The sequence below is a fragment of the Magnolia sinica genome, chromosome 3 (assembly GCF_029962835.1).
Source record: "Magnolia sinica isolate HGM2019 chromosome 3, MsV1, whole genome shotgun sequence".
Classification (NCBI taxonomy): domain Eukaryota; kingdom Viridiplantae; phylum Streptophyta; class Magnoliopsida; order Magnoliales; family Magnoliaceae; genus Magnolia; species Magnolia sinica.
In genome coordinates this window covers 115,031,608-115,103,696 of record NC_080575.1, presented here as the reverse complement: position 1 = coordinate 115,103,696, position 72,089 = coordinate 115,031,608, and the positions used below count along the sequence as shown (strand labels likewise).

At 38.9% G+C, this 72,089-nt stretch overlaps 5 protein-coding genes across 9 annotated transcripts; 4 read left to right on the top strand and 1 right to left on the bottom strand.

The window, feature by feature from the left end:
- Positions 1-4,162: 4,162 nt before the first annotated feature.
- Positions 4,163-13,488, top strand: LOC131238718 (uncharacterized). Its single transcript, XM_058236328.1, has 4 exons — positions 4,163-4,828; positions 11,905-12,051; positions 12,351-12,491; positions 13,197-13,488. Exons 1-4 carry the CDS (start codon positions 4,256-4,258, stop codon positions 13,419-13,421), a joined length of 1,086 nt encoding a protein of 361 aa, XP_058092311.1. The 5' UTR covers positions 4,163-4,255; the 3' UTR covers positions 13,422-13,488.
- A 3,067-nt stretch (positions 13,489-16,555) lies between these two features.
- On the top strand, positions 16,556-21,709 carry LOC131238717 (uncharacterized). The gene is made up of 5 exons (XM_058236327.1): positions 16,556-16,633; positions 17,602-18,088; positions 19,250-19,396; positions 19,788-19,865; positions 21,496-21,709. The coding sequence occupies exons 2-5, from the start codon at positions 17,711-17,713 to the stop codon at positions 21,697-21,699; spliced, it is 807 nt and encodes a 268-aa protein (XP_058092310.1). The 5' UTR covers positions 16,556-16,633; positions 17,602-17,710; the 3' UTR covers positions 21,700-21,709.
- Positions 21,710-29,562: 7,853 nt separating this feature from the next.
- On the top strand, positions 29,563-35,329 carry LOC131240851 (uncharacterized). 3 transcript variants are annotated; one of them, XM_058239352.1, is made up of 5 exons: positions 29,628-30,165; positions 30,286-30,450; positions 32,595-32,747; positions 32,962-33,105; positions 34,905-35,329. In XM_058239352.1, the coding sequence occupies exons 1-5, from the start codon at positions 29,821-29,823 to the stop codon at positions 35,115-35,117; spliced, it is 1,020 nt and encodes a 339-aa protein (XP_058095335.1). In that variant the 5' UTR covers positions 29,628-29,820; the 3' UTR covers positions 35,118-35,329. The 3 variants fall into 3 exon arrangements, with proteins under 3 accessions (XP_058095337.1, XP_058095335.1, XP_058095336.1); XM_058239353.1 differs by having other exon boundaries at positions 29,638-30,147; XM_058239354.1 differs by lacking the exon at positions 32,962-33,105 and having other exon boundaries at positions 29,563-30,165.
- Positions 35,330-42,731: 7,402 nt separating this feature from the next.
- Positions 42,732-56,575, top strand: LOC131238715 (uncharacterized). 2 transcript variants are annotated; one of them, XM_058236325.1, is made up of 4 exons: positions 42,732-42,883; positions 43,865-44,247; positions 47,146-47,292; positions 48,077-48,154. In XM_058236325.1, the coding sequence occupies exons 1-3, from the start codon at positions 42,760-42,762 to the stop codon at positions 47,188-47,190; spliced, it is 552 nt and encodes a 183-aa protein (XP_058092308.1). In that variant the 5' UTR covers positions 42,732-42,759; the 3' UTR covers positions 47,191-47,292; positions 48,077-48,154. The 2 variants fall into 2 exon arrangements, with proteins under 2 accessions (XP_058092308.1, XP_058092309.1); XM_058236326.1 differs by lacking the exon at positions 42,732-42,883 and adding an exon at positions 56,166-56,575 and having other exon boundaries at positions 44,106-44,247.
- A 4,912-nt stretch (positions 56,576-61,487) lies between these two features.
- Positions 61,488-65,744, bottom strand: LOC131240850 (alkaline ceramidase TOD1). 2 transcript variants are annotated; one of them, XM_058239351.1, is made up of 5 exons: positions 65,422-65,744; positions 65,137-65,340; positions 64,207-64,290; positions 63,739-63,915; positions 61,488-62,341 (listed from the first exon to the last, which is right to left on the bottom strand). In XM_058239351.1, exons 1-5 carry the CDS (start codon positions 65,651-65,653, stop codon positions 61,998-62,000), a joined length of 1,041 nt encoding a protein of 346 aa, XP_058095334.1. In that variant the 5' UTR covers positions 65,654-65,744; the 3' UTR covers positions 61,488-61,997. The 2 variants fall into 2 exon arrangements, with proteins under 2 accessions (XP_058095334.1, XP_058095333.1); XM_058239350.1 differs by having other exon boundaries at positions 63,739-64,290; positions 65,422-65,741.
- Between the last annotated feature and the right edge of the window lie 6,345 nt (positions 65,745-72,089).

The window sequence follows — 72,089 nt, the reverse complement described above, 5'->3', positions numbered from 1 at the left end:
CTTGCAATAGATACAGTTATCGTATTCACTCCTAGAAAATTTCTGATTCACCATGAAAAATCAAAATTTTATACCACTGCCTAGGTGACAGGTTCTATAACGACCTCCTGCAAACATTGTTCTCTGCCCTTTTAACTTCGAATCACTCTAGTTGCTCCATGAATGACAACACTTCCAATTTTCCATGCAGAAGTGTAGTCTCCACATTCATCCATTCCAGCTTGAGATCGTATTGGGCAACCAGCACCAATATGAATCTAATAGACACCTATTATATTGCCGATGTGAATATTTCTGAGAAGTCAATCCATTCTCTCTAAGCATAATCATTTGCTACCAGCCTCACTCTGTATCTATACTGTATCCTTTTGAAGATCTACTTACATCCAATCATTTTCCGACTCACTGGAAGCTTCACCAGCTTCCATATGTCAATCTAGTACAATAAGTCCATCACACCGTCCATACTCACCTTCCACTTCTCAACACAAGACTCACCTAGAGCCATTTGAATAGTAAACGGATCCCCCTCGTTTGTAACGAGAGTATATGCGATATTAAAGACGTTCATGTACCTTGCCGATATCCTGCGATTATGTTTTGTGATTCTTCTCGCAGGTGGCTGTTCCACCTGCTCTGTATCTCTGTTCACGCGTCTCAGCCTTCATGCCTTGCCCACTCATGTGGCCATGCCCAGCATGCCACACACGTGTAGAGGTGAAATTTCCTACAATTACTGCAGTTCCACTCGTTGAAGTGCTCTCAATCAACCTATAAATGTTATCGAGTCGTTGCACTTTCATGATTACACGTGCCCCCTAGATACTTTAAGGGCACTATCAATACTCGTGAACTTACACCCTATAGCCTCTAGTGCACCAAGAGAAATCAGACTCTTCTTTATGTCGGGAACATGCCTCACCTTAGTCAGAGTACGCTCTGTCCCATCAAACATCTTAATGCGTACCATACCAACAGCCACAACATTACAGGCAATGTCATTGCCCATAAACACCTATCCACCAATGCACTCTCTGTAGCTCGCGAAGTAACTCTGATGAGGAGTCATATGAAAAGATGCACCTGTGTCTAGAATCCACTCGTCCCTACGTTCATCGTATAAGTATCTGATCATAAAGAATCACCTTCGCATCCACTCATTCTTTCATCAGACGTGACAACGTTGGCCTCTCTATATGAAGCCGTAGATTTTTCTCTTTTAGATTTAAGATTTGTACAATCCTTCTTCATGTGTCCTTTATCCTACAATTTCAGCACTCTAACTTGCCTTTACTCTTACCCATGGACTTAGATCTTAACCTTGAAGTCATGTATCTCGCTTAGAATTCCTGCCTCTCGTAATCAGTGCATCAGAAGATGTCCCTATGTCATTATTTAGCTTTGTCATGTCCTTCGCTTGAAGGGCTGAGATGACTGTGTCAACACTCATGGTTTTATTTACAGTGCACATTGTGTCCTTAAATGACTCATACGGTGCCGAAAGGGAATTCAGCAACATACATGCTTATTCCTCATCTTTGATCACTTCCTCCACATCCAGTAATTTGCAAACCAATTTATTAAAGTTACTAATGTAGGCCTTCAGATCTCCACCCTCTGTCATCTTGAAGTTATATGACTGTAGCTTCAAGTGTATGCAATTTTCAGAAGATTTTTTCGTATAAATATCATCTAACTTCGCCTATAAACTAGATATAATTTTCTCCCTTAAAATATTGTAAAGAACCTCATCCATGAGATATAAAAGGATTGAGGATAAGGCCTTCTTATCAAGGGTATTTTAATCATCATCAGTCATAATAGACTTTCGCTCCTCAAGAACACCATCTTTACCTTACATGATTAAGGAACTGATTATCTTGATCTTCTATAACTCAAAGTTATTTTTCTCTGAGTACTTCTCAATATCATACCTAGTACTTTCCATTGATGTTAATCCTGCAGATCCAAATCTGTGCCCCAACAATAGCTTTGATACCACTTGTTGGGATTTGTGTTGTGGAATCACACAGACAAATCTACAGATCTAGGATAGCAATCCAAGAGCACTAAAGAAACACGAGAATATAAAGATTTAACTTGTGGAAAATCTTTTCGAGAAAAAACCACGGTATAAAGCAACAGAAATCCACTATGAAAACATAAATTACAAAAAGATAAAACTTACCCGATTCAAACAACCTCGAATCTCACCCCTGTTACACCCTTTGAAAACCCTAAAACCCTTTTAAAACTCTTGGAATAACTTTAGAAAGCCTTAGAGTGTTTTAGAAAAGCCATAGGAACTCCTATTTATAATATAAGAAATTTCACTTTCGCACCGACTTGGAATAGTCTGAAAACTGCCTCAAATTTATGCAGCCCGTGTATTGTCTGCGTAACTTTCGATGAGTCGAAGCAAATTTTCGATAAGTTGAGAATCACAAAAATTCTAATATACTTTGTTACTGAACTTAGAGCCAAACTTTCTTGGGCTAGTCGAACTTTTTCAGATTTAAGACATCTTTTAACAACACTTAGGTGGTGGTAGCCATGAAGATCCTGAGAGCACATCAACTAAGGCATGATCTGGCTGCTAGAATACTTTTGGCTTACAACTAATTGAAATTAAACTGTCCAAATCATGGGATCCCAGCTTGCATGTGTAATGTGCTAAAATTGTGGCTTACATGTTTATCTGATAATTGGATTGGTGGACATTTATTAGACTGTTAAAGATGAAAAATATACAAGTGCTCTTTATCCATAAACAAGCGTCCACAAATCATAAAGGTTGGGTTAAGTTAACCAATCTTATTTTGGAACTACGACTCAGAGAGAATAATTTATATAATTTAATTAGTTCAATTTGACTTAACGTGTATCACGTTTGCAATTTCAGGGTATCAAGTAAGCTTGTGTATCAAGCAACGAAAGCTACCGGAGTATCAAGTAAGCTGCCGGAGTATCAAGTAAATCCCTGATGTCGATGCCTTGCTTCTGCGATAGGCAAAGGGGAGTTATGTGATACTTAGGAAGCGCATAACGCTTGATACACAGGCGCTTAGATATTGTAAACGTGGCAACTACTGACTCAAATTAAACCTACAAAATTGTGTAGGACACTCTTCTGTAGTTACAGTCCCAGTGTCAAATTGATTGAACGAACCTAACCTCTGAGTTGTGGACACTAGTTTTCTGTAACCAAACCATTGGATATATTCATTTTTAACCATCCAATAAATGTTCAACAATCTGATAATCAGATAATTAAGTAAGAGTAATTTTTTATTTCGTGACCAATCTAAACCTGAAATCATAATATGAACAGTTTAATTTCACTTACCTGTATGCCACGTGTGCAATTTGTAAGTAATTTATTAAGTGCCTGCATATTATCCATCACACTTTGCCAAGTACGAAAGTTTTTCTAAGGGAATCCGGAAAAAGTACGGTCATGCTTTGCTTTTAACCCGAAACACAGGACTCTTCGTAAGCGATGTACCCTCCCGCGAGTTACTAACTGAACCCTACTCTCATCTAGGCCCCACGCAGCCGTGTGTGGACAGCACGTGGGACCCACCGTTTCGTTTGCTCGGCATTAGCAGCTGTGGCTCAAAATTCATGCCGGTATGGTCATCAGGTGTGTCACACCTGTGTAAAGGAAGCGGACGGTTGTAAAGCCTACCATATGATGTATGAGACTTGCATCCACAACGTCCATATTTTTTGATAGCCCACTTTAGTGTATTATCTCAAAAATGCATCATATCCAAATCTCAGGTAAAACACACCACAGGAAACAGTGGTGGTCGACCATTTAAAACCTCTTGTGGGCCACAAAAGTTTTAGATCAATATGATATATGCGTGGTCCCTTCATCCATGTCTTATTGAACTTACCAACAAGTTGGATGGCAAATAAACTTTCCGGTAGCCCTCAAATAAGCTTTTAATGGTGGGTATTCAATCACCACGGTTTCCTGTGGTGTGGTCCGAATAAGATTTCGATATTTTTAATTTTTGGGATCATGCCCTAGAATGAGCTGTCAAAACGGATGGATGTTGTGGATTTAAGACGCACACATCAAGGTGGGCCCAACAGTCAGGGATCGACTAAAGCTGCGCCATCGGGACACGTGAGAGTAGGATTCAGATGCCTACTCACGCTAGTAGAAATGTCATCCATCTCCTCTTAAAAACAAATCCAAGCTATCAAGCGAACCCCAACAAATCCATCAAAGCCCATCAATCCCATGGAAGCCACGTTCTGCCTATCTCGCCACCTCTGTACGAAGCCCATCTTCACCACACCTTACGACAGATCAACCATCTTCCACTTTCACGTCGATCTCAGCTTCCACCGCCATTGTTCACTGCCTGTCCGCACTCTGCAATCATGGCCCACTCAGAAGGCCCATCGAAAGACGTCAGTCGTCAACTCTCTTCCGACGCCTAAAGACAAAAACGGTGGCGATGATGGGGTTGAGCCGCCCATATTGGTGAAGACAACGGTAGTCATGGCTTGTGTCCTAGGAGCCATATGTTTGAGCGGCATGGTGGGCCCACGGGCACTCGCAATCCCACTAGGAATTAATTTCCCGTGGTCGATGGGTAACCAAAACCCTACAGTTAGTGATCAGAACGATAACCCGATGGGAACTATAGGAAATGATGAGAAGGATAACCTGATGTTACTTAATGAGAGAGCACTCAAGGCGTTGATGGATGCAATTGATCCACCCCCTCAGAGATCAGAATTGGAAAAGGCTAAAAGCAAGCTGGCTGAGCTTATAGAGGAAGAGCGATTTGAGTTTACCGATTTGCAGGTTTTGTAGTGTGCACATTTCCCATTTTCTTTATAACTTTTATTGCTGTGTTTGGACGTTCTATCACAATTTAATTGAATTGCAATTTTATTAGTTGGGTTAGTTGAAATCATGAAATTGCACTCACCCTCCCATACAACTTGCAACCAAGTTCGTTTCTAGTTGCACGCTTTCATGATATCTCCTACGTGATCGACTGTTTATTTGAAGTATGGTACCAAATGGATTTTAGTGTCGAAAGATACACCTTAACTCAGTTGGCATAAGTCTTAGGGTCGTTTGGTTGATGGTAATAGGTGGTACATGGATGCACATGGGAAGAAGGAAAAAAAAAAGTCATTTGATTGATGATAAACAATGGAAATTGAAATCAATGTGAAAGAAATGCAGCATAATCGTTCGATCATATGCAAATACTTGAAAGGGTCGGATTTTTTAAGGTAGTCCCACTTTTATGGTCCACTCAAGGCTCAAAATTCCTTATTTTTTACTCTCTCTCTCTCTCTCTCTCTCTCTCTCTCTCTCTCTCTCTCTCTCTCTCTCTCTATATATATATATATATATATATATATATATATTTCAATGGGTATTTTACAATTATTATGTTGAATGTCAAATATATTAATTTGGGGTATTAAAATTGATTTACTTAATGCATGCATTCTAATTATAGACATTCAAACACAATTTTTGAAGTCCAGTGTATTCTAATTACAACCATCCAAACACGACTGAGATTTTTAATTAACATCGATTCCATTTACCATATGATTTTGATTCCAATGTATTTCAATTACAAGCATCCAAACAAGGCTGATGATGATGATTTATGATAGATAGGTATTTAGAAATATTTATTAATATATCTTAATCCATTTTTATATTGGGTGTATCATTGAGTGGGTGTTTGTTGGCTGTATAAGCCAGAGCTTTTCTTGGCTTTATAAAGCCTTAGCACAACTTAAATCTGATGCAGAAGGAAGAAAGAGAGAAAAAAAACAGAATTTTTATTTTTTAAACTGTTTTGCTACTGCAAACTTCTCACACTTGCTATTGACTTGCTTGCTTTGCTTGCTACAACCGGATACACAAGATGCCAATTTATAGGCATTTGAATGTAAGGTGAAAAGACAAAACTGCCCCTACTAGGAGCTTCTAACACTTAATATTCCTGGAAAATACACGAAGCATTTCATCTTCCAAAACAGCTCCATGAGAAGTATTGCTGTGCTTTGGAAGATGAATAGTCATAACAAATGTTGGGCTTTGGTTTGCAATTCCAATACTCGATACCCTTCAAATCAAAACTGGCTTCATTCCCAGCATCGTTCTTAGTCGTTTGAATGCATCTGTCTGCAATGTCTTTGTGAAAATATCTGTCACCTATTCCATAGTATGACAATATTCTAATTTTATCATTTTTTTGCTTCAAATGATTTCTCAGAAAATGATATCGGGTATCAATGTGTTTGTTTTTTCCATGCTGCTTGAAATTTTTGGCTAGCTTGATTGCCGACTTATTATCCACATATATGACTGTGGATTCTTCCTACGGATGCTTCAGCTTATTTAACAGATTTCTTAACCAGATTCTCTCATAGATAGTGGACGATACTGTCATGTACTCTGCTTCACATGTGGACAGAGTGACCACACTCTGCTTCTTAGAATTCCATGTGAAAGCAGTCATTTCGAAATAAAATACATAGCCAATAGTGCTCTTTCTTTCATCTTGGTCACCTCCCCAATCACTAAGTATTCATATAGCATTGCTTCATCATCGTATGGATAGAAAAGACTGACTTTCATTATTCCTTTGACGTACCTGAGGATTCTTTCTGCAGCAAGCCAGTATGATTCTTTTGGTGCTTCCATGTACTTACTTAGAAGCCCAACACTGTAGACGATATCTGGCCTTGTGATTATGAGGTACCATAGGCTTCTAATCAAACTCTTGATTATAGTTGAGTCAATGCTTCTTCCTTCTCCTCCTTTGTCAATTTTAAGTTTGTTGTTACAGGCATGTTTACGGCATTGCAATTGGCCATCTTGAACTTTTCAAGCAATTCCTTGACATACTTCTTCTAAGATATATAGATGTCACCATGTTGTTGCTTCACTTCAATGCCCAAAAAAGGGACATCAGACCTCTGTCAGTCATCTCGAATTCCTTAAACATGGCATTTTTAAATTCATCAAACATCGGTCGGCTGTTTCCTTTAAATAGTAAATCATCAACATATAAGCATATTATAAGCATATCGCCATGAGCATTCTTCTTAATGTAAACTGCATGCTTATATGGACATTGGGCGAAACCATTCTCTTAAAGATAGTTGTCGATGCGTGCATTACAAGCACATGGAGCTTGTTTTAACCTATAGAGGGCTTTCTTTAGTCAATACCCCTTGTGTTCTTCCCCTTGCATAACAAAGTCTTCAGGCTGGTCAACATAGACCTCTTCTTCCAGAATTCCATTCAGGAATGTAGATTTCATATCTAGTTGATAGATCATCCAACTGTGATGGGCTACAAGGGAGATAATCATCCTCACAGTGTTAAGGCGAGCAACAGAAGCAAAGACTTCTTCATAGTCCACCCCATACTTCTGTTTGTAGCCCTTTGCTACAAGCCTTGCCTTGTAGCGATCGATCTCACCATCAGCATTTTGCTTGATCTTCTATACCCATTTGACGCCAATAGTTTTCTGGCCATTAGGAAGCGTAGTCAGCTCCCATGTGTCATTTTTCTCAATGGCATAAATTTCTTCTTTCATAGCGATTCTCCAACATTATTCTTTTATAGCCTCCTGAAATGTCAGAGGCTCATGATCTGCATACAGGAAGAAAAGATTAACCTCTTCAGTTTGCTCATAGATGTCGCTTAAGTTTTTCACTTCTATAAGTGCCATGGGTGAGGACGAGCTGGTCGAATTTTGACTTAATTGAGTACTTTCGGGAGTGATGGAATGTACTCCTAGACTTCTGTGTACTGATGATGCGGCCGAAGAAGGTGTTGCGAGCATTTACTCTTGACAGTCATGCCTTTCTTCATGTTCTTCTATTTCGACTTGAATATCTTTGGTCGATTCTTCATCATTCTATTTCCAAGTTTCTTCCTCACTAAAGACCACATATCTACTCACCACTACTTTATCGGTTAGTGGATTGTAGAGCTTGTAGGCTTTAGATTCTTCACTGTAACTAATGAAGATACATTTCGCACCACGATCATCAAGCTTCCTTCTTCTTGCTTCTGAAACTTGAGTGTAGGTGACACACCCAAAGATCCTTAGGTGTGTCACACTCGGTTTGTAACCACTCCATGCCTCCTGTGATGCCATATTTCTGACGCTCTTGGTTGGACACTGATTGAGCAAGTAGGCAGTACATGCAACTGCCTCTACCAAGAAGCTCTTTAGCAGGCCTTTCTCTTTGAGTATGGTTCTTGTCATGTCGAGGATGGTGCGGTTATTTCGTTCCGCAATGCCATTCTGCTATGGCGTGTAGGTTGCACTGTGTTGCTGCTTGATGCCTTGTTCCCTATAAAAATCTTGAAATACATTTAAGGTGTACTCTCTACCTCTGTCAGATCTGAGTACTTTAATTTTCTTACCACTTTCAACTTCAACACGAGCTTTGAAAATTTTAAAGATAGTGAAAGCGGAAGATTTTTCTTTAATGCAATACACCCAAAGTCTTCTGTTGAAAGCATCAATAAAGGTAATAAAGTATTTATTACATCCAAGCAAGGGTGTTTCAAGTGGTCCGTAGCTATCAGTGTGAACCAACTAAAGTGGTTCCTTTACTCTTCTGGACACTCCACTTGGGAAGGAGTTTCTTTGTTGCTTGCCGAGTGTACACGCCTCACACACATGTTCTGTAGCTTCAATAGTCGGCAAGCCATACACCATACTTAATGAGGATAAGAGTTTAAGGCCACTGAAATGGAGATGCCTAAAGCGAAGATGCCATCTCCATGAATCATTCTTCACGAGTCCATAGAGGCACTTCTTAGCCTTTGTGTTAATGTAGAGCGGAAACATGCGATTCTTTGCCATTTGGACTTTGAGCCACAAGTCTCCTGTGAGTATCTCTTATAGAGAGAGAATAGTTCTCCATGTGTATGACATACCCCTTCTCAAGGAGTTGGCCGATACTGAAGATGTTATTTTTCATGTTTGGTACGTAATACACATTAGAGATGTAATTTGGCTTACCATTCTTCTGATAGATTTTAACTTTTCATTTACCTATCATGGGTACCTTTGATGAGTCACCAAAACTCACGTTGCCACGAACTCTTTTGTGAGTTCCACGAACAGTTCTTTATTACCACTTATGTAGTTATTTGCACCAGTGTTGAGATACCACACATCTGGCCGTTCACATGCATTTTCTTATGTGAAGAGGAGTGTGGAGTCTTCTTGTTCATGGTGTGATGCTTCAGCATAATTGGATCATTCATCTTGATCCACTTTGCTCCAACACTCAAAGGCATAATGGTCGAATTTCTTGCAATTGTGGCATTGAACATTCTTTGTGTTTCCACGACCACGTATGAATCGGCCTCTACCATTTCCTCTTTCAGGGAAATAGGTAAACTTTTGTTGATTTTGTTGATGGCTTGGATGATATCCATGCTCTCTGCTTCTTGCACGATTGCTAGTGCCATAGCCCCCTCATTGTATATGGTCATTCTTTTATTCATTTAGAGTCAACTTAGACTCTAAGGCATGTTCAAGCGTTAAACTAACATTCTTTTACATTTGTTACTCATGCACTTGCAACGATCTCATCAGTTCTTCAATGGACAGTTTTTCTAAGTCATTTGATTCTTCGATCGCCACAATCACATGATCAAACTTAGTTATAAGAGATCGCAGTGCCTTTTCCATGACACGTATGTCTTCAACTTTTTCACTATTTCTTTTTAAATTGTTAATAATAACAATTAGATGTGAGAAGTAGTTAGAGATACTTTCACTTTCCTTCATGTGTGCCGCTTCGAACTTGGCCCTTAGTATTTGAAGGAGAACCCGCTTTACTCAATCAACACCCTTGAAGATGGTGTCAAGGGTATCCCAAGCTTGTTTACTTGATGTCACTTTGGCAATCTTTTCAAAGGTTGATTCATCCAACCCTTGATAGAGGAAGAACAAAGCCTTGTTGTCTTTCTTCCTTTGATTTTTGAGAGCGGTCTTTTCTTCGTTGGTGAAGGCGGCTTCTTCCTCCATAGTGGGTTCTACATACCCATCAATGACGATCTCCCATAGTTCTTGCTACCTGAACAACGCCTTCATTTGGATGCACCATTTTTCATACTTGTCCTTAGACAATTTAGGAACCTGTGGTTGGATTGTGTTGGCCATTTGAACAAGCTTTATGGGTTAGATGACTTGGTTTTACTAAGCCTCAAGAGGACACAAACAATCTGATTTTTTTTTAAGAATGGTTGATTTTTTTATTTTTTATTTTTGAAAATGAAGGGAGAGGGGAAGATCTGATTTTTTTTTAAAACAGATTTTTTTTAGCTCAAAAAACTTCTGAAATTTTCTTTTATTTTTTTTTGGCTGAAAAACTACTGAAATCTGGTTTCTTTTTTTTCTTCTTTTTTTTTGCTGAAATCTGATTTTATTTTTTTTTGGCTGAAAAACTGCTGGCAATCTGATTTTTTTTTTGCTAAAATCTCTTCTTTTTTTTTTTGCTGAAAAACTGCTGGCAATCTCCAACCAGGGAACTGAGAAAAGAACTTGGCTTTGCAATCTGATTTTTTTTATTTTTTTAAAATAGATTTTTTTTTTTTTTTTTTTAGAAAAAAATCTGTACTTGGCCAAAAAAAATTGCTAGAAACTTCTTGTAGAAGAAGAACCTGGGCTCTGATACCAGTTTGTTGGCCGTATAAGCTAGAGCTTTTCTTGGCTTTACAAAGCCTTAGCACAACTCAAATCTAATGCAGAAGGAAGAAAGAGAGAAGAAAAACAGAATTTTTATTCTTTTAAACTGTTTTGCTACTGCAAACTTCTCACACTTGCTATTGACTTGCTTTACTTGCTATAACCAGACACACAAGATGCCAATTTATAGGCATTTGAATGTAAGGTGAAAAGACAAAATTGCCCCTACTAGGAGCTTATAACACTTAATATTCGTAGAAAATACACAAAGCATTTCATCTTCCAAAACAGCTCCATGGGAAGTGTTGTAGTGCTTTGGAAGATGAACAGTCACAACAAATGCTGGGCTTTGGTTTGCAATTCCAACAGTGTTGGGTATCAGTTGGTAATAACCGCCTGCATTGAGTGGAATGTTAGTGGAAAAAATTTAATAGTGTGCATCTATGGGATCAATTCTCAATAGAAAAAGATTGTGTGCAAAAATTTCTACCATAGCTAGTGACTTTGCTTTATTCAACAAATTATTGTAATTCAATTCTCCAATACATATACAAACATATTCAAACATACTTGCACAAAATATGTGAATATGGAAAAAGTAATGGCTATTTAATTATAATTATCATTATTATTATTTGAATATATTCCATTTTTGGAACTTTTTAATATTTCACCTAACAGCTAACAATTATCTTGTATTTTTTGCTAAAGAAAAATGGATTAGGATAAAATTCTACTAGATTTTCTAAACAATCACAACTTTTGCATAAAGATATAAATCATTTTGTAAATTTATATTTTTTTGTAATTCAAACGGTAAATGTGTCAAATTAATATATATATATATATATATATATATATATATATATATATATATATATATATATATATATATATCTTTTACTAATGATTTCACCAATCCAAAAAATGCTTGAAATTAAGAACTTTCCCCCACTTGACTGCATGTATTTTCCAAACTTTGACCGTACAGATAGGGGTGGAAAGACCCATTTGTCTCTTATCTATTTTATTTTTCTAAATGCTTAAAAAACAGACAAGAGGCAAATGGATTACACATAATATAGGGTTGGATATCATGAACTTAAAAAGATTTCCTATAAAAACCTCAATAATATTTTCACTAACAGCATTTATCATAACCTTTTTTCCAACTGTGCAGGATCTTGCACGCAAGCTGAAAATGACTGACAGGGCAGATGCAACGATAAAAAAATTACAAACCAAGTATGAAACCTTCCGCAAAGAGAAACGCGGTCAGGAATTTTATGAACTAAAGTTAATATTAGTAGAGATGCTTCTCTACCAAGTACTCCTCTAAACTCAAATCTTCTCTTGATCATTATTCATAATTCTCTTCTTGGTTTTTATTCATTAGATGGTTAGGATTGCCCGATCAGAATCTTTAATAACCGATCCATGGTGGAGACAACCAGGACGAAAGTCCATACCGATTCCAATTGTCCACTTGTTCGACTGGCTGGACCACTAGTACTGTTCAAGGGTGGCCCATCTACCATGTGGGTCCACTAGGACAATAGACCATCTACAACTCTTACGTTAGTGATGATCAGGGCAGCAAAGATGAATTCCTTGTTATTGTGGCAGGGAGAATATCAAAAAGCTATAACGCTTCTGCAACCAAATTACGGAAGAGGCTCTAAAGCAGACACCAAAGGGGGCCCAAGTTCCAATGACGTGGAAGTGGAACGTTTTTTCATGTCGGATGCGAGGCCTGAACTATACCTGGTGAATCTTCTCTCTCTCTCTCTCTCTCTCTCTCTCTCATTTTCTTGGATTGAAGGTTTGGATTGGGCCTGCCCAAAATCTTAAAACCTAAGGCCCGAGCCCAGCAAAGTCCTCGCACAACAGCCTCAAACCTGACATTTAAGATTGTGCAATCAGCCAGATATTCCTGGTATGCTCCACCAGCAATGGGGCCCGCAGTTTGGACGAGCCAGATTTATTTTATGCCTATACCACAAGCACAATGGCAAAATGGATATGATTATCGGGAGTCATGCTCCCCTGCGCACCTACGCACGTGCGCACCTTTTCACACGTGTCATGGGTGTCTAATCTGAACGGTCCATGTGATGTGCAATTCCATGAAACCTCATGTAGCAAATTTTCATCCTGATCTAAAATTCTGTTGGGCCATAGCAAAGAGAAATGCAAATCAAGGGAGGAAAATGTTTTCATTTTTATGGGCCATAAAAGTTTTAGATCAAAGTAAAACTTGGGCCCGGAGGGTTTCACGAGGTGCTGCTTCACATGAACGGTTCAGATGTTGTATCCACATCACGTAGGATGGGTTCTCAAAAAAGTTCGTACGAAGTACGTACGAACTGGTTCGCAGGTGAGCGTTTCCGTGATTATCGGTATGGATTTCTGTACACATTTGATTTTGGTGATGCGTCTGAGGAATTGCATGTATTTGTTCGTGCAATACAGGCTGCTGCATATCTACTAATTGGTGATGAACGAGAGGCTAGAAAGAATTGGACAGATTTTCAAGAGAAGGCTAAAGGGTCTTTTGGCGCGCCACCCAGAATTGACGGTGAAGATGGTAACGGAGGTGGACCGCCACTGGCCCAAACCATGAAGTTTGAAATTTTTAAAGCTCGCATGGAGGAACTAAAACGAAAAATAGAAGCAGCTAAGAAGAAGCCCAAGTAATGGGAATTCTCTCTTGGTAATCGCTTGTTGTTGTTGTTGTTGTTGGTTTTTTTTTTTTTTTTTTTTTTTTTTTTTTTTGTAAGCTGGCCCGATGAACGATCCATACTGTTAGGACTTCTGTTCGCAGAAGCATTTTCACCGTATATGTAGTTTCTTCGCAAAACAATCATCACCATATACTGGTATTCATGGAAGTCAATAGAGGAGGTGGTTCTTTTCGACAGAAAGAAAGCTGACATCCAACAGCAGGAACTTCTTCTTTCTTTTTTTTCTTTTTTTCTTTTTTTTCCTTTTCTTTTCAGGTGAATGTGGACCATGGCTATATTTTCTTTTAACTTGCCATTTTGTAGGCCAGATCACCAGTGCCATGGCCCTACTTGCATGGACCAGGTCCTGTAGCACAACATCAATGAGATTACTAGATCATCATAATAAAACAATGTATTATTAATCTATATTACTCTTGAATGTCAAGTCTTGACACTTTTTTTTTGGGGTGGGGGATCAAGTCACACTCCATGTTATGGGTGGGGGGCACCCATGTCAGTACACACAGCACCCATAACACACACTTCATGTTATGGGTGGGGGGCACCCATGTCAGTACACACACTCCATGTTAGCCACCCCCCTAAGGGATCGATACCAAGACCTCAAGTGTTGAAACGAGGTATCTCCACTCAGTCTGCCAGTTGAGCTATGGATCTGGGTGTACGTCTTGACACTTCATTTCAAAATAATAACTAAAAGTGAACCCTACTTTATAGATAACCCAAATCTATAACTGTACTTCTATTAAATAATCAGTGTGGATTGTTTGTTTTTCTTCCTATTGATCAGATGATTAAAATCATTCAATCAAGAGGAATGGGCAATCAAAGGTGGAGCCCACCTTCAATGTGGACCATCCATCATGTAGACCCCACCTTCAATGTGGATCGCCTATCTTGTGGGGTCCATTAAGGTGGGTTGTCCATCTTTGCGCATTCAACTTTGACAGTTACAGTCCATCATATGGTGAACAAATTTTTATTTTATTTTAATAGTCTTTTATTTATTTTTTTTAGTGAATTTAAGACTATTTTTTAGCTTTAGAAAATACATCTAGTATAAAAAGTATCTAAAAAATATTATTATTTCAAATAATTTATTGAAGAGAGCAACAAATTTTTGTGGAGCTTATTTTTACGCTTCTACTCAATAGGCCCTAAATTTTATACAATGTTGCCTATGGATTGGATCAAAAGGCTAATCAAATTGGTTTTTTTTTTTTTTTTGGGGGGGGGGGGGAGGGGGGGTTAGCTTGTTAGTACACACCCATGTCAGTACACACACTCTAATCAAATTGTTGATTGGACCTATATTTGTGCAAATGATCTTAACCGTCCATGCTAAGGCAATGGATCAAGTAGTTAATATTTGTTGGGTCAGTTTGATGTTTCCATGGTATCCCATGAAATGTGCATTGGAATTGATGAGCAGTCTAGGTCTTCCAAGCAACTAAGAACACTATTACTTACAGTACTCATAGAGGATTTTATTTACCTGCTCGTTTACTTCTAAATTTTCTCTTATAGAGATAATTTCATTTACATGCCCATTTACTCTCATAAAATGATTTTAACTTTTGTTAACCATATGTGAAGAAACCTTTGGAAGCACCTAAGCCATTTTGGTTTTGTTGCCATCCATGTCATACATTCGGACCGTTTATTAGGTCCAACTACTCTTCTTCTACTACCTTTAAAAAGTCAAAATGATTGGATGAACCAAACCGCATTTACGGGCTTATAGAAATGGATGGGCAAGATCGTTCATGGAAGATAGGTCCAATCACAAATATTTAGGACCATCAGATTACTATGATTTTTACAGAGAAGTCAAAGAACAGGGGAGTGGGCCTAATATGGACGGTCCACATAGATTATGCGGATGCCAACATGTTCAATTGCAAGTAGATGCATGGAAAGGTTTTCATACACTTGGTATACGTGAACATCTCTCTTAATTGTATTAGAGATTTAGGTGGGTTCCACTCTTTAAAGTGTTAACTGAATGTAAGGGTGGAAATGGCAGGAGCTTGGGCTCTTCAACTTGGCCTGAGGGCCAGGCCCAGTCCCAGGCTTGAAATCTAAGTCCGTTGCCGAACTCGGCTCAAGCGACCAATGAATGGCCTAGATTTATGTAGTTGGACTAGTCGTGGATTGGGGGGACACTCAATAAAAATAAAAATTAGATTAGACAGCTGTTTCAGACCGTTGATCATTCCACTCTTTTTGTTACAGGGCCAAATCCGGCCCGTTCCTCTAGGGTGAAGCCTTTGTAGCCTCTGACTTAGTGAACTAGGCCTGGGCCACGGTCCAGCCCCAGACAAGCCCAATGCCATCCCTCGAAGTGAGTGGATAACTAAAGTCATGCAAGAAAAGGCACGCAAAATGGACAGTAGGAGTAAAAGATGGAATGACCGTCCATTTGGCAGGCCTTTATTTGAATGGATGTGATCGTTGGATCAAGGTGAAATTGGGGATGTGTACAATACATGATGGACCTTTGTCACCATCGTGACCATAGGTTGGCTCACTTGAAGGTGGACAGCTTTTACGTTAACTGTCTACTTTTTCAGCCTCTAGACATTTATTTCGGGATGTGGCATGTCATGTAGTTGTATGGTGCATGATCCTGGACCATCCATCTCAGAGAAAAAAAAGGCACAGGACAATGCAATCATAGCCATTAATTTTTAATCTTTCAAAGATTAAATTAGAAAACAGTCAATGGTGGGAGACCCACATAATTAGCGGCATGGATCTCATCACTTTCCTTCCTCTTTATTCAAAGAATGGCACATGGCTCCCTCCTTTTAAGCTCTCCTTCTTCTGCAAGGAAACGGAAACCTGGCATGTGCAAAGAGAGACATGGTCTATACCTTCCTTGGATATGAGCAATTCCCAACAAAAGTGCAAAGAGAGACATCTATACCTTATCTCTCCTTAAGAAAGTGTTTGGAATCATTGATAAAATAATAGAAATAAAAATAAAAATAAAAAGAGCAGTTGAGCTTTTTGAAGTCCATCAATTGGTATTGAAAAATGAATGGTATTCCCCAGAAAGACACATATATAAGTAGGCACACACACCCGTTATTTCTCATTATTTCTTGCAGATTTTACACTGCCTGCCTCTTGTTTTTGCTTGGATGTTTCTTTGCACAGGTAATGATTTCACCTAAAAAATCCTATAAAGCATTTATCACTGATCAGTTGTATTTTACTTTACCTAACAAGTCTTTATCAGCTGCCTCCACTTTCTCTGAAAATGTCACTTAATATACCACGAGAGGGTACAGTACACTTTTTTTTTTTTTTTTTTAAACACACACACACACCCCTAAACACTCACGCTAGTGGAATTTCACCACCTATGGATACTCGAACCCTTGACCAGGTGTTGAAACTCCTGAGAGTCTACCACCCGAGCAAGGGTACAGTACACTTAAAGAACATAAGGTGGAGAGAAAAGATGTGGGCTATATAGACAGGTGCCTCACGTATAGAAAGAGGGAATGGCACAAAACTGCAGAGGTGACTTATCTTCACTCTTTCATATGCCATAGCCCACACGATTCTCCAATCTATATTTTTTTTTTCCTTCTTTTTTCAACAAATGTATGAAGTGGATAACACACCATCATCACGATGGCCCCACTGGGCCTTTCTCAGATATGGCCTCGTCAGCAATATGCTTCGCTGACCAAAAGAATTAAAAGGAGAAAAATGCTCTCCAAGAAACAAAAGCTCACATATCTTTGCAGGGTTAAAATTGGCCAGACATTGGTCATTACCAAAGTGTGAGTCATTTGAAGGCTTTTTGCGGGTGAACCCTGGACCATTTCTTGGAAAGCAACTATATTTTTTTATTTCCAAAAAAAAAATAAAAAATAAAAATAAAAATAAAAAAAATCATTTAAAATATCTTCTCATGTCCTTTGAATATTTAAAGGTCCATTCTATAAAAACTAATTGTAGGAGTAAAATTATCCCCTGCTACTCACAGTATATGGTATATATAGATTTATCAATTAGCAATTCATTATCACTATCAAGGGTTCACATGAATAAAATTTTACATGAATCAAAATGGCCATTAGCGGTAGTTTAATCTCAATTTTTTTGAAATGCAGTTAGGGCAATGACCATGAATATGGCGTACAAAGCCTAACTTACTTCAATCAATCAATGCCTTCTTCTGAGAGAAACCAACTTCTTCATTTGTCTTGATTTTCTTTGTACATGGGTGAAGAAGATACTAAGAAGAACAAAAATTCAGACCATCACGTTTGGCAGGTGCTAGGATGGATTAGCTCCAAGGTCAATGGTGTGACCAGGCACCATCTTGAGGGCGCAGCGGCCGCCACTGCCGTTATCTCTGCATGCCTCTTTGTGTTCGTGTCGAGAAATAAATCCAAGGAATGTAAGGAGAATGTGGGTGACACCAATGGCACTTTCCGTGGGTCCCAGTCACTGAGAGCGCTCCATAGTGGCAGAGTGGCCATGCAGAGGAACTTGGATGCGCAACATGCATCGATCGATCTGGAGGCTCTTGATGAGACTGAGAAAAAGTTCAAGGAGCTAGTGAAGAAGGAGCACCCAGATTTGGTGGAATTGCAGGTTTGTTCAAACAGGTGCATGGATTTTAACAGTAACATTTATAATATGTGTACACTTTGAATTGTTGCTAGGTAGGAAATGGGCCCATAAATCTTGGCTTTGAATGGCCTAATTTTTAATTGGCCATGAAAAACAGATGCAGGCCCAGCCGGTTTAGTTGCTGGGGCTTAAATTCATCCCCAAAACTAGGGCCAAGCAGGCCCCACCATTTTAATGATTGGGCATAGAAGTTATGGCAGGCCAGATATATGGGCCTAAATAATAGGCCCAAGCAAAACCCAAACAACCTTGCCTGCCTTATTTGAGGAATGATACACTGAAATTTTGGTGAATACTGCTAGACATGATGCTTCTACAATCCAAGAAGTGGTCGTAAGTGGAGTCCACCAGTCTTCGAGGTAGAAACATTGGGTGTTTGGACCCACGCCTGACCTAGACACTGCATGTTTAGGGCCAGTTTGGAATGTGGGATTAAGTGGCATGGAGCTGCTTTCGGTATGGAAATTCCATTTGGCATTTGGAAACGACGAAAAGGATTGGATTGATCGAGGTATCATATCATCTGGTAAAAGTTGGAGACCATAGCATTTCTAGCGGATTTTGAATTCCACTACATCTATAGGCCCCACATTGATGCATGTGTTTTATCCACGCCATCCATCTATTTGCGCCATTTACATGTGACAATTAACTTGCATATGCAAGTAGGTGATCGGCATCAGTTGTGAAGTCCACTCCATTGATTACAATTTCATGATCCACCAAATGCAGGTTTCACTTAATGCAATGGTTTTTTCAAAGGATTAATTTTTTATCCCAAATGTGGAATTGGACACTCAAAATACCATGGTATTTTCAAACATGTAATCATTATGCAATAATGGTGTTAATTCTACCAAATATGTAATTCCATATCATTTAATGGCACATTCCAAACAAGCCCTTAGTGCATAGTTTTAATACTTGGTCAAGCCCCATGTGACTCATCTGATTCAACTCAGACTCAGTTGCACCTAATTTCGTTCAATACAACAAGCCACCCTAATGAGAGACCCCAGACCCACCCCCAATTTTCCCCATCTTTGGCGAGTCTCAACTCAAGACTGGTCCAAGTCCCGGAGTCTTTCAACTTTGGTTTTGTGGTGCTGGTATGTTTAGCAGAGCCTTGTGGCTAAGCTGGAAATGAGTGAAAAAGAAGGCAATGGAGTGAAGAAGCTAAGCAAGGCACTAAAGAAAGCTGAAAAAGAAGGTCATTACCATGATGCATATGAGTTGGATATGTTGGTTGTGGAGATGCTCATATATAAGGTCTTTCTCTTATCCCTCCCTCTCATCCATCCCTACTCACGTTTTTATTGCATATGGATTGATGACTAGGCCCAGTCGAATGTGACACATCCGAGTCAACTCAAACTTAGTCAAGTCTTACCTGACTCAACACCACTAGGTGATATTGGGATATGATGTGACTACGCCGACTCATGACTGAACAAGTCAGTCCGAGTCGCAAAGTCCCCCGTGTATATATATATATATATATATATATATATATATATATATATATATATTGGCCCTGGCCACTTTCATAACATGTTACGTTTGTCATTGTAAATTTTCAGCAATTGCTAAATCATTTGTGCAATGATTTAATTAGCTAAAGAATTGTGAAACAAGATTGCTGACTTGGATTACATTGCAGGGAGATTATGAAGAGGCTCTGAAACGTAAATGTCTAAAACACCAAGAGATATCCGATGCCCGGCGGCCTCTTTATAAGGTTGAATCTCTTTATCCTTCTTACCCAACTGTACAAGCGAAAATACAAATCTCTGTTGATTGTTGAATTAGATTTCACAGTTCAATCGAGTTTCTGCTATAATTTGTGATTTTAGTGTATTCTTAGGGGTTGTTTGGTTGGGAAAGTGTATTTGATGTGAATTGGAATCCAACTCACATCAAATACATTAAAGCTCCTTTTTTTTCTTTTTTCTTTTTTTTTTTTTTCCTTTTTTAAAGTCGTAGCAAGATCTTGTGATTGCATTTTACATGGATTTCAATTGCCATTGATTCGTAAGTTAAGATCCTCTCTTTCCGCTAATGTATTTTAAACACATTTGCATGTATTTCAGTAAATTTTGATTATAAGCTGTTAAACATAATTGATAATTTCAATTTATATGAATTCCATGATAATTGCTGATGTATGTCGAATACACAATCTCAAATAATCCTTTAGGACAAACATCCATTTCATCCTCTACCGCCAATCTCGTGCAGAGATGCAATGAGTGTCATGCCCATATGATCAATCACCAGGTCACATGAGATGGCACATTCTCAGCCATCTAAATTGTGTAGCCTAGGTAACACCAACCCTTCATCTCCTAAGGGGTGTTTGGATTGAAAATAATACTTCAGAAATGAATTTGATTCATATGGAAATCAAGTCAGCTGCTGATTGTAAAAACATGTAACGATGGAATTAGATTTTTCACTATATATTAAGGTTTTACTTAAAAAACTTTGGATGCCGATTTCTTCTAATAAGCATTTTATATGTCCATTCTCAAGATTAAGAGAGACAACTCTAATCCTTCGACTATTAAAAAATTAATACTCCTAACCAAACAATAAATTTATTTATTAGATTCCACCGTTCTTCATTCTATTTCCTTAGGATTCCATAGGAGTTTTTCATGTCTAAGTTTTTAATGGGCTTCTCATAAATTTGACACCACTTAATTTTTTATTCTTTGGCTGTGCTCGAGCATTTGATCGAAATCCCCGTGATGGGCCTTCACTGATGATGTTCCCGATCTGGACCGTTCATCCTATGTGTTCCACCTCCACCAATACCGCTCCAATTGCATGATTCTAAGCAATAGTGTACATTCAACTGGTCCTCCATTTTGATGGTATTATGGAACAGATCATCATTTCAATAGGCTTAATGACAAGGTTTCCAAAAGGACCAGACTAAAAGACGACAATATGCATTCAGCTCCATTTACTCAATGGTAGCAACTAATCCCCATGTATTGCTAATCCAGACTGCCTAAACCCTGGGCTCCATCTTGCCATGATCAAATCCCAAAAACTGTCCTGATCAGACCTAACAATCCATTTCGTAGGCACCAAACAAATATTTAAAATGAGAAAGGTTAGAGATCCTAACCAAACAGGCAAAATCAGATGATTATGATCATCTAAACAATTAGATTTTCGAGAATGTATCTACAGTGGGCCCATGAATTAGACAATCTGGACCAACGAACATTATGACATGTGCAGGGCGGATTAGAATATCATCTAGTTCAAAGTGGAAAATGCATACAAGAGCGCATTTACATTGTTCTCGATGAGATGGAAACTTATTCACTTGCATTTCTCTGAAATTTCATGCACAGACTGTTATTCAAATCATATTGGGATGCGAGAAAGACGCCAAGGAATGTTGGAAGGAGTTTCAGCAGATTCGAAGTCGTTTTCAATGGCCGGATCGTTTCCACGATGGATTGGATTATTCAGTTGTAAATGATTTTGACAAGTTCAAAGAGACCGTAAATTTTCTTAAGAAAGAAATCGAAGATGGTTATAAGAAACCCAAATAATGATTAGAAAGAGGAGAACATTGTACCATTTCAATTCCAAATGCTGTAAATATGGTCATTAGACTCAGCGACTCCATCGGACTCATTAAGTTCCGAATCGAGTCACAACTCAGCTGAGTCAGGTGAGTACCCAAATCAATCGTAAGGGTGGGTGTAAATTCAGAGGAATTCTTTCTCCTAATTGCATTTTCATGCACTTCAAAATTGGATGCGCACATTGAGCATTGAAAGATGGCTGGCGGTCGATGGGCCATGCGGGCTTGGCTTTCTTTGAGCTGATCAGCTAGGGCTGAAACACTGGGCTCAACAGCAAGAACTAGGCCTATTTTAAGCTGGTTGTTAACGGGCTAGGCCGGGTTGTGCATAAGAGCACATCAGCCCAGCTGACCAGTCTAAGGTTTAAATGGAATTCTTGAAAATATTATGAATGATTGGGCACACAATGAAATCTGGCACAGGAGAGTGTGGCTGGAGCGGGCCTGCTTTTTTGCCTGCATGGGCTGGGCCAGGTTGACTACTGTGTGGACCGGGCTAAAAAGACCTCGGCCCACCCCAACTAGGCCCGTTGAGAGCCCTGGGGACTGGCGATGGGAGATGCACTGAGTCACGATGCACACTGTCTGCACACACATAGTTGATAAATACTGGAAATTGGTTATAATATAATACAAAAACAACAACAACAACAAACGATGAAATTTCCCAATTTCCAGGACTTAAAACAAACCTAAGACAGCTGTGAGATCGTCCAAATTGTGGGGCCCACCGTCTAAATTCCATGGCCAGAGTAAAATCGATAAGATCCGTCGGGCCACTTATAACTTTTATGTTGTACTCATTCCGAAACGAGGCCTATGATTTTGATGGTCTGGATTTTCTTACATGCATACCATGTGTGTAGAGGAGTTCCAACAATGAATCAACTCTTTCAGCTTCTTTCGACCGAAAATCCAAATATAATTCAATCTAAGCCATTCAAACCATGGATCCTATTGTGAATGGATAGTTTCCTAAAGATCTTAACCATTTATATACCAGCTTCCGAATTTGAATCGTTTACTATTTCCTTTGTAACCATCTCCAAAAATCTCTTACAGATGAGATATCATATCTTCTGTACACGATTTGGACAGCTTAGATTGACTTACGGTTTTGACAGCTTAAATTGACTTACACGAATGCCATGTTATTTGTTGGATGAATCACCACCATTTTAGAAATGATTTGGATCATAATCCAAAGATATAGAAAATTATTCTAGCCATCTAATTCGTAACCATCAAATGGAAAGTAAATATACAATGGTCAGATGTTATATTCAACGATCAGATGTTTATGATTGTCTGATTATTATTGCATCATCATCATCCATTCTCTTCCTTGCACTGTTTTGTTGATGCTGGACTCTGTACAAATGGGGCCATGTCATGGTGATCTAAACCGTTGATCTGATGGGCATGGACGGGTGATTTTCCAAAATATACCGAATTGGGAGATAGCACATATCCTATCTTTGCCCCTCTCTTGCTAAACCTGGACCGATCTATTTCATGGGCTGCCGATCAAAGGGTTAGAATTGTACCATCTAGGTTTTTTTGTTTTGGGCTTTTTTTTTTTTTTGTGGGGGGGGGGGGGGGGGTGTTGCAACGTCCATATATACAAAAACCCATCAGATCAATGTTCTTGATCACTAATCCATTGGCCCTACTTAACAAAAGCTAGAGGATGTCGTGTCCTCGGGTAGAAGGATGAGGTGGACCCAAAAGCTATGTTTTGTACTCTGGCCTTTGTCATTCTCGCAATCCCAGCTGCCAAATTCCATTCCTCGGCTCCAAGGTGGATCTCCTTTTTACTTTTTTTTTTTTTTTTTTTTTTTTTTTTTGCAGGCAGTGTATTTTATTTTCATTGGCTGATATTGGTTTCTTAAAAAATAATGGGATTCACCTCACATAGTCAAAAGGTGCCGACTAATGACTCTAAACTTTGGTCTTGTTCACCAAACTCAAGAAATGTCCTCGACTTCAGGTACCTCGGAGTCTGGCTTTAGCCTCGGCATCTGGTACCAACATTGGTCTCAGGTGCCGACTACGGCCTCGAATATCAACTACCAGCTTAGACTAAAAATACCCTTACAATATAAAAAGATAAGATTACCCTCTTAGATCTTCGACGACGATCACACTGATCAAGTTAAAGATCGAATTTATTCTTGAAGATAGAGTCCAACTCCAATACGGGCCCCTCAAATCAACTCGGATACGCATACCACCTAGAAAGCCCATAAATACACCCATTACCACAGGTAAAGGTACACACAACTATCCTGATACTTCTATTCCTTCTGCGGACCTACCCTAACTTAAGCATCGGATGTTCCCCAGCCTTAAATGGTGCCCCCAGTATCTTCTCTTGTTCTCCATTAAATCATAGATACTTCGGCTAGCAAGAGATGAGGTAGGATCGACCAGATTTCAGCATCAACAATTTGGTGTCGTTTGTGGGAACGATATCAAAGTTGTTTTCATCTCACCAAGGTTCCGCAATGGCGAAAGGAAGAAAAAAGATATTGGCGGTCATTGCCACGACAACTCCCACAGTACTAGTCGCTCACATGACAGTCGAGCAGTCCGCATATCTCCAAGGTTCGCCTTCACAATACGATGATGACTCTGCTCTTCCAACAACTGTTCATTGATCCCGAAATCGATGTGGCCGACTAGTCTCTTTGGAGAACTAGGTTGAAGCCTTAACCAGCAATATGAACTAGTTAATCTAGACACTGGAAAGGCAGAACCCGTCCCCCTATCATGAACCAAAGGCAGGCGAACCTATCGAGCAATCCCAACCTCCACAGGCTCCTCATAACTCGTGTGAGGTCAAGCAATATCCAAAGCAATCATTCCCCACACTAGAGAGCAACCTGAGGAATCGCCTTCGGAACATCATACTAACCCCGTTCTAGCGGTGGCCTCTGGTAGACCCCGAACAGAACTGGTTAACTCATCTCCCTAAAGATTCAAGTCGAAGCCCTAACCGACAACGAAGATCAAATAATACACATATCAAAATGACAACATCCCCTTCCCAACCAGAGTACGACATCGGGAGCAGTTTCTGCCCAGTCTCGACCTCTGCAACCGCCTCATGACTCGTATGTGGTGAGGGATCGACCGACATGAAGCAAGTACATCCCCACACAAACCATGGAAGCAACTGAGCTCGCCAAGTCCGATCTACGCCACACCCTGGAGAAGAAGAGAGGCAAAAAAGCTCTCGAGGCCACGATAGAAATTGATGTCTCATGGGAAGCCGAGCTCAAAGAAATTCAAGGAAAGCTCGGTGATATTCAACAGGCATGTCAAGCTCGGGGTCCGACCTCTGTGGAGGCCATGAGTAGGAAGTCGAACCACCGTTCACCGATGACATCATGGGGTCTTAGCTCTTGTCCAAGTTCTGGATGCCCCAGTTCGCTCCCTACTCTGATCTGGAGACCGGCCGAGCACCTCGAGTACTTCAGAGCCTGGATGGAGCTTTATGGCGCCTTGAGTCCCGTGATGTGCCGAGCATTCTCCCTTGACCTTAGCGGGGACAGCACAGAAATGGTACGGTCACCTAAAGCCAAAATCCATCAGTTCTTTCACTCAACTTAGCAAGGCTTTTATCACTCAATTCATCGGTGGGAAAGACAAGAGAAAGTCATCAACCCACCTCCAAGTCAATGGTTATTCTAACCAGATAGCTCTGGCCACCATGGTGGCTAGCCTTAAACAAGAAAAGTTCATCTTCTCTATTGGTAAGAAACTCCCTGAATACCCTCGCTAACCTACTTAAACGAGTTAAAAAATATTCCAATGTCGAGGAGTTCTTTAGTTCACGAAGAGCTACTCGAGGAGGAAATAACTCGGCTAAGGATAGGAAGCGAAGGGAAGAATAGGAGCCCTCTGTCGCTAACAGTAAAAGAAAGAAAGAGAACGACCAAGAATGAAACCAGCAGACCAACCGATATTTGGAAAGTCGCTTCCATCAGTACACTCCCTTGAACACCAAGTCGGAGTAAGTACTTGAGGAAGCTAGGCTAAGCAAGGAAACTTGATGACCGAACTGAACCAATCAACCAAGCTCAGTAATAAGGCTCATCGGCCAACCCCGACCTACTCAACAAGGACGACCTCCCTTCTCAAAGGAAAAAGGTACTCAAGACACTAATATTATTTTACTATCTACTATGCTCAGGCATTCTACAATAAAAGAACTTCCCTAGGTTAGGGGAAGAGAATTTCTTTTAATAATTTCTCGACTATCCGAACACACGACTAACTACGAGGACTTCCCTTAGTGCAAGGAAAGAAAGTCCTCAACTGTGAATTCTACTATGAAAGAACCTCCTCAGGTTAGGGGAGGAGAATTTCTTTCAACTCTCAACTATCTAAGTTGTACGATCAACTAAAAGGACTTCTCTCAATTTAACAAAGTCCTTAGTGATCGACCTACTACAATGTTTACTATTTGACGGTTAACCTATTGATTCTACCATGCACGACCTATTATTACATGCTTAACTATCGTATCTATTAAGTCATCATACACAACCACCATACATAAAGGCAACAAAATCTAGGAACATATATAAAATGAGTAGATCTTCTCATACATAAAGTATAGAGCTCGGAAGTAGGGAGCTACTATTTGGGTAAAATAAGGCTGAAACAAATGTACGAGACAGATGAGTCAAGCAGCCAGACTCGATCAACTCAGATACGGACCCTTCAAATCAACTCAGATACGTAGATTGCCTAGAAAGCCTATAAATATACCCGCTATCATGGGTAAAGGTACATACAACTATCCCGATTCTTCTACTCCTTCTGCAGACCTACCTCAACTTAGGCATCGGAGGGTCCCCAACCTTAACCGGCACCCCCAGTATTGTCTCTTATTCTCCATTAAATCATAGGTACAAGCACAAGGTGAGGCAGGATCGATCAGATTTTAGCATCAATAATGGTGATTGAATGCCCATCACTAAAAACATCCTACGGCCCATTGTAATGGTTATTCTTAATGTAGCATATAGCATAAAAATATTAAGAGAGAAGATTAAGGTCTTCTACCCAAGAACTGTCCTTAAATCTACAAGGTAAAACAAAGGAGAAATTCCAAAGGCAATGTTCAGATTCATTCAACAGATGATTAATTCAGAGCACTAAGGGGGCAATTTATAGCCCAAAATATTGATTTTTTTTCTTTTTTTAAAGTAAAACTATTTTAATGAGATCTTTTGAATTAAAAATAATAATAATAATAATAATAATAATAATAATAACAACAACAACAACAACTTTAACTTAAATGGTCCCTTTAATTTTGAAACAGTCCTTTTCATTACTCTCTGAATTGCAAAACAGTCTCGTGTGGGTCTGAAAATTGCCTAGTGGACCCTTTCAACATCAGTCTCCCTCTTTTAGAAAGAACTTGTCCAAAAGTTACCTCATGGAGAAATCGATTCCTCGAGTGCAGGGTACTCATATAGGTCAGAGAGGTCAAAGATATTGCCATGTCCTCGAGAGATCAATTGCATAAACATTGTTGTTGATTTTATTAATTATCTAATATGGCCTATGCATCATCTGCTTTAGCTTATTACAAGTACCCATGGAAAGCGTCTTTCTTTTTAGGTAACCCATTATAATCTCTCCCTAATAAAATGTTTTCCGTTTTCTATACTTGTCTGCAGCTACTTTGTACTTGGCATTCATCTCCTTTGACTCTTTGAAAATATTTTTAATGGTTGAATAGAACTTCCTCTCCACTTTAAAAGCTTTGGTTGGCTTTCCCACTCATTGATGCAATGATAAATTTTCCTCTACCATTAGCAGAAACATAAACAATCTTTACTCCTATGGATAGTGTCTATCATGTTGACATGGCCCCGCAAATAGTATATAAGAAACATTTACGTCAACTACATCGTACATTACTTTGTCCTTATAATATTTTTCAATAGACAAAAGAATTTGGCACTATTCAATTACCTTCATTTGATATGACCAATCTTACTTCTCTGTCTTTAACTGTAGTCTATCCCCCATTTTCTTGAAAACAATATTTTCATTACCATCTATAATCACATTGCAAACTTTCTAATTAACTATGCATCTAGTCTTGAAAACGTTATAGTGTTGTGATTGTCCTTCAGCCTGGCTATACATCAATTGCCTCACAACACAAGCAGTACAAATATCTTCATCCGCTTTTTTATAGGCTTCATATTGTTCCTCTTGCTTAAGAAGATATTCTTTCTCTTTAGATTCTGGCTCTTCCCTCTCTGTCAAATCACTACCTTCCTTTGGGGAGACTGATTGCCATGATGCATATCCTCACTAGGGCTGAAAGTCAGGCAAGTTCAACCTAACCGACCCGACATTGGGTTGGGCCCGGGCAAGATGTATTGGGTCCGGTCTCGGGCTTGGGCTATACAAACACCAACCCACTAAAACTTGGGTTGGGCTCGGGTTGAGGTCTCGGGTTGCCTAACCCGACCCGAACCCGGTCAATATATAAGTATAAATTATAATTGAGTGCTGCTCGTCTATGTTGAAGGCACTAGAATTTCCAATGACGTCAGGTCTCATTAGTCCACACCATTTCCGATGACTCAAGCTAACAAGATATGCCAAATTTCTCTCCCAAATAGATTACATCCTACACAACATGATTTTAAAGGAGTAGTTATCCTATATTTTAGCTTGTTTATTTAGAAAAAATGAAGTTCTTTATGATAAATAATTATATATATAATTAATAAAATCATATGTACAAAAAATAAGACGTGTATTGAAATAGAATAGACTAATATTATCACAAAAATATTAGTATGTATCCACCTGACCAACTCGACCGAGCCCACTTGGGTTGGGCTTGGGTTGAGAATTTCCAACCCGAGATTGGGTTGGGTTGGGTTAGGTTGAGGTATAAGAACCTTGGGTTGGGCTTGGGTTGGGCTAGGGTTGAGCACCAACCCGACCCAACCCAACCCAACCCAACCCCCCCCGACTTTCAGCCCTAATCCTCACCACACTTGTATCACTTACCAAGTTGAGGTGGAGCATTGATTGTCTTTTTTGTCATTGTTAAGCCTCCAGTCTGCTTGGTTAGCGCACTCGGCAAATCACAATCTGTGACCATCAGATCTTGATAATCCCGTGAAGAAATGTTTCCTCTGTCTTGTGTTGTAGCCCTTGTCTGTTCAATGATCATTGTTAGGGCCTTTATAGAAATTTTCCAAATATAACTTTCAAATTCATTCAACAAATGATCAACTCGGAGCACCACAAGGGCAATTTATAGCCCCAACACTAATTAAAATTAAAATTAAAAAATAAACAATTTTAATGAGATCTTTTGAATTTTGGAAAGAAAAAAAAAAAAAAAAAAACCTTTAATCTGAGCAGAAACGATCTCTTTAATTGTGAGATGGTCCTTTTTATTACTTTTTGAAATGCCCAACAATCCCTTGTGTCACTTTGGGAATTGGTTGGTAGACCGTCCTGCATCAATTTTCCATCCAACCTGTTGATTAGGTCACATATACCTGGATGAAATTAAGGAAAACACAAAAAGCAGTTTGATCCGAAACTTTTGCGGCGCCCAAGATTTTTTAACGGCGGTCGTTCAATCAGTACTGTTTCCTGTGGTGTGGTCCACCTGAGATTTGAATGTGCCACATTTTCAGGATAATGCCCTAAAATGAGTTGGAAAATGGATGGACAGCATGGACAAAACACATGCATCATTGTGGGCCCACAGCACCATGGGAGGGGTCACTACCGAATCCGAGTCAGCCCATGTAGCTTTGTGTTGACAACATGCAGCCCCACCATTTCATTTGCCGGGCCCTATCATCTGTGACACAAAATTCATGCCGGTCTGGTCAAAAGGTGGGTCACACTTGTACGAGAGAAACGGACGTTGTTGAGTCTACCTGATGACCATACCCAACATAAAAAAGAAAAAGAAAAAAGAAAAAAGAAAAAATAAAAAAGAAAAGGAATCCACCAGATAAACATCTCCTATCACTGGCCCACATTATGCATTGGGAGGAGACGTGAGAGTAGGATTCAGATGGCTACTCACGCCAGTAGAAACGGCATCCCTCTCCTCTTCAAAAAGAAATGCAAGCTATCAAGCAAACCCTTCATAACCACAAATCCATCAAAGCCCAACGACCCCATCAACCCCATGGAAGCCACATTCTGCCTACCCCGCCACATCTGTACGAAACTCATCTTTACCACCCCTTTCAATAGACCAACCATCCACTTTCAGGTGGATCTCAGTTTCCACCGCCACTGTTCACTGCAGGGCCGCACCATGCAATCATGGCCCACCCAGAAGGCCCATCGAAAGACGTTGGTCGTCAACTCTCTTCTAGACGGAGGCGATGGCAAGGTAAGGATCCCCAAATTGGTAAGGACAATGGTGTTCATGGCTTGCGTCCTAGGAGCCATATGTTTGAGTTGCATAGTGAGCCAATGAGCGGTCTCATTGCCACAAGGAATTAATTTGAATAATTTACTATGGTTGAAGGGGACCCAAAATACTGAAGGAAGTGATCAGATTGATAACTTGATGGGAATTAGTGAGAGAGCACTTCAGTCGTTGATCAAAGCAAGTGAACCAGAATTGGAAGTCACCAAAAACACTCTCCCTGAGCTTTTAGCAGAAACACAAATACAATTTCCGCATTTGCAGGTTTCGTAATGTGCACATTTCTTATCTTGTTTCCAGCTTTCATCAGTCTCTGTGTTTGGATGCGCTAGCACAATTGAATTGGATTGCAATTATTAGTTGAAATCGTGAAATTACATTTCCAAGTCTCTTATGATCGACTGTTTTATCATTGAACCATTAGCACCATATGTTGGGAAGTAGGTTTCAAGTATGGCTCCAAATTATTAGGAAATATATAATTTTGCAATATCAAGATAGATATTGTTTTCCATATATTCATTCTTATTCATTTTCCTTTTTTTCTAAAGATTTGATTAGGTTGTAATTTATTTAGAATATATTTAAATTTATTGTCATCTTCTTTTTCTTAGGCCATTCCTTTTGTATGAATTCAGAATTATACTCAACGAAAAGATACAAGTAATTTTTCCATCTTCAATAATACAAATGGACGTCCAGTCGGGCCAAGAATATTCAGTTTCACCTATTTCACACTCTTATTTAAACAAGGTATATAGTGGACTCCAATTAATTGGCATAAGTCTTAGATGTTGATGATTTAAGGAGATAAAGTATTTATAAACATTTATTAAAATTTTTTAACCCAATTTATAGGATTTTTAGACTGTTTATGATAGAAATTTGGATGTATTGTCAGATTGGGTGTTGGGTATTGATGGGAATAACCACCTGATGAGAGTGGAATGGCCTTATTTTTGTCCCAGGTGATCTTTATGATGAGACTTACCATTTTCATGGCAACAATTCCTACACAAGTAGCATATTAGCAGGAAGGAATGGTAATTAATTTGCCTCTATGGGATCAGTCTCATTAGAAAAAGATTTTGGGCAGGAATTTTTACTCACATGCATTTGTGCTGGTACTTCTATTTTATTTAACTAATCATTGTGATTCAACTAACCGGTGGAGACAAAAACATCCTCCAAGAAACCCATAAATATGTGTGTGTACAAAATATGTGGGTATGAAAAAAGTAATGATTATTTAATTATTATTTTTCGTTTTAAGGCTTGTACACACACACACCAGTGGACCTCATGTTCCAATTCTAATTGTGATTCAACTAACCGGTGGAGACAAAAACATCCTCCAAGAAACCCATAAATATGTGTGTGTACAAAATATGTGGGTATGAAAAAAGTAATGATTATTTAATTATTATTTTTCGTTTTAAGGCTTGTACACACACACACACACCAGTGGACCTCATGTTCCAATTCTAATTGTTGCCTCCCTTTTTCCACTAAGGGGGTTGTTGATTTTTCAAATTCCTTGTAAATACAAGGAAATGAAGTATTATTAATTTTTACCTTTGTTTGGTAAGATCTAGAGAAATTGCAGGCGATTTCTGCCTTGAAAATTCATTAGAAAAAAGATGACTTAAATTTATGGATCCATCATGATATAAGTAACTAATCCACATCATTCATCTGCTTTACGAGAACATTTTAGGGCATGAGCAAAAAAAAAAAAAAAAAAAGGCAAATCTAATCTCAAGTAAACCACACAATATGAAACAGTGATTTAAAAAAGGTCTATCATTCAAATCCCACTGTTTCCTCCGGTGTGGTCCACTTAAGCCTCAGATCTCCCTATTTTTCAGTTAATGCATGCCCTAAAATGAGCTAGCGAAAGGGATAGATGGCGTGGAATATTAGTTACATACACCGGGGTGGGTCCGTAGTTTTTCTTGTCTTCCCCTTTCGCTTTAGTGACAAAAAAGGTGCAGTGTCATGTTGGGAACACTGCTGATCATTACTTATTTCCAAGCGTTTATTCAACCAACTGATAAATCAAACAAAATCTGAAAGAAAATGAGTAACGATAGAATTCCGCTAAACTTTTTCAAACAATTCTGAATAAAGAATATAATATTTTGCAAATTCATAGTTTTCTTTACAAAGAAGATATCATATAAAGAAAACATTTTCCACATGAAATTAAGAAACCAACAAATACCTTGACTACGTAAAAGAGACAAAGGTAAACGGACCTTTTCATCTGGCAATAAAACCAATCTGAGAAGCACAAATAGTTATAAGGTTGAGAAATCATTAACTTCAAAGATTCTCCTAGTAAGTAAAGACTCCCAATTATGTTTTCACTAATGGCGTTTACCGTAGCCAATTTTCTAACCATGCAGGAAGTTGCACGGAGGCTGAAAATGAGTCAAATGAATCATGAGGCAGGTCGTGAAATAATAAACTTATTACAAGAGAAGTACAGCACCTTCAGTAAAGGCACTCTCGAGGCTTATGAACTAGGGTTAATATTAGCAGAACTGCTTATCTACCAAGTAATCCTCTATAACTCTATCTTCTCTCTTTATCATTATCCATAATTCTCTCAGTGGCTTTCCTATTTTCTTGGTCTAGTGCAACCCACCTAGTGGGCCCCACCTTGGATTTCCCACCTATATTGGAAAAGTTCCATTGACTGGCTGGACCACTAGCAATGTCTGACGGTGCCCCACCTACAATGTTAAGTCCCAGTAATGCATGTGGTTGCAGGGACAATATGAAAATGCTATAATACTTCTGCAAAATGATTACGGAAGCAATCTTAAAGGCGGCACCCAAGGGGACCCAAATTCCAATGAAGTGCCAGTGGAACGTGTTCTTGGTCCGTCGGATGCGAGGCCTGAACTATACCTGGTGAATCTTATTTCTCATAATTCTTTTTTCCTCTTCTTTTCTTGGATTGAGGGTACGTTTGGCTGGCTTCCCCAAATAAATTAGAATGCAATATATCTGCATTTTGATAACCGTGAGCCCCATTACAGTCCATGCGTCTGCCTGGTCTGCTTTGGACCCAGATTTTGGAGGGGCATTTGGACCGTAAGTTGCTTAAGATAAGCTACTTATGCCATAAGTAACTTATTTTAGTTTCTACTTATTAAGAAAATGTTAGCTTCTCCTCTCTTTCGTCCCTCCTTAATTATGCCTTTTTTTCAGCAACTTATGAAAAGTAAAAAAGCTATAATAAAAAAATTAACTGAAGTAATTGAGTACTTTTTAAGTAAAAAAGTTACTTATAACTAATCATAAACCAAACTTACTTATCTGAAATAACTCATTTACTGCTGTAAGTAGAAAAGGTAACTTATTTGGTGGTATCCAAATGGGCCATTAGTTGCATGATCCTTCTAATTACGTACTACTTTCACTTCCAATTGCACTTCATACATGCACTCCTGCTTTCTAGCTGTTTATTTTTTATGATGTTTTGAAGCAAATGCACCCCTACTTCTGCACCCACATTTATTGTCACTTCACTCCATGCTTCGTGCAACTATATTTTGAACTCATCTCAGCTAGGGGTGACCATGGGCCACATTGGGACGGGCTAGGCTAGGCTAGGCCAGGGCTGACCTGAGACATAAAAACTGTGGCCCGAGCTCAGCTAAGGGCCTAGCACAACATGTATGAGCCCGAAAAAATTGGTTGGTCTTGAGTCTGACTTGAACCACGTAGCCTAACCTAAAATTTGATAAATCCCTATTACCCATTTTCATGTTCTTATTGTTCTTAATCTCTCCGTTGATCACATGAGCACTGCATGCACGTAAAGGAATGAAACCAATGGTTTACATTCAAGATGAATTGATTGCCTAACAAAGGATTGGAATGACATATATTCGTGAAATAACACGTGCATATATATAAAGTTCGGTTGGGCTAAAATGACTTGAGCCCAAGCACAATCCGGAAATTGATCAGCCCATACATGTTAGGCCTAAGCTTGGCCGATGGGTGAAGAGTTCAAGTCCAGTCCAAAGCTGGGCTGGGCTAATCAGGTTAGGAAGGCAGGCCCATTGTCACCCTTGAGTACTGGTCATCCTGGGCTTTTTAGTCCCAATTTAGAATTTTGATTTTGACCACGTTTAAATAATCAAACTTAGGACGAATTTTTAGACTCAAACTTCCTAAAAACATGACTTACTATAAATAGTAAACTTACTATTTATAAACCGTCTCCATTCTCACTAGACCTCATGGTTTTCAGCCAAAAATTGTAAGTGTCCAATTTGGCTGAACTACATTATTCTTCTAATTTTTCTAAGCCATTTTCATGTTGGGCACGACTACATCAACTCAAAGGATCAAAAGTTATAATCGAATTAAAACTTACTATTTATAATAAAAACGAAAGTAAAAGAGACTTTTGACCAACGGTTTGATGGAGTCTCTCAAATCCGGTGTGGGCGACCCGGCATAGCGGGGTTGGTTGGCTACAAATCAACGGGAAGATTTGACATTTAAGATTGTGCAATCAGTCAGCTATCTGGGGATGCTCCACCAGAAATGGGCCTGCAGTTTAGAGGGGCCAGATTTATTTTATGTCTACACCACACAACGATGGAAAAATGGATATGATTATCGGTACAGTATTTTTGCACACGTTTGATTCTGGTGATCTGTCTGAGAAACATTTATTTGTTGGTGCAATGCAGGCTGCTGCATACATGATGTTAGGTAAGGAACAAGAGGCCAGAAATAAATGGAAAGATTTTAAAGAAAAGGCTAGAGGGATTTTTGGGCCACCCTTGACTGACAAGGAAGATGAGATCGGAGGTGGAGAAGCACCGGGCGTCACCTTGAAGTTTAAAGTATTTAAAGGTCACATGTTGAAATTAAAACGAAGGATAGATGCAGCAGGATCATGATGGGAATTCTCTCTCTCTCGATTTTATTTTATTTTTTGTTCTTTGCCGACCGATGATGAACAGTCCATACCAATATTAGTACTTCCTTTCGCCAGATCATTTTCACCGTATATGTAGTTTCTTCGTAAAACAATCATCACCATATAATTAGATATACATGGAATTCAATAAAGAAGGTGCTTCTTTTCGACCGAAAGAAAGCCGACATCCAACAGCGGACACTTCTTGTTCTTCTTTTTTTTTTTTTTTTCTTTTTTTCTTTTTTCTTTTTTTTTGCCCTTTGTCAGGTGAACGTGGACCATGGCTATGTTCTCTTTTAACCTGCCTATTCATGGGCCATGATGAAACGGAAAAGATGCTGGGGCCAACAGATCGACGGTGCCACGTACGGTTCCACTTGTATGGACAACATCCTGCAGCACAAGATCAATGAGTGCACTTCAGAACTAATAATTTGTTTGCTTGGTTCCTTGAAACATCATCCTAGCGATCGGGCTTGGCTCCTCATGGCACGTTTGGATGCTAGTAATTAGAATACACTGAAATCCAAATCACGTGGTAAATGGAATCAATGTAAATTGTTGGATGCCTGTAAAAATTGTGTTTTGGTGTCTGTAATTTAAATGCATTAAGTAAATCAGCTTTAATACTCCAAATTAGTAAATGGAATCAATGCAAATTGGAAATCTCGATCGTGTTTTGGATGCTTGTAAAAATTGTGTTTCGATGCTTGTAATTGAAATGCATTTAGTAAATCAGCTTTAATACTGCAAATTAGAAAATATGGCATTTGAGATAATAATAATCATAACAAATCCATTGAAAAAATATACTTCGATCAAAAATAAAGAAATTTTGAGCCTCAAGTGCGCCATAAAAGTGGCCCACTTTGAATCACATCTGACTATTTCTGGCATTTCATCTAATTCACGATTTTGTTGCATAACATTGCACATCGATTCCAAAAACTATTATTTACCATCAACCAAACGACCCTTTTTGCCAGTGCATCCATTTACCACCAATTACAATGGTTTACCATCAACTACATGACCTTGATAAAGGATGTTTTTAGATGAAACTGATGTAGGACGTATTTGGCACACATATATTCCTAGCATGGCTAGACTAAAAGAAGGTCAAACAGAAGTGGAAGTGGCCTATCAAATCTGGGCCCAGTCCTATGTAGGGCATGACGTAACTAGGGCCAAGCGCATCTGGTTTTATTTTGGATAGAGAGAAATTACCATTTGAAGTGTGAATCGTAAATCGTTATAATTTTTAATATGGGAATCATCTCAAACACATGACTTATTGATCTATGTAGTGGGCCATCCAGGGTCAATCGACCCATAAAGTGGGTCGCATCCGTCTATTTCGCAAGAAAATGGACACTTCTAGTTCAAAATTAGGATTTTAGGAAAATATTACTATTTTTAGTAATTTAAATTTGTCATGTTTCCTCATTTTGAGAGTTTTAGATTTCTATCTTTTTTAAAATTTAATTGTAATCATGCTGGATATCCTTCTGTAAGATTCATTTAGGACTTTTTAAGTTTTTGGTAAAATTTACAATTTCAGATTAATTCTATTAAATTAAATTAGAATTTTTATTAAGGTTAGAATTTTTCTATTTTGGGTAATTTCAAATTAAGATTTTATTTTTTTCTTTATGAATAGTACAATTGAGAAATCATGCACATTAGACATTATTCAATAAAATATTTAATTTTTTTATCTTATTATTTCTCGTGGATTTAAGAATTACCTTGTGCATTCAAGGTTTTAATCACTTATGGAAAATAATGATCTCCATTTTCACTTTTTGATGCTCTTCTCCACGTCAGTTGGTATTAGAGCCAGGCTTCTCCTTAGTTTGATGGCATCTAATAATGGTTTAATCAACAACCTCGTAGACAGTGCTCGGAGAACAATCTTATAATTGTACGTGATGAAACGGTTGTGTGGATCTTCTCAAGAGTCACATCGCCTTCCTCAAGTACCTGTCGGATGAAATGATGACAAACATCAATAGTAAATCGAGTTTTTACCCAAATTAATTATACTTTCATTGTCACAATTAATTGGTATGGCATCCTGTCGAAACCGAAGTTGATTTATCATTTCTCTAAATCAAATACCTTCTTTGAAACCTCCATCACCACCATATACTAAACTTTGGTCATGAAAAGATTCATCATAGACTGAAGCTTCGACATCCAACTGATCGCTCTACCCACTAACACAAATGAGTAGCCGGAAGTTAACCTTTTGTTATCTACATTACATGTGTAATCGACGTCCACATAGCTTATCAACTTGTTATTGAACTTTTCAAATATGAAGGCGTAGTCCACTGTACCTCGTTTATACCAAAATAATCATTTCACTACCTCACAGGGTTGCTTGCTGGGGTTAGCCATATATCTGCTCACAACACCCACTACATGTGAAATATTTGGCCTCATAGAAACCATGGTATACATCAAACTGCTAACAATGCTCGAACAAGGTACACAACACATCACGGTTATTAAAGTGAGCAGCATGGGGTTACTAACCTATTTCGCCTTATCCATACCAAACTTAACCAATACATTTTCAAGGTATTCAGCCTATAATAACCGTTACTTGCTCCTCTATCTGTATCTGTGAATATTTATATTGAGAATCTTCTCTACAACCTCCGGATCTTTCATTTCAAATGTTCCTGACAACTGAGTCTTCAACATATCGATCTTAGATATGTTATAACAGACAATAAGTATGTCATCTATGTACAATACTAATATGATGAATTATCCATCATTCGATATTATATAATAGACACAATGATCATATTCACTTATGATAAATTGTTGACCCAATATGAAAGTATCAACATTCTGTACCACTGCCTACGTGACTATTTCAAGCCATATGATGATCTCCTTAATTTGCAGACTTTATTCCTAGCCCCATACATTTCGAACCTTTCTAGTTGATTCATATAAATCTGCTCTTCCAACACCCAGTGTAGAAAAGCAATCTTCATATCCATTTGCTCCAATTCCAGGTTGCATTGGACAACCAGCGCCAATACAAATCCGATAGATACATGATTGACCACAAGCATGAAAATCTCAATGAAGTCAATACCCTCTTTTGCACATGCCCTTTTATGACCAATCTCGCCTTATATGTATCTTACTTTTTCTTGTAAATCTACTTACAACCAATCACTTTACAACCCACTAGAAGCTCCACCAACTCATATGTCGCACTCTTATGTAAAGAGTCCATCTTATCATGTATGATCGCTATCAATTTTTCAAAATCTAGATCATCCAGTGCTTCCTGAAAGGTATATACATCCCCCTCAACCGTAATAAGGGTGAATGCAATGTTCAACTCATCTCTATTTCTGACCAGTAACTTGCGATCTCTTGGCAAATTTCTTTGAAAGGTGGCTGTTCCACCTGCTCTTGTACCTCTATCTACGGCTTGACTTTAAATTTTGTCTCACCTTTTTCAATCTAGACATCAATCACTATTGATTTCTCTGGTTCCTTTTATTCTTCCTTATAGAACACAGAATCCTCATCAAACCTAATGTCACAGCTCAATATGATTTTTCGAGTGACCTGGTCGTAAAACATGTACTATTTCACATATTCACCATAGCCAACAAAGATAAGTTTATTCACTCTTTAGTCTAACTTATCTCTCTCAACTAATGGTATATGAGAGTAAGCATTGCAACTAAATACACGCAACTGTAAGTAATTAACATCATAACCACTCCACACTTCTTTAGGAATTTATAGTCTATCAACGTAAACAAGAACCAATTCACAGGTAATAGACTTTGTTCATAGTCTCAATACATAGTTCTTTTCCCAATGCAACATTCTTCAACATGCTTCAGGCTCTCTCCAAGAGGTTCTAATTCATCCGTTTTGTCACACCATTCTGCTTTGGTGTGTGCCTAATTGTATATTATGTCATATAATCACCTCATCCTTACAAAACTAATTAAATTCATTTGAAGTGAACTCACCTCCATTATATGTCCTTAATACTTTCAGTTTCTACCCTGCCTTCTTCTCAACAATTGCCTTCTACACCTTAAATGTGGCGAATATATCAGATTTATTTTTCAAGAAATAAACTTACACTTTCCTTGAGTAGTCATCTATGAATGAGATAAAAAATGATGACCCTATAGCAAAAATAACGAATAATGGGCCCCATACATCTGAATGCATATACTCTAATACCCCCATATATATATATATATATATATATATATATATATATATACACACACACACACACACACACACATACACACACACACATATATATATACACACACATATATATATATACATATACATATATATATATATATGATTTCTAATCTTAAAAGTTAGTCACGATTATTTACCATATAGGTAATACTCGCATATATTAAGATCAACGCTTTTAAAAGAAGGAATTAACCAACAATTAGGAAGTACTTCCATACCGTGGTTGCTCATTTGGTAAGGTGTGCATGCTACATTCGTGCCGATGTGGATTCTATTACAAACAATGCAGCTCCATCCGATACAGTATTTTCAATCAACTTATAAAGGTTATTGTTCTGTTGCACTTTCAATATAATAAGTGCCCCTTTAGAAACGTTAATGACTCGAAACTTGTGAACTTGCACCCAAATGCCTCTAATGCACAAAAAGAGATCAAATTCTTCCTGAAATTTGGAACGTGTCAGACATCTATCAAAATATGCTCCACCCCATCGAATATCTTGACACATACTAAACTGATTCCAATCACCTTACAGGTAATGTCATTGTCCATAAAGACTTATCCACCATCATACTCATTGTAGGTAGTGAAACAATCCCTATAAGAAGTCATGTGGTATGAGGCCCTCCAAATTCAAAATCCAATCATTATGAGATAACCAGGTTTGTATGTGGTCAAGACATCACCACCATTCACATTGCATTGTGTTGGCCTCCTTCGTTGCATTCTCATATTTTTCTCCCTTTTGTACCTTAGAATTTCGGCAATCCTTCTTCATGTACCCTATCATCCCATAATTCTAGCACTTCATCTTGCCCTTCCTTTAAATTTAGATCTATACTGAGAATTTTTCTTCTCCTGTTCCAAATTCCTTCCCTTTACTGCCTACACTTCCATAGAGGAACATTTGCTACTATCTTTCTTCCTCAACCGCATCTCATGAAGGGTTGAAATGATAGTATCCACATCTATGCTTTCCCTATTGTGGATCAAAGTGTTTACAAGATTCTTGTGGGATGATAGAAGAGAACTCAACAGAATTATGGTTGAATCTTCATTTTTGATCTTCACCTCTGCATTCGTCAGTTTATAGAGCAATTGATTAAATGTAAGATGCAGATGGTTACCCAGGAATTTTTTTCATGTATAAACTATCAAGTTTCGTTCATACTCCTAAGGCAATCTTTTGATCCAGGACATTATAAAGAACATTATCATACAAGCATAATCGAATCGAGGTCATGGCTCTCTCATCTAGATCATCTCACTCTTCATCACTTATGTATGTAGGACACTTTGCCTTACCAAGAAAAGTATGTTGCAATCCTTGTTGACCTATAAGGCCTTGGATCTTCACCTTTCATAATTCAAAGTTATTTCTTCTGGTGAACTTCTCAATTTCATACTTCACATTAGCTCCCTTAGAAGACATATTTTCGTATTCATAACGCATAACCCCAACATTCGCTCTAATACTACTTGCTGGGGATAACGCAAAAGCAACCCCGAATTCAAATTAAATAGAAGGAAATCGAACTTAATCCAAGTACATAGAGAACACATAAATTTACATGAAAAACTCTTATAGGAAAATACTACAACACAAAGCAACTAGCAATCCTCTATGAAAGCAATGTACAAGAGATGAAAGCAACTTAATGACGAGAACCCCCTTCGAATCTCTCCAAAATCCTAGCTTTTCCTCTCTAGAACCCTTAGGAATGTCTTAAAATACCATATATAATACCGCATCGCGCGCGCGCGCGTACACACACACACATATGGTGTTACAACCAGAATAAAAAAGAAAATTCACCCAATTATGCAGAATCGTGCGCGTTGTCGATCTAAGCATCGATCAATTGACATTGATTGAGCAATCTTCAATCAAACGAGCTCCCATGTTCGATCAATCGAATATGGGCAAAAATGTGTCCAGAGAGCAAACTGTGGAAAAATGGGTGTCCTCAAACAATTGAGTGGTTTGATCGATCCCACCCCCATTCCACGTATAGATAGAAGACATTTGACACCACTTAACACATTTCATAGGGGTGTATTGAGAACAAAGATTTATATACCCATTTACAACTCTTATTTTATTCAATGTGAGACAAAAGATTTCACCAAGATAGAATTAAAGCAAAGTTACTTTTACTTTTCCAAAAAACATTTTCTTTAAAATTTTGAAATACACCTAACAAGGGTTTCATACACTTGGTCCACTTGATCATCTCTCTTAATTATTTGTATTACAGATTTAGGTGGGTTCCAGTCCTGAAAGTGAACCAAAAATAACTTAACGTAGCAGTGGCAATGGTGGGATCTTGGGCCCTTAAACAAGGCCAGGGCCAAGCCCAAGCTTGAAATCTAAGTCTGTTGCCAGATGGATCTCATGTGAATGATGAATGGCTAAGATCGATCGGCTGAGCCGTTCTAATCATTAAGTTGGCCACAATTTAGAAATACCTGTCATTAGATCTCATTCAATGTAATCCATAATTTAAAGGCCCTCTTGGTTGGGGTTCATGTTTCAGTTATTTAAACCATTTATGTAGTGGGACTAATCATGGATGGAGGGGCAGTAACAAATAATTATTAGATTTGACTGTTTCAGACCGTTGATCATTCCAATTTTCTTGTTATAGGTCCAACTCCAGGCCGGTCCTCTAGGTTGAGGCCTTCGTAGCCTGATTCGGGCTAGGAACAGGGCTTAGTGAACTAGGGCTGGACCACGGCCCAGCCCTAGACAAGCCCATTGCCACCCCTAAAGTCAGTGGATAACTATAGACATGCGATAAAAGGCACGCCAAATGGACAGTAGGAGTTAAAGATGGAATGACTAACTCGTCAGATACCGACTTGAACGGGAATTAGTACTTTTGGTTTGTTTCTACTCTCAGTCATGTGGTTGTATAGTCATGTGGTTGTATGGTGCATGATCCTGGACCATCCATCTAAGAGAGAAACATGCACTGGACAATCCAATCATAGCCCTTATTTCAATCTTTCGAATAGAAAATTAGAAAACTGTGAATAGTTGGAGGCCCACCTGATTAGTGGCATGGATCTCATCACTTTGCCTTCCTCTTCATTCAACGAATGTCACATCCACTTTTTTTGGCCCCCCTCCTTTGAAACTCTCCTTCTTCTGGAAGGAAACGGAAACCTTTCCTTGCATGTGTAAAGAGAGAGATATATACCTTCCTTGGATGCGAGCAATTCCCAACAAAAGTGCAAAGAGAGACATCTATACATTCTCTCTCCTCAAGGAAGTTTTTGGATGCATTGATTAAAAAATAAAAAAGCAGTTGGGCTATTTGAACCATCAAATGGTGCCTGAAAATGAATGGTATTCCTCATAAATACACATATAAGTAGCCCATACACCCATTATTTCTCATTATTTCTTGAAGATTTTACACTGCCTGGCTCTTGCTCTTGCTTTTGCTTTTGGACACTTGTTTTCACAGGTGATGATTTCACGTAGAAAATCCTATAAAACATTTATCACTGATCAGGTGAATTTTACTTTACCTAACTAGCCTCTATCAGTTCCCTCCACTTTCTCTGAAAATGTCGCCTAAAATATCAAGGGGTATAGTACCTTACACTTGGAGAGAGTAAAAGCCTAGAGACACAGAAGGAAGGTGCATGACACGCAGAAAGAGAGAAATAGGCACAAAATCATTTCAAGAGGTGACCTATCTACATTCTTTCCTATGCCATATTCTTTTCCAATATACTTTGTTTTTTAACTAACATTTTAACGAGAATTATGCAACAAATGTATGAAGCGAATAACACACCATCATCACAATCAGGCCTTGTCAAATGGTTTCCTTATGCTATACATATAAAAGACGACAGGTAGGTGCGGACTGCACACACAAAAAATAATAAATAATAAAAATAATAAAATTTTGAAAAGATCAAATATATATTCTTCACGTAACAAAAGCTCATATCTTTGCTAGGTGGATATTACAAAATGTTTGTTGTGAAACGTGAACTATTCTTTGAAAAACCAAAAAAAATTAATAAAAAAAGCAACCAAATTTTTTTGGTTCCCAAAAAACCCTATTTTTATTTATTTTTTTTTTCCATGTTCTTTCAATATTCAAATTTCTCAATCTTAAGAAACTTACATTATAGAGTATATAGGTTTATCAATTAGCAAATTATTATCAGTTTCCAAACATAATTAATCGCACGTCTATAAGGACCTTATTAGTACCCATACACGACCAATTAAAGAGTTCATATAGATAAGATTTTACTTGCATTAAAATGACCCTTGGTGGTCATTTTCTATCAACCCATCCTGAAATCTCAATTTTTTGAAATGCGGCCAGGGCAACTTCCATGAACACGGCATACAAAGCCTAACATCCATCAATCAATGCCTTCTTCAGAGAGAAACCAACATCTTCATTTTTCGTCATTTTTTTCAGATATGGGTGGAGAAAATAGTAAGAAGACCAAAAATTCAGACCACTATGTCTCTCGCATGCTAGGTTGGATTAGCTCAAAGGTCAATGGTGTGACCAGGCACCATCTCGAGGGAGCGGCAGCTACCATTATCTTTGCATGCCTCTTTGTGTTTGTGTCAAAAAATAAATCCATGGAACATTGGCAGAGTAAGGGTCACAGCCATCGCACTCTACGTAGGTCCCAGTCACTCGGAGCGCTCCATGGTGGTAGAGTGGCCATTCAGAGGATCTTGGATGCGCAACATGCATCGGTCAATCCAAAGGTTCTTGATGAGGCTGAGGAAGAGTTGAATGCCCTACTGGACAAGGACCATTCAGACCAGATAAATTTCTCTGAATTGCAGGTTCGTCCAAACAGGTGCAGGGATTTTAACAGTAACATTTCTAACATGGGTACATTTTGAATAGTTACTAGGTAGGAAATAGGCCACTGATCTAGGCTTCCAATGGCCTGTTTTTTAATTGGCCATGAAAACAGGAACCGGCCCGGCCGGTTCAGTTGCTGGGGCTAATGTACTTCATCCCCAGGCCCTCCTATGAAACTCATAATGGGACCTGTTCCGGTTTGGGCCTTAACGGAAAATTTTCGAAAACTACGGCCAGGCGAGTTGAAGGCACAGGAAATTCCAGCTCCCTCGCTTCTCATTGGTCCATGTCATTCTGATGACTCATGTCACAAAATTTGCCAAATTTCTATCCGACTTATTACTACACAACGCACCTTTTAATGTTGGATACTTTTCTCGGTCCCACCATAACTTTTGTGTTAAATCCAATTTTTCATATAATTCTAAAGGATGGTACCAAACATAAAGGAGTGGGGATTGAACAAACTACCATTGAGATCTTTCTAGGGCCAATGGTGAGTCTTATTTTCCATCTAACTTGTTTATAAGCTCACACATACATGGATGAATGTAAAATAGAAATATCAACTTGATCATAGCCTGCTGTGGCCCTAAGAAGTTTTCAACGGTAACATTCTTATGGTGTTGTCTACTTTAGCTTTAGATCTGACTTTCTTTCGAGCTCATATTCTAGAATGATCTGAAAAAATGGATGGACAGTGTGGATCTAAGAAATACATCATTGTGTGCAAAAATTCCATTACTTAGCTGCCAGAATGTTCACATGTTGAACTTCTATGGACCCATCATGATATATGTATTAGATCTACACCGTTCATTCATTTTTCCTTGCCATTTTAGGGGACGAGACTAGAAAACAGGCAGACCCAAGGCTCATGTAGGTCATACTAAAGGAAATAGTGAGAATTGGATACTATTGGTGAAAATTACTTTGGGTAGAAGGCTTTGATCAAGCTAACATCCGTGTTTTCCCTTCATCCAGGTCTATGTGAGCTTACAAAGAGGTCAAATGGCAAATAAAACCTCACAGTGGACCATAGGAAGGTTTCAACAGTGGTCATTCAATCCCCACTACTTTCTGTGGTGTGGTCCACTTGAGCTTTAGTTGTGCCTAATGTTTTGGTCTTATGCTAAAAGGATCTATAAAAATTGATGGACAGTGTGGATCTAACACATAAATCATGATAGAACCTAAAAAAATTGACACTGTAAAAGTTAGGTGATGTACTAAGCAAGCTGCTACGGAGAGAGAAAAACGGCGTGTTTGGTGTGGGAGGGTATTAGTTGAGACCCCGGCCTCACCGTACCCATGGTGTGGCCCTTGCCATCGGGTTACCGTGGGCCAACCTTCATGTATGTATTATGTATCCAAGCCGTTCATTCATTTTTCCAGACCATTTAGGCCATTATCTGATAAATGAAGTAGATCCAATCATCAGGTGGACTATATCATAAGAAACCGCGGTGATTGATCATCCTAATTAACATTAAAAAAAAAAAAAAAATTCTTAAGGCACACCTTAATGTTTCCATAGCGTTTATTTACCATCCAATCTGTTCACAAGGTCACATGAGCCTGGATGAAGGGAAAAACAAACATTAGCTTGATCCAAAACTTTTGTAGTCCATTAATGGTCAATCACCAATATTTCTTATGGTATGGTCTACCTAATAATTGGATCTATTTAATTTTTAGAATAATACCTTAAAATGATCTGGAAAAACGGATGGGTGGTGTGGATATATAAAAAATACATTAAGGTGGGCCCCATGATAACCCCACGGTAAGTGCCGCAACCTGTCACGAGACCTAAGCAATGAGAAGCGACAGCACTAAATTTCACCGAAAAAATGCTGAATAATACTAGCCATGATGGTTCTACAATCCTAGAAGTGGTCATAAGTGGGGTCCACCAGTCTTCAAAGTGGAAACATTGGGTGGTTGGACTCACGTCTGACCTAGACGGACGCGAATTGCGTACTGAGTTACTCAGTAAGCTTTTATCGCACTGAGCAAACTCAGTTGGGCTTACCATGAATGTGTGTGGGTTATCCACGCCGTCCATCCATTTTTCCAGCTCATTTTAATGGTTGAATCGAAATTTGAAGCATGTACAAACCTCAAGTGGACCACACCACAGGAAACAGTGGTAATAATGACTTCCACCGTTGAAACCTTGGTAGGGCCCACAGTGATGTTTATTTGTCATCCAACCCCGTTCATAAGATCACAACAACATAGATGAAGGAAAAACACGAATAACAGATTGATCCAGAACTTCTGTGGCCCCCAAGGAATTTTAGATGGTATAATTTCAATTCACACCGTTTCTTGTGCTGAGGTTCACTTGAGATTTGGATATACTTAGTTTTTAGGCTAAAGCCCTCAAATTATTTGTTAAAATGGATTGACGGAGGGGATAAAATATGTAAATCACTGTGGACTCCACATTATTTACTCAGTACGCTCAGCAAGCTGAGTTACTCAGTACACAATTCGCGTCCTACGTCGAAATCGGATTGCGTACCGTGTTTACTCAGTATGATAAAAGCATACTGAGTAATTCAGTACGCAATCTGATTTCGACCTAGACTCTGAAAGTTTAGTTCATGGTTTTAATACTTGGTCAAGATCGGTGGGACTCATCCGACTCGACTCAGACTAGCTAGGTTGGACTCAATTTGGTTCAATACAACGAGTAACCGTAACGAGACACCCTAGACCCGACCAAGCCAGGCCCATTCTCCCCCATATCTGGCGAGTCTCGATTTGACTCGTGACAGTCGTCCTGGTCCCCGAGTCTTTCAACTATAGTTTATTGTAAGGATAATTCCCTTTGGCATTGTGTTTTGCGCTGCTGGTATGTTTGGCAGAGCGTTGTGGCGAAGCTCGAAATGAGTGGAAAAGAAGTTCAATGAGTGAAAAAGCTAAGCAAGGCACAAAAGAACGCTGAAGACAATGGTCATTACCATGATGCATATGAGCTAGAAATGTTGGTTGTGGAGATGCTCATCTACATGGTCTTTTCATTTACCCTCCCTTTCATCCATCCCTACTCATGTTTTTATTGCATATGGATTGATAACTTGGCTGAGTCAGAATTTGACCCATCCGAGTCGACTCAAACTTAGTCAAGACTGACATGGCTCAGCACCACCAGGTGGTATTGGAAATAAGGGTGACTAGGCCTAACTAGGCCTGAGTCATGGCTTTGACTCAGGATTGAACAAGTCGGTCCGAGTTGCCAAGTAAAAATCCCATGGTTTATCGTGCATTTTTGTTGTTGTTGTTGTTGTTGTTGTGATTGTTGTTGTTTCTTGCGCATATAAGCTACAAAGATTGAATAGCCCCATCTTAATTATTGCAGTGTATATGTCATGTGGAATGCACATGGAGATTATGGAGATATGAGAATCATCTGCAAGATATGAGAGAAAAAAGAAGAGAAATATTTTTAGGGTTTGCAATCATGTATCTGACATTGGTATTTTTAGGTTGATGTGGTATCTCTAGTATAGGTCATGTTTCAATTATCTAAATTGTTTATGATGGTCCCATTGTGGATAGAAATGGCCCAAAACAACTATTAATTGGAAATATTTCAACCCTTTGATCAGGCTAACTCATTAACTTGAGCCGCACATTCGGAAACACTAAATGGTCTGGGAAAAATTGGCTCCGGCCACGTTCATAACACATTATGTTTGTCATTTGTAAATTTTTGGCGACTGCTAATCTTTTGTACAATGTATTAATTAGCTAAAAAATTGTGAAACAAGATTGCTGACATGGATAGCATTGCAGGGAGAGTATGAAGAAGCTCTAAAACGTAAATGTCTACGAGACCAAGAGATATGGGACGCCCGGCAGCCTCTTTATAAGGTTAAGTCTCTTTTTTCTTCTTATGTACTCTAACTATACAAGTGAAAATGCAATCTCTGTTGATTGTTGCCATAGAATTCTCAGTTCAATTGAGTCTCTGCTATAATTTGTGATTTTAGTGTATTCTTAAGGGTTTTGAAGGCATGTAATCATTGGTAATTGGTGCCTTTGAGAGTGTATTTGACATAAATTGAAATCCAATTCACATCAAAATATACCTAAAGTTTATTTTTCAAAATCACTAATATAATTCCATTTAACATGAATTCTTACTATTACCAATTTGTAAGTCACATTCCTCTTTCTTACTCTCTCTGTAACAATGCACTCCAAATATACGTTGTTAAATACATTCTCGTAGATTCTAATGGATTCCTATTACAAGTTATCAAACACAATTGGTATTCTAATTTTGTATGGATTTCATGATAATTGTCAATGCATATTAAATATGTACTCCCGAATGACCTTTTAGGGCAAAAATTCATTTTGTCTTGTATGGCCAAATCTCATACAAAGATGTAATGAGTGCCATGCTCATATGATCAATTATCAGGTCATGTGAGTTGCACATTCTTAGCCATTTAAATTCTGTGGCATGCTGTTATTTAATCTGGATGTGTGGCAACATATGTGACAAACGGCCAAAATTCAATTAAACATGTGTGACTAGGAATAGCGTTGGATGTGCTAGAGTTGTCATCAACTCGAATCAATTGAATACCTTATGACCCCAAACATCAAAATAGTTAGATTAGGATCAGACCTGTGAAGGTTGATCTAACTTTTCAGCCACCAATTATTACAGCAATTAGGTGATTTAAGGATGGGAGGGTTAGTCCTTCAAAATAGGATCTTTTTGTCATGAGCTAAAGTTTTTTGTTCAATGGTGATAGCGAATCAGGTTTCTTAGTGAATTAATATTGGACAGACAAATTTAAAAATAAAACTAATCGCTGATTTTCTTGGTCTTAGTGTAAGAATAGTACGATCAATAATGAAAAAATAAACTAAGCAGAGAAGAAAATAAATAGCTACAGCTGCTTAAGCTAGCAAAACGGTCATGAAAAAGAAAACAGATAATCATAAGACAGTTGTAATGTGAAGTTGGTAACATGTGACTAATAATTTACCAAGGACCAAATGATTAAGGAACCGACAACGATAGTCATAGATATTTAACATACTCCTAGGGTGTACCACAACGATGGCATTGAACAATAATAAATATAAACTGAGTGGCCTAAACTTCTTGTTGCAGCCTAGTTGGATAGAAGTGAAATGTCTAAGCTAAGAAGTTAAAAACTAAAGATAGGTGATTATTGCGCTATAGATATATTAATTGTGTGTGGTAAGGGTCTGGAACTCTTTGTTGAGTGTTGTTTTTATAGGCTTAGAGATGTAGTAGTTACATTGTAGTTTCTTGTGTCTTTGATCATGCAGTAACCATGTTCTGGTAGGATCTAGAATTATTTAACAAATGGTGCCATCGTGTATGATTTCCTTCTAATTCCAAATGGACTTTCCGTTGTTCACTCCCCTTTCTTTACTCTCCAAAAAGATATCAATCATCCGTGAAAATTTTCCTTTTGTGTGGATCTATTTTTAATTCTACAATGATCGTGTTGTGCATGAACTGGATTGCGAAGAATTCACCATATACATGTCTTTGAAAACTTCCTATGTAGGCAAAAGGCCACATGCGTCATGCGCACATCAATCATATGTCTTTTGAATGATATTCGCCTTTTATATCATAGACTTACGTATGGCTCTGAGGAGCTTGTTTTTTACAAGTTACATGTCGTTAATCGCTGAGTCCTTGCGGCTCCTCTTTAACAAGAGTAAGATTACCTTTCATCATCCTTATATGAGTGTCAACACTTGGCAGCTTCTCATTGGGTAACGTGGATTGTGATAAGCCATGTGTAAATATGGCCTATCCAGTACACCAACCCTGCATCTTTTAAAGGGGTAGTATACCATTTGTGTAAAAAGGTAACTATGTAATTTGATTTCATTCTTAAGGTTTTAAAAATAAAAAATGTGCATATAAATTTCTTCACATAAACATCTTATGTATCCATCTCCAATGTCATTAAGAGGTAAGTTTAGTCCTTTGTTCATTGAGAAACAATACTCCAAACCAAACAACAAAATTATTGTCGAATATTGTAGTTTTCCATTCCATTTGCTTGGGTTTCCGAATGCATAGCATAAATACATTCCTAGCATGGTTAGACCAAAAGAAGGCTAAATGGAAGCAAAAGTATTCCATCAAATCTAGGCCCAGTTCTACATAGGGCAAGATGTAAATGGGCCTCATGCATGTATGGTTCAAAAAAATTTATTCCAGGTATGGAGAAATTGTCGTTTGAAGTGTGAATCATAAATTGGCCATAACTTTTAATCCAAGTATCGTTATGGGATGCACGACCTATTGATCTCCATGTAGCAAACCATCTAGGGTCAACTAACCTATATAGCTAGTTGCTTCCATCCATTTCGCAAGTAAATGTACGCTTTCAATTCAAATTTAGAATTTTAATAAAAATTTACTATTCTTAGTTCTAATATTTGTCGTATTTGCTTATTTTTAGAGATTTAGATTTTCATATTTTTTAAATATTGATTGTAATCATATTAGGAATTTTCAGTAAGTTTAAATCAAGACTTTATATTACAAAACTTACTTTTTATGCCAGTTAAATTACAACTTCTATTAAGGTGAGAATTTTTTTATTTTACATAATTTTGAATTAGGGTTTTATTTGTCTTTATTAGTGATATAATCAAGAAATTATATACATTAGATAATTATTCAATAAAAATATTAAAGTTTTCTCTTATTATTTCTTATTGATTCAAGAAATACCTTATGGATTTAAGATTTTGACTACTTGAGAAAGAATGTGATATTTCTCATTATCTCTTCGCACTCTTCCTTGCGTTAGTACCAAAGTGAGGCTTTTCCTTGATTCAATGGTATCTAATAATGGTGCGGGCAATAATCTCATAAATGGAGCTCCAAAAAATAACTTTATGATATCAATGGGGTTTAAAGCTTTATGGTGGAAGAATCTACAAGTCATGTAAGGATTGCAGGCAACGATCGACCATTTTAAAGGCTTCCGATAGATCTATGTTCATAATAATTAGTGACATGAGATTGGCGATAGAGCTCATGGTTGTCATGTTCATGGTGCCATGTAGGTGATGAATCGTAGGCTACCACCCAATAATGGTGAATCACAAGCCACCACTCTAATCGTGAGAAAGCTAACATACATGCTAAAGGAGGAGATAGACCTACAGCGGCATAACATCTTTCAAATAAGGTGCACTGTGAACCAATAGGTTTGTGATCTAATCATAAATCGCAGGAGTAGCGAAAACATAGTGTTGAAGATAAAAAGGCACCCCTCTCCATATACAATTGAATGGATCATGCAGGTCAGCGAAACAAAAATAACTGAATAATGTCATATTCCCTCCTTCATTGATAAATATTATAAGGATGAAGTAATGTATGATGTAGTTGATATGGAGGCTTATCACATGCTACTTGGTCGACCATAGTAGTATAATGTTAATGCTACACATAGAGGCCATGATAATATATTTATCTTCATTAAAGATGGTAAAAAAAATTATCCTCATGCCTATGAGAATGAAAAATCAACCCACGACTTCTAAAGTTGAGGAGTAGTTTCTCATAACCATAATAGATTTTGTCAAAGAATCTGAGGAGAAGATCAATGTAGTAATTATATAGGGGAAGGAAGTAGAACTCACAACCATTTCAGAGAAGATAAAACAAATGTTACAAGAGTTCAAGAGGATTACGCCCAATAAACTTCCCAACAAGATGCTCCCCATGTGGGGTATTGCTCATGCTTGGGTGGAGTTCGCCTTCAACACATGTAGAATCAATCTACCAGCAAGTCCTCGTTTAAGGTTGTGTATGGTCCTGTTTTCAAACAACATTTGACTTGATCTCTTTCTTTAAGTTAATGGTGTTGATCAATGTGCTTCAATCTGGAAGAAATTAAGAGTCTTTAATTGATCAACAGCATGGTTGATCAATCGAGAAAATTTTGAATAAATCACTTTAGTCTTTGGATAGTTTTGGACATGTTCGATCGATAGAACATCGGGCTCAATTGATTAAGATAATTCAGAAAAACCAAGTTAGGCCTCTTGACACTTTTGTGTATGTTCGATTGATCGAACACATAGCGTTGATCGATCAAAGGTCATCAATTGAACTCGATCGATTGAGATAATTCGAAAAAACCATTTTAGGTCTCTAGACACTTTGTGCATGTTTGATTAATCAAACATGTGGCATCGATTTTAGTTGGTTAGACTGTTTTGGGCTGCTTGGTTAAATTGTTTAAGGTTGTCTATCCCGCCCTCAGTAGGAACAGTGACAGGGCTCTCGACTAGATGCTAATAAGGGTGGCTCCGTCTAGCCTTGACTGTTATTTTTTATGGCAATGTTTGTGGGGTAACTGTTGGATGTGGCAAGTTGTTAGATGTAGTCCCTGCACTGCTGTTTTGATGCAATTGTCCCGTCGAATAGTTGTAACTTCGAAGAATATTATGCCAAGTGTTTTGAATAGGATGAGAATTGACTAATGACAAGGAGTGGCCCAAGTCATTAGTGAGGTTGCAGATGACAATCCAGTCAAGTGGAAGAACAAGGGCGGCTGCCTTGTTAATAGGCGTGGCCAGTTAGAGCCCTTTAGGGAGGAGTTGGCTCTTTCTAGTCCCTTTTATGTTTTTGCTTATCTTAGCATATGATAGGTGAGGCCCGATTTTATGGAGCCCACCTGAAATCCTCGCTTTGTACACCCTTTGTTCATAAATACAAAGATATATCGTTTCCAAAAAAAAAGCATGTGGCATCTATTGATCAAAGGCCATTGATTGGACTCAATCGATTAAAGGTACAATTGACAGCATGCATAACTTCAGTGTAAGTGCATGGTTTTGTTTCTAATTCCATATTTGGATTATATAAACATTGTTATATGCAGGATTAGGGTATTTTAATGTTGTGCTAGAGAGAACAAGGGTTTTAAGAAGAAAATTTCATCTTGAGAGACAAGGGTTTTGAATTGGTTTGAGTTGTCCATCTCTTATAATTCTTCTTTCATAGTGGATCATTTGTCGCTCGGTGTTATGGTTTTTTTCCCTACAAGGATTTTTTCACGTAAATCATTATGTTTTTTTGTAATTGCTTGTTATTTTCGTTTCTTTATTACTTGTTTGAATCTTTCTAATTAAGGTTGCTTCCACACCTAACGTATGACTATTGTGCACAACAACCGGGTATAAATATTGCAATAGAAAATATGTTAGACCGAATTGTGATAGTTTATGCTGAGGTCCAAAAGAAGTTACATGAGTCCAATGCTAAACATAAGGAAGAGATTGATAAACATTGGTGCCAGAAGGTATTTGAAGTACACGATAACATGCTAGTTCACCTACATAAGGAGAGATTATTTTCAACTATGACATATAATAAGCTAAAGAATAAGAAGATCTATCCTATTATAATCATTAGAAAAACAATAATGTCTACATTATTAATCTTCTTGAGGGTATGGAGATCTCACGAACTTTCGATGTGGCAGACTTATATCAATATCATGAGCCAAATTTGTTAAGTAACTCAAAGACTAGTTCTTTACGAGTGGAGGGAACTGACGTAAGACATGGCATAGATACATTGTTAGCCTTTTTGGACCAAAAGAAAGCCAAATAAAAGTGAAATTAGTTCCCCTAAAAAGGGCATGATATATTTGGGACCCTGCAACAAAAAATTTATTCTAGATAAAAAGAAATTAGCCGTTCGAAATGTGAATCATAAATACACCGTAACTTTCTTTCGTTAGGTGATTCACATCCTGTTGATCTTTACGTGAGTTTTCTCGAGGTTTTGACTCCTTTAAAAGATGTGATCTTTTGGATATCCTCATCTTTTGTTGTTCTTCCTGCATCATTTCCACAAGTGTTTTTCATGTCCAAAGTTTTGCACAGGCCTCTTAAGATTTGACACCCTTCTTTTTGACACTTCGTATGTGCTCAAGCAATTGGTTGAAATCCTCGTCATAGGCCTGTCATTGATGATGTTACCTACGGAGACTGTTAATCATATGGATTCCATCCCCACCAATATCTCTCCAAGTGGATGATTCTAAGCAATAGTTCACATTCAACTGGTCCTCCATTTTGATGTTAGGATTGTCAAAGTTGGGTATTTTTGGCTATAGCCAATCTATGGGACGCGGATTGCACAGGCTAGGGCTTTGAGGACCGCCATGATGCATGGGTCTTATCCACACCTTTGATCCATTTTGCCATATTATTTTAGGCCATAGGCTCAAAAATAAGACAATTCCAAGGCTTAAGTAGACCACACCACAGGAAGTAGTAGTGATAATATGTCCACCATTGAAACCATCTTAGGGTCCACCATGATGTTTATTTTCCATCCAACCAATTCATAACGTTACATATCCTTGGATGAAGGGAAAACACAAATATATGCTCGATCTAAAACTTTTGTGGCCCTGAGAAGTTTTCAATGATAGGCATCCAATCCCCACTGTGCGGTCCACTTGAACCTTGGGTATGCCTTATTTTTGGGCTTATAATCTAAAATGATATGTAAAATGGATTTACATATGGATAAAACCCATACATCACGGTAGCCCCTAGGAAACCCAGCCGGTGCTGAGTTCAGGTCAGCGGGGTTAGTACCCAATCTATGTCCGAATCTATGGTGAGCATTCTGGAACATGTCATCATATCGATAGGCCTATAATGACAAGGTTTCTCGAAGGAGCATATTACCAAACGATAATATGCATTCAGGTCCATGGTGGCAACTAATCCCCCCTCCCCTATATGTCAATCCAGACTCTATAAACCCTGGCCGGCCGCCATCTTACCGCTATCAAATTTCAAAAATATCACTGATGGCCCAACCATCCATTTCGTGGGCACCAAACAAATATTTTAAACGAAAATGGATTGATGTCCCAACCAAACAAGCAAAATCAGATGATTAAGATCATCTAAACTGTTAGATTCTTGCCTTATGCAGTTATAGTAGGTCCATGATTTAAACAATCTAGATCTATGAACATCATGCCATGTGTAGGGTGGATTAGTGATGTAAAATAGGTTGCAAATATATTTTTAGCATAACTAGACTAAAAAAAAAAGTCCAAACGAAAGTAAAAATAGTCTATTATAATTGGGGTTAATCCTGCGTGGGGCATTACATAACTACCTAGGCGTTCAAAAGGATTCTTTTTTAACATGAATAAATTATTATTTAAAGTGTTAATCATATAACAAGTATAACTTTTGATCTAGGCATCGTCATAAAATGGATGACTTATCGATCTTTATATAATGGTGTATTGACCTGTGATGCCAATCGAAGACATCTGTTTTGTGAGAAAATACACATCTTTAGTGTCAAAATTAATATTCTAGAAAAAATTTATTACTTCTGATAATTTTCATCTCCATCATATTTCTCTACTCTCATGATGTTATAATTTTTCATCTCATTCAGAAGTTGCTTGTAATAATACTGATATTGGTCAGAGAAGGGTTGATTGTCGTTTCTATTTTAAGAAAATTTAGCCTTTGGGAGAGATTAGGCTATTTTAGATAATTTCCACTTGAATTAGAGTTTTAGGTTGTCCATATAAATAATGTAATCAAGTAATCCTAATTAAATTATTATACAAAAAAATTATATATATTCAAATTTTCTCTTATTCGAGGTCTAATTAATTATAGATTCAAGGTCTTGATTATTCGAGGAAGATAGTGATCTTATTCATTGTTATTTCACACACTTACTGCATCAATTAGTACACCATTTGGTTAGTAGTGGCGAACGCACCAGAGTGCTTTTATATTGTTCTTGATGAGATGGAAACAATTTCACTTTCATTTCCTTGAAATTTCATACACACAGACTGTTATTCAAGTACTATTGGGACACGATAAGGATGCTGAAGAATATTGGAATGAGTTTCAGAAGATTCGAAATCGTTTTCAATTGCCGGATTGTTTCCACGATGTATTGGACCATTCAGTTGCAAGAGATTTTGACGAGTTCAAAGAGACCGTCAATTTTCTTAAGAAAGAAATTGAAGATGCTCGTAAGAAGCCCAAATAATGTTTGGGAAGAGGAGCCATGCATGGTTATGAAGAACCAAAAAAAAAAAAAAAAAAACATTGTACCATTTCAATTCCAAATCCTGTAAACATGGTCTTTACAAGTTCTGAGTCGAGTCATGACTCAGCTGAGTCAGGTTTGTACCCAAAGCAATCGTGAGGGTGGGTGTAAATTCACAGGAATTCTTTTCAAAAATTGGATGTGCATATTGAGCATTATAAGATGACTGGCGGTCTCCAATGAGGCTTTCGATGAGTGGACTTGCGAGCTTGGCTTTCTTTGAGCTGAGGTTGGGCTGAAACACTCAGGCTTGTGATTGCTTTTCTGAACCGGAGTGCCAGCCCGGGTTGGAAATGGGCCTATTGGATAACCAAAATTAAGAGATTTGGTATCTATGGCCAGCTGACATTCGCTCATATCTTTAGATAAGATAATGGGCCTGCAGATGGTATGGCCCGGGCAGCGGCACTCAAGCTTCTTATTTGGTCCATCAAATCTCTCTTCTTTCGCGCCATGTTGGAGGCAGCCTTTTCCTAGATAAAGTGGGCCTAAGGGCAATCAGGCTCAGCTTCGACAGAGATTATCTGTGATCTGGGAAGGGGCTCAAGGAGGTAGGCCTCGGTTTCTTTCCCTTCTCAAATTGGTTTCATTTTCGTATTCTTGCTTCCCTTCGTCTGCTTCATTATGATAGGCTTCACTCAGGTCGTTTTCCAAAAAGAAAAGAATAAAACACTCAGGCTCAAGGTCAGGAACTAGAGCTATTTTAAGCCGTTCATTAATTGGGCTGGGCCAGGCGTGCATAAGAGCACATCAGACCAGGTTGGCCCATATAAGGTTTCAAGGGCATTTTTCAAAATATCATGAATGATTGGGCATACATAAAGAACAGCCCAAATCTGGCATAAAAGAGAGTGGCTGGGCTCGGGCATGGCCCAGGCCATTCATAATTATCACAGGCTGGGTTACGAGCTTTTTTTTTTTTTTTTTTTTTGTGGGGACCACAGTCTAAATCCCGTGGCCAGAGTAAAATGGATAAAGATCGTCCGGTCATTTATACTTCTATGTGTACCCTTTCCAAAATGAGGGCTATGATTTTGATGGTCTGGATTTTCTTACATGTATATATACCATGCGTATAGGAAATGGTGGTGAATGGGTAGTTACTCATGCCACAGTTGTAGACTCACAAGAGTCGCAAGACGAGCTCCTGGGTTGGAGTGATCTTACTTATCATTTGCGTTATCCATCATTTGTGAAGACACATGGCATGCACATAATTCAATCCAAGCCATTCAAACCATTAGTCCACTGTGGGTTGGCATTTTGGAACGGTAGAACAGCATTTGCATGGTCGTCCCTGATTAGTTAAGGCTTAGATGATGATGATGAACTAGGAATCTCACTTGCGCTTATGCAAACTGACCACTGTATAATCTCTCCATCATAGAATTGTTTTCATTGATTTCTTTCTTGGTATACACATTGTATTCTTTTATTTAAACCATATTTCAAATTTACCAATGTAACTGAAATTATAGGAGAATTCGTCAAATTTTCTTAAATTACCAAGAGTTATAACAATAGAATTGCATCTAATTGCCTCTTCTATGGTATGAATATTGTGAGGGTGTTTCCAATGGGCCATGTCCACATTCTGATGGAGGATGTGGCGTAGATACATTAATAGCATGGCTATGCTAAAAGAAGGCTAAATGGAAGCAGAAGTAATCCATTTCAGGGTTATGTTTCGGTTATTTAAACCATTTATATAGTGGGAGTGGGACTAGTTATGAATGCAGAGAAACTCATAAAAAAATTCTTAGATTAGACTATTTCAAACCGTTGGTCATTCCACTTTTCTGTTATAGGTCCAACTCCAGCCCGGTCCCCGGGGTGAGGCCTTTGTAGCCTGATTGGGCTAGGAACAGGGCTCAGCGAACTAGGGATGGGCCACGACCCAGCCCCCTTAAGTGAGTGGGCCATACAATGAAAGGCACACAAAATGGACAGTAGGGGTCCATTTGGCATGCCTTTATTTGAATGGATACGATTGGAGCTGTGCACAATACATGGACCTCTGCCACCATCCTGACCATAAGTTAAGTTGGATCACTTGAAAGTGGATAGCTTTTATAATAACTGTCTACTTTTTCAGCCGCTAGTTGGATGATTTCCAGAGATCTGATGGCATGTCCACATGGTAGCCCACCAAATCAACAGACCCAATCACCAATACCAGCACATGAATAATCCTCGAGATAACGAGTAGACCCGAATTAGTTTTGTTTAGTTTCTACTCCAGTTATATGGTTGCATGGTGCACGATCCTGGACCATTCATCTCAGAGAGAAACAGGCACTGAACAATGCAATCATAGCCCTTAATTTTTGTAATCTTTCAAAAGATTAAATTATAAAACAGTCAATAGTGGGAGACCCAACTGATTAGCGGCATTTATCTCATCACTTTCCTTCCGCTTTATGGCACATCCACTTTTATGGCCCCCTCAATTGAAGCTCTCCTTCTTTTACAAGAAAACAGAAACCTTTCCTTGCATGTGCAAAGAGAGACATTTATACCTTCCTTAGATGTGAGTAATTCCCAACAAAAGTGCAAAGATAGACATCTATACCTTATCTCTCCTTAAGAAAGTGTTTGGATCCATTGATAAAATAAAAATAAAAAGAGCAGTTGAGCTATTTGAAGTCCATCAAATGGTGGTGAAAAATGAATGGTATTCCTCAGAAATACACATATATAAGTAGCGCGCACACACCCGTTATTTCTCATTATTTCTTGCAGATTTTACACTGCCTGCCTCTTGTTTTTGCTTGGATATTTCTTTGCAAAGGTAATGATTTAACCTAAAAAATCCTATAAAGCCTTTATCACTGATCAGTTGAATTTTACTCTACTTTTTTTTTTTTTTGTTTCACACGCACACACTCGCACCATAGTGGGATTTCACCACCGATGGATACTCAAACCCTTGACCAAGTATTGAAAGTCTACCACTAGAGCAGGAGTAAGGACCCAAATTTTACATTACATAACAAGTCTTTATAAGCTGCCTCCACTTTCCCTGAAAATGTCACTTAAAATACCAGGAAGTATAGTACAATAGACCTGAAGAAACACAAGGTAAAGAGAGAAGGTGCGGGCGATAGATGGATGCATAACATATAAAAAGAGAGAGAATGGCACAAAACTGTTTCAGCGGAGGTGACCCATCTTCACTGTTTCCTATGCTGTAGCCCACTCGATTCTCCAATCTGCCTTCTGTTTTTTTTTTGACAAATGTATGAAGCAGATAATACACCATCATCACAATGGGCCCCACTGGGCCTTTCTCAGATATGGTCTCATCAGCAATATGCTTCGCTAACCAAAAGAATTAAAAGGATAAAAATGCTCTCCAAGAAACACCAGAGTGCATTTACGTTGTTCTTGATGAGATAGAAACTTATTCACTTGCATTTCTCTGAAATTTCATGCACAGACTGTTATTCAAGTCATATTGGGACACGAGAAAGACGCTAAGGAATGTTGGAAGGAGTTTCAGGAGATTCGAAGTCGTTTTCAATGGCCGGATCGTTTCCAGGATGGATTGGATTATTCAGTTGTAAATGATTTTGACAAGTTCAAAGAGACCGTAAATTTTCTTAAGAAAGAAATCGAAGATGGTTATAAGAAACCCAAATAATGATTAGAAAGAGGAGCCATAGTTCTGAAGAACCAAAAAAAAAATTAAAAAAAAACATTGTACCATTTCAATTCCAAATCATTTGAGGCCATTAGACTCAGCGACTCCATCTGACTCATTAAGTTCTGAGTCACAGTCACAACTCAGCTGAGTCAGGTGTGTACCCAAATCAATCGTGAGAGTGGGTGTCAATTCAGAAGAATCCTTTCTCTTAATTGCATTTTCATGCACTTCAAAAATTGGAAGCGCACATTGAGCATTGAAAGATGGCTGGCGGTCGATGAGCCATGCGGGCTTGGCTTTCTTTGAGCCGAGCTTGGGCTGAAACACGGGGTTCAAGGGCAAGAACTAGGCCTATTTTTAGCTGGTTGTTAACGGGCTAGGCCGGGTTGTGCATAAGAGCACATCAGCCCAGGCTAGCCCGTCTAAGGTTTAAATAGCATCCTCGAACATATCAGGAATGATTGGGCACACATAATGAAATCTGGCACAAGAGGGTGGCTGGGCGGGCCTGGGCCAGGCCGGTTTAGGGCCTGCTTTATGGCCCGCATGGGCTGGGGCCAGGTTGACTAGATTTTTCTGTGTGGACAAGGCTAAGAAAGACCTCAGCCTAGCCCCAACTAGGCCCGTTGAGAGCCCTGGTAACTGCCTAACTGGCAATGGGAGACGCACTGAGTGTCGATGCACACTGTCTGCACACACATAGTTGATAAATACTGGAAATTGTTTATAATATAATACCAAAAACAAGAAAAATAAAAAACAATGAAAATTCCCAATTTCTAGAGAGAGTGACTTAAAACTAACATAAGACAGCTGTGAGATCATCCAAATTGTGGGGCCCACCGTCTAAATTCCTTGGCCAGAGTAAAATCGATAAGATCGTCGGGCCACTTATAAATTTTATGTTGTACCCATTCCAAAACGAGGCCTATGATTTTGATGGTCTGGATTTTCTTACATGTATACCATGTATATTGAGGAGTTCCAACAATGAATCAACTCTTTCAGCGTCTTTCGACCGAAAATCCAAATATAATTCAATCTAAGCCATTCAAACCATGGATCCTATTGTGAATGGATAGTGTCCAAAAGATCTTAACCATTTAAATACCAGATTCTGAATTTGAACCATTTACTATTTCCTTTGTAACCATCTCCACAAATCTCTTGCAGATGAGACATCATATCTTCTGTACACTGTAGTTTGGTCTCGCAAGTATAATTTTGAAGACATGATTCATCCACTGCCAAGGCTACGATTTGGACGGCTTAGATTGACTTACACGATTTGGAGAGCTTAGATTGACTTACACAAATACCATGTTATTTGTTGGATGAATCACCACCATTTTAGAAATGATTTCGAAACCATGGGCGTCCATCTCGATGGATCATATTCCAAAGACAGAAAATTATTCTAGCCATATAATTCGTAGCCATCAAATGGAAAGTAAATATACAATTGTCAGATGTTATATTCAACGGCTGAAATCAGATGTTTATTATTGTCTGATTATTATTGCATCATCATCATCCATTCTCTTCCTCGCACTGTTTTGTTGATGCTGGACTCTGTACAACTGGAGCCATGTCATTGTGATCTAAACCGTTGATCTGATGGGCATGGACGGGTGATTTTCCCAATTGGGAGATATCCAACATCCATACAAAAACCAATCAGATCAATGGTCTTGATCACTAATCCATTGGCCCTACTTACAAAAACTCAAAAGCTAGAGGATAAGGTGGACCCAAAAGCTATGTTTTGTACTCTGGCTTTTGTCATTCTCCCAATCCCAGCTGCCAAATTCCTTTCCTCGGTGGCTTCTCCAAGGTGGATCTCCTTTTTACTTTTTGGTATTTTTGCAAGCATTGCATTGATTTCCGGTGTATTTTATTTCCATTGGCTGATGTTGTTTTCTTCAAGAATCATGGGGTTCACCCCACATCGTCAAAAGGTACCGTTCACATCTGCTTCCATTGATTGCCCCTCGAATTGGCATTTTTATCCTCTTCTGCCCCTCTGATGGGTCTGGCCCACCACCCACACCCCGTTTGAGGTTATGTCTATATTCGACAGCTATGTGCTCAAAGGCTTCTACCTCGAACATGTTGATCTTGATTTGGGGCCTCATCAGATCCCTTACATAAGCGAAAGCCAGCTGATCTCTTGGGTTGAAAGCTTCCAGTTCGTTGAATACAAGGCACGACCATAGGTTGCTAGCAAGCCCATGTTTTCTCAGTATTAGAGCTGTGTCTGGAACATCTGCATCACAATATATTCAGTCCACAACAAAGAGGTTTGGCAAACTAGGCCAACCATGCGCACTAAAAATAAGCAAAATCAAATATGAAAAAGAGTGGGACCCACTACTTTCTCAATATATGGACGTCTCAGGTGGGACCCACCTAGTTGGTAATTGGTGGGCCCTACTTATCACCATCGTTTAATTGTGGTAAGATGCAAAACCAAAACATTTTTATAAGTATGCATATGCTGTGAAACAAAAACAAAAATTGCTTGATTTCATTTCAGCAAACGCGGTCTGCAAGCCTTTGTGATTTCTAGACCTAAACTACCACATGAGCTTTCTACAAAACAATAGAATTTCTCAAACACAAGAATTTGTGTTTTATAAGCACTTCCCTTGTACAATGTCAGAGCCAAAAGTTGTACAACGACATTTGATCCTTTCATTTTGCAAAGTGGGGGTGGTTCAATGATCTAAAATAATGATATGATGGGATCCATTGTGTATTCCCCTGCGAAAATTCCCAAGAGTGGAAGATCCCATTTTCGCAGTTGAATGCAAATCATTACCAACTATTTAGATCAAGTGATTTTGTTCGAGTTGAAGGCTTTAAAAGTATTAGGAAAGGCCGAAAAAGACATGAGTGGAAGTAGTAAGAAAAAGATTTAATGACTTATGGTTAACTGCTGATCCTTGCTAGAGTGGAATGGTAGAACAGCATTTGTGTAATCATCCCCAATTAGTTAGGCTAAGGCTTAGATGATGATGATGATGAACCATGGGCCCACTTGCCTTCACTTATTCAAACTGAAAACACAGAGTAGCTTACAACCTTTCGACCCTGACCACTGTGTAATCCCTCTACCAGAGAGCCTTTTCACTGATTCATTTCATTGTATACACATTGTATTCTTTTATTTATACCTTATTTGAAAATTACCAATATAGTAAAAACTATAGGAGAATTCTCTGAATTGTCTTGGGTTATCAAGAGTAACAACAACAGAATTGCATCCCAACGCTGCCCTCTTAGTAGAAAACTAAACCAAAAAATTTTAGTGCTCATCACATAATACTATGATTAAAAGATTGTGGCTGTGTTTGGATGTTTGAGCTAATTGAATTTCAAATTTGTGTTTAATAAAGAGGAAATGTCAAGAACTAATGATATCTCCCATATCATAATGAGAAAGCAGCCAGAAGATCACAGGTACCATATTTTTCAACTACGAATTCAAGGTAATGTAACTGCAATTTGGAGGCTACATCCCCAATATGAATGCTAAGGAAATGACAACTTAGCTTGTTCCTCTTTATTAATAAATCAAACTTTGATTCGATACAAATCCAAACACTCCCGACAGAATATAATTGACTGAACATATTCATATGTGTGTGTGATTCTAAGTACCTGAAGCATACGGAAGCTTATCGGGTGTCCACGGCTGCAACCCATTCTCACAGTATGTCTCCATTTGCATCCTCAACAATTCCACATCGCCCCATTTCTTCCACCTTGCGGTCGCAATTGCCTCTTCTATGGTGTGAATATTATGAGGGTGTTTTGAAAGGGCCATGTCTGCGTTCTCTGAAATAACAAGGGCATGAATCAACAGCAATGGATCCACTGTTAATTGTAGTTTCGCATCCACCCAAATGCTGAATCTCGAATTCGGGAAGAGCCGGTGAATTAAGTGTTTGGGTATGACTCCATTCATTGCTGGGTTTTTGTAAGGCAATTTGCCTGAAACTCTTACTATTCTCCATGCCCCAATCTTATTGTTTTTTATAGGAATGTTGTGGGAATTAAGGCCCGCAATGGTGGAATCATCGATGAACATGAAGAAGCAAACAATCTCTAATGTTTTGACTGATAAACCTCTGGGCTGTCGGATTTTATCATGATCATCGAAGATCGCAGATGCTACTACCACTCCCCTGCAGTTCTCCATTGCCAACCTATCTGATATCAATGAAATAAATAAACAAAAAGAAAGAAAGGAAATACTACATTTATATACATATATACATGTATTGGAGAGAGAAATGCACACACTAGTTGTACATCCCCACTAATGGTGTTTGTATAACATCCAACTCATCGTGCTACCATGAAAATGAAAGACCCTAAAAATCAAGCCGATCTAATTATCAGGTGTGCCACACCATAGAAAACAATGAGCAACCATAAGAAACCTTCACATTCACGCGGAGCACATTGAATGGTTAGATCAAGTGTCCCATTTTCATGGTAGGCCAACCATGCTAGGCGGGTGAGATGTCATACAAACACAACAGTGGGCCCCACATGCAAACTAGTTGGACTCACAACCAGTTGTGTGTGAGCATTTCTCATAATTATATAATTACCAAGTCATGTAATTGGCATATTAGATTTAACTAAATTTAGCTGATATTGAGAAAAGCTAATTGTCAAAGAATCCTTAGAAAACCCAAAATGCCACTGAATTTTTTGAAATTTAATATAAATGTTTTCCGGTTTCTTCTGAAATTTATGCAAAATGCAGATGAATCATTTTTCTTGGTTTTACGTTGGAATGAGAAATTAACAAAAATCAAATAAAATCTAGTTATTTATGAGAATATATAGAACGGAAAGAAGCCGTCCATGGGCTAATTCGGAAAAGATTAATTGAATTCTCTGAGGGGTAATCCCTAACAATTCTATCCTTTCCCAATTCTCCAATTAATTTCATCTTCAAATAGAAAACGTACGAAACAAATGAAAGAAAAAGAGAAGAGAAAGAAGAAAATGCCATGAAATGAACAATGTTCACGTAAAACTAACCAGAATCGCTCACGGGAAAGTTCTTCATGAATCCACAAGGAACCTCCACCTCATCGTCTCTGTGATCAAAATAAGATTTCCTCTTTTGGGTACTAAAATTCCCTCCAAAGCTCTCTCCTCCTTCCGTCAGGTATCTCAAGACAGACGGAAAATTCGAAGAATTCATGTAGAAATCCTGGATTTCTTTCAAAACCACCTGATAATCTAATCACAAGAAGAAAACCCATTAAGGAAAAATTGAATTTGGGTCGAAATACTGAGTATAACATTAGAATTGCATTTGACCTGAGAAATATACAGGGGAAGTGCATGAATGGACGGTTGAGATTGCATATTTGTGTTCTCCATAAGAAGAAGGGTAGTTGAAGAGAGCGTGTTGGATCGGATCCAACAGTGGAGATTGGAAGATGCATTTTGTGTTGGAGAGAGAAGCATAGAGAGAAAGAAAGAGGGCGGTGAAGAGGTAGAAAAGAGAGAAACAGAGCAGCTTGGATTGGAAGAGGGGAGGTGTTGGCATGGATTTCTCACTCTGTTTTCCTTTTTCTGTTTTTCTCTTGTTGGAGAAGTGGTTAAGATGGGAGGTTTAAATTCCAAATATGCCCCTGGTTATTAAAGTAAACTCCTCATTAACATGCATGGTGATCGGGACGGTCCACCTGGTGGGGCATCAGCTATAGTAGCAAACTTCGGTTCGGGAGATTTGCATGTTGAGTGTGGGCCGTTGGTTTCTTGTGGCCCCCGAAATACATGGTTTTGATTGCTGCGATCAAGTGCCACTTGTACCATGTTGCGCTGGCATCGAATAGAACTCGGCTAAATTCCCACGTATATGTGCTTTCAGCTTTTTTATGGTCTGCAATTCTCAACAGCTGTGTGGTGTTGGTAGCGGACAGGGGCCGATTCCTCTACAAGTGCTGTAGAATAGGCTTATTGTACAATGCCCTGCGTGTAGCCAACCGTGATGTGGGGCCCACATCCATTCCATCCATAAGGTGAACCCCTCCATGCTCACCCCGTTTCTCAAAATTCAGGCATGTCACAGGACAGGGAACGGTTGGAATGAGGATGCCCAGTGTCCAAACCTTTTAGATTGTCTATGGGCCAGTTTTGTTTTGTATCAGCCATCCAATCCATTCATGCTATGAGCCCCATGAAAACAAAAAAGCGCCAAAAAGAAAAAAATAAATAAATAAAAGAAAAGAAAAGGAAAAAGTCCATTCCAAGACTTAGGGTGGGCTGCAACACATGATTTTAATATTTTGATGCATGATCTTAGACATCACGGCCCATATTTGTAGGGTCCAAGGAGAAGACAAGGGGCCCACATGATGGACAGAGTGGATATCGTAATAGAGTGCGGCATCGGTGGATCGCTGACTGTGGGGCCCACCGTGATGTATGTTCCTTACATCCACGCCATCCATCAGTTTTGAAAGCTCATTTTAAGTCATTTTACCAAAAATGAAGCAGATAAAAATCTCAAGTGGACCACACCATAAGGAACAGTGGTGATTGACCATTAAACTTTTCTTACGAGCCACAAAAGTTTTGGACCAAGCTGATATCTGTATGATCTCTCCATCCAGATCTTCGTGACCTTATCAACAGGTTGGATGGCAAATAAACATTCCGGTTGGCCCCAACAAGTTTTCAATAGTGGGTATTCAATCCCACTACTTCCTGTGGTGTGGTCCACCTAATATTTGGATCTACTTCATTTTTTGGATCATGCGCTAAAATGATATGGAAAATCGGATGGACAGCATGGATGTAAATAACATACATCAAGGTGGGCCCAGAGTTAGGGATCCACCAAATGCGAGCCCCCTCATAACACCCACACTATATAAGAACCGGGAGAGGATTAGGTGTTATCCGGGGAGCTGGCTTCTTAGTCAACATGAGGGAGGTATACTAATTACTTTTGCTTTTTCCCAGTTCTCTTTTGTTTCCTGTTTTGCCCCTAAACATAAACCATAGATGTAGGTAGCTCGCCATGTTCCATCCACGCCGCAAGCACTTGACCCAACCATTTGGGCATGGCGTGAATCATGCAGCCCTATTGGACATTCCACATGTGATACTTTAAAAGTTAGTAGGAAATTCCCAAAATCAGATGGTATTCATGGCTCACTTGTCTCCTGCAAAATGAAAGTGACCCGTGTATATATGCATTGTCATGGGTCACTTGTCTCGTGCAAAATCATACATAAGATTGATCATGGAAGTAGAGGTAGAACTATTTCATTTGCCCTTAGGTTAGTTTCTCAAGATTCCCTAGATGCGGAGGTAATGCAAATTGTTATTATTCTAGGTAAGATGGTCAATTTGCATTCAATCCACACGTGAGGAAATTTATTGTCCTACCTAAAATAATCAATTTTCATTTAATCACATCTCGGGAACTTCCTCTGAGAAACTATCTATAATTCTCTATACAGTGGGGTCCGTTGTTACGACTGTTGATAGAGCTGGCAATCGGCCTAGATGGCCAGTCGAGCTTTGTGGCTTACCCACCTCCAGTCGGGCTTGAACTGGAGTGTTAAGCCCGAAGTCCGTGCACAGGCTTAATACTTAGGCCTGTTCCTCAGTTGGAACGATCTATTACAGACCGTCATCATTGTAGTTTGGCCTAAACCCACTCATTAAGGTTTGCAAAGATAATTTTATAATATACGCAATAAATAAAAACCTTCAATACTGCTCTAACCTGGCGGTCAGTCTCTCTCAATATAAGCTTCAATGCCAAAGCCTTAGGGCATGTTTGGCCCAATATATCGGATAGAACTGGACGGTATTAAGTGGGATTTGATCCTGATTTCCATCCAACTGTATGATTGGATAGCTGGATGTTACTCCATTGCAGAATGCCTTGTAAACTGCATCGGTGGCCCAAAGGATTAGTTAAATCCCTCCTTAAGGCTTTGCCCATTGCTCGATATAGCGTGGAATATAGGATGGGACCATGGGCGGCCCACCGTGATATATAACTTCGATCCATACCATCCGTACGTGAGGTCTAGAGAATTGAACCAAAACAAAGGTAGATCCAAGGCTGTAGTGGACCACACGGTAGGAAGTAACGATGATAAGGACACCCATTGTTAAAACAACACATGATGTATTACAATATACTTTGCATTTCCAAACACTCCCACGAGTTATAAACTCGAGAATGGCCAAATCTCATCACCCATCCAAATAAAAACCCATATCATCCCAGGCTCTTCCAATCCACTGGAAGTCCTGGACAACCAATCTAATTCAATCCCTTCTAAGCCACCCTAATGCAACGTCCCAAACTGACCCTTAGGTTCTAACTCAGGCCAACATCAGCATTTTGGGCCAAGTTTGGGCTAGAGTATTGGACTACTAGGTTAGGCTCTTGGTTTTGGAAAAAGTTTGGTCCTAACCTAACCCAGCCCATTGACACCCTACTGCCATATTATCTTGGCCATCAGATCAAGGGCCTGAAAAATAACAATTAAACCTCAAGAAATGTTTAGGATAGCAATCAAGGCAAAAAGGACTGTAGATCAAACGGTTAGAAACAGCCAAAAGCAGCATTTGCCAATTCCTTGAGTTTGCCCATCAGTTGGTCAGTGATCCACTCATGGATCTTACGTGCTGTAGATGCCGAAGTGCCACGAGATGAGATCGATACCGTTGATTCATCTGGCCTTCATTCGAATGGATGGACCGTGCCCCAAAATAATATTGGTAATAGTGTAATGATTAGGAGGAGAAAAGACAGAAACCACAGGCATCTTAAGAGAGAGAAGGTTTTGGCGCTTTCTCCTAATACACGCCATTGATCTTTGATTATATGCCCTTTGCATAATTACAAAGATAACAAATAGATTTCTTAGGAGCGAATGAATGATTATATAAGTGGCCGAATACATAATAAGTCATCAAATGTCATTATCACTAATAAGGTGGGCCACACAATGGGGATCAATGAAGATAAGATAGGTTCGTTTGTGAGCCCCACCTGGTGTATGTATTTCATCAATCCCGTTTGTCAGGTGTGTCTCACGGGGATGAAGGGACTATACAAAAATCAACCTGATCTAAAACTTAAGTGGGCCACACCACAAGCTTAGAGGTTTTAGGCACAATTTTACATTGTTCCCATTTCTGTGGCCCATTTGAGTTTTAATCTGGCTGATAATTTGAGTGTACGTATTTTCACCTGATGGACGGAGTGGATTTTCACATACAACATGGTGGGCTCTACAGAGCTATTGGTTGAGGGTAGTTATGTGATGCCGATTTTAGCTGATCTGTCTCACCTATAAATAACGTGAACTTTCATGTGTTAGGTAGACATGACATGGAGATATCGTGATGGAGAGGTGCTTCCAGAGAGATCGGAGAGATTCGTCGCACGTGAGCTTACTTGGCACATGTTTGTGAGATACGGGCCACTCATCAGCCGAGTCACACATGTATGAGATAAATAACAGTGAGAAGAAGATGATCCAACGATCCATATCCAACATAGATGTGTGACCCACCTTATGAGTGGCGGGATCTCCCTTTGCTAAAGCGCTAGTATCTACGTTAGTTTTCATGGACCCAGTTGCCTTATAAATGGCACGGATATACGGCATCTGGACCGTTTATCTCCTGCACCATTCTACCGCATCATCTTCCACACCGATTCCAATCATTTGGTGGGCTCCACTGTGAATTTGCCACGGCTTAAAATCACAATGGCAGGACGTTCTTAGCATCTGACCGTTGACCATTGGCCCATGTATCATCTGACCCGTATGGATATGAACGGGCCATTAGAATGTTCCTGCAGATGATGCTGGACCCGGCCCAGATCCATCCTCTTTTGGACCACATTTCAGCTGAGGATGAATTTTCAAATTACGAGGCCCAGTAATCAATTGCGACAGACCTGGGCTTGAAGATAGATTAGCAGGCCAAGCTAGGCCTGTGTGCGTGAGAATGGGGGAATATTACGCCAGCCGCAGTTCAGCCCCATTAACTTCAAAACACTACATCCTCGAGCATTTGAGTTTGTGCAAGTGGGGTCCATGGCTCAGTAATCCAGACCATTGATCCAGTGGTCTCCACCACATATGCAGCATTGTTTCTCCATTTCCCACTGCCAATCGAAAGTTTAGGACTGTCTAACATGGGAGTGTTTAAGGTTTCCAGCATCCATTATGGCCCCTCTCAGATCAAGGTATCAATGGGCGACGTTTGTACAAACTCGAAGGCTCCAGGTCATTGTGCGTCATCTTCAGGTGGATGTTCCAATGTGGCACTCACGCCAGATCCGGGACATTCATTATATCAAGCCACCATAAACAAACCATGGCCGGTAAATAAGCGGGCCCATTTACCAAGTGGGCTACACCCTATTCGAGGAAAATGGACCTTCCACATCTAATATACATGTATGGCTTACCTGATGAGTATACGCTGGACCTATGTTTAGTTGGGCCATATCTGAGGAATGGTGGGAGATGAACCTGCACCTGCACAGGTGGAAATGGGTTGGAAGCATAGGTATAAAGCTCTTAAGTGCATGGAAATTGTTATTGAGTAATGATCCAGTGCGCTATGTGCAAGTAGGCTGTCTATGGGCTGGGCTAGCCTGTTAGAGTCTCGAGCTTGGTCAGGTTCGAGCTAAACTTAGGCTGACATATCGAGCCCAAAGGCCTGGCTCGGGCTTAAATTTCAAGCCTGCTTCTCAACGGGCTTCATTGGACCATGTAAACAGCCCATCAGCCAGCTGAGTCTGAAGACCGGCCCATTAGGGTTTTAAAGGATGCGTGAATTTATAAAAAAATAATAATAATAATAATAAAAATAATCAATTTAGGTCTGGTAAATTTTCAGTTTCTCTTTACTCCTCGTGGCAGATGGCAGCTCGTCTGGCCCGTATCATAATATTTATATAAAATTCAACTTGACTAATCACTCCATTTTTAGGCCCAGTGCTTTAAAATAAAATAAAATAAAGCCCCTTAGTGATTTAGTGAAACAAATGAAGAAATGCTCACCCTCTAAATTATTTCCCTTCATGTGGACCACATAAATCACTTATAGGCCTGATTTTTTTACCCCATTTGTGGATGTGTAGACACTCCATGACAAGCTGATCAAACCAACTCAAACCAGTCAACTCAGCTCAACTAAGTCAACCAGTCGGCTCAGCCCAGAAGCAAGCCCAAAACCATGTCCACACCGTAGGCCCATCAGCATCCAAAGCTACAGAGACACCACCCTTGGAGGCCCAAGGCCAGCATGATCTTAAGAGAACCTACCTGTGAAAGCAGGAGGGCTCCCATGGTCCGTGCGGCACCCAGGAAGCCACCTACCACATGGTATCTCTCCCGCTTTGGCAAGAGAGGGCGGACAGGATGTGGGATGCTTTTGGTTCAACAACGAGCATGTGGGAGGGGAAAAGACTGCACGGTCCTACCCCTTGGCCCAAAATACACCATTAATAATTAATCTAACCAATGAGATTCCATCACATGGGAATCTCAAATTCAAGCCTTTGAAACTTTTTCACTCCTAGACTTTCCAGCAATTATCAGAAAATCATCCATTAAAAGTTATCGGATCATGCCCATCAAAAATTCGGGTTGACTAGTTATCTTGTTGCTTTGATAAGTGGGTTAGTTATGATAGATTTATTTGACCGGGCCATCGCTTGTCATCAACATCGCATTATCACTACAATATTACACACACTATTCCATTCATCGGTGTGTAAGAACTAATCCCAATCTCTAACAGTTCATATCTAATCCTATGAAGTAAAGATTACATAGTTGTATGGGCAAAACATGTGCCTAACACCTTCCATCTATGTAACCATGCTCACAGATCAATGAGTCATATTAAGACAAAGAACATTCAGATTATCTCTCCTAATGTTTCTACCAGGTCTAGTTGATTGTATAAGAAAAGTAACTGGCTAG

Coding starts and splice junctions, on each gene's coding strand:
- LOC131238718 (XM_058236328.1), top strand. CDS start 4,256: ATGGAAGCCACGTTCTGCCTATCTCGCCACCTCTGTACGAAGCCCATC. Junction 12,052..12,350: donor TAGAGATGCTTCTCTACCAA/GTACTCCTCTAA, acceptor TTATTGTGGCAG/GGAGAATATCAAAAAGCTAT. Junction 12,492..13,196: donor CGAGGCCTGAACTATACCTG/GTGAATCTTCTC, acceptor CGTGCAATACAG/GCTGCTGCATATCTACTAAT.
- LOC131238717 (XM_058236327.1), top strand. CDS start 17,711: ATGGGTGAAGAAGATACTAAGAAGAACAAAAATTCAGACCATCACGTT. Junction 18,089..19,249: donor CAGATTTGGTGGAATTGCAG/GTTTGTTCAAAC, acceptor TATGTTTAGCAG/AGCCTTGTGGCTAAGCTGGA. Junction 19,866..21,495: donor CCCGGCGGCCTCTTTATAAG/GTTGAATCTCTT, acceptor TTTCATGCACAG/ACTGTTATTCAAATCATATT.
- LOC131240851 (XM_058239352.1), top strand. CDS start 29,821: ATGGCTACTCACGCCAGTAGAAACGGCATCCCTCTCCTCTTCAAAAAG. Junction 30,451..32,594: donor TACAATTTCCGCATTTGCAG/GTTTCGTAATGT, acceptor CTAACCATGCAG/GAAGTTGCACGGAGGCTGAA. Junction 32,748..32,961: donor CAGAACTGCTTATCTACCAA/GTAATCCTCTAT, acceptor ATGTGGTTGCAG/GGACAATATGAAAATGCTAT.
- LOC131238715 (XM_058236325.1), top strand. CDS start 42,760: ATGGTATTCCTCATAAATACACATATAAGTAGCCCATACACCCATTAT. Junction 42,884..43,864: donor TTGGACACTTGTTTTCACAG/GTGATGATTTCA, acceptor CATTTTTTTCAG/ATATGGGTGGAGAAAATAGT. Junction 44,248..47,145: donor TAAATTTCTCTGAATTGCAG/GTTCGTCCAAAC, acceptor TATGTTTGGCAG/AGCGTTGTGGCGAAGCTCGA.
- LOC131240850 (XM_058239350.1), bottom strand. CDS start 65,653: ATGCCAACACCTCCCCTCTTCCAATCCAAGCTGCTCTGTTTCTCTCTT. Junction 64,291..65,136: donor CTTTCCCGTGAGCGATTCTG/GTTAGTTTTACG, acceptor CATTGATATCAG/ATAGGTTGGCAATGGAGAAC. Junction 62,342..63,738: donor TAAGCTTCCGTATGCTTCAG/GTACTTAGAATC, acceptor ATTGTGATGCAG/ATGTTCCAGACACAGCTCTA.